This window comes from Staurois parvus, unplaced genomic scaffold (assembly GCF_062004578.1).
Source record: "Staurois parvus isolate SC_StPar_1 unplaced genomic scaffold, SC_StPar_1.0 ptg000138l, whole genome shotgun sequence".
In the NCBI taxonomy this organism is placed as follows: Eukaryota; Metazoa; Chordata; class Amphibia; order Anura; family Ranidae; genus Staurois; species Staurois parvus.
In genome coordinates, this window is record NW_028317934.1 from 859,746 (window position 1) to 931,834 (window position 72,089).

A 72,089-nucleotide genomic window follows, 5' to 3' on the forward strand; every position below is an offset into this window, starting at 1 on the left:
ATCCATCTCAGAAGCCCAACAGTAATAAGGGGAAGAAGAGCAGAGATTTCAAATCCCCAGACCCCTACACTGCATAGGCCCTGATAGCTCATCACCCACGGAGGTAAGCAGGGGCGGACTGACAACTCATGGGGCCCCCGGGCAATAGGGGATCATGGGGCCCCTGTGTCCTCGCCCACACTCAAACCACACCCAAAAAAGCCTATGAAAGGTACCAGGGGCATCTCATGGGGCCCCTTACTGAACCCGGGCCCTCGGACAGTGCCCAAGTTTCCCAATGGTCAGTCCGCCCCTGGTGGTAAGTAAAGCGGGGACCGAGGGGTAGTGGACAGGGTGTACGGTGTTTTTCATTGATCTAACCCTTTAAATCAAATCTGATCCACAGGACCATAACAAACTTGTGGCTTATCATTTCTTTTATGTACAGCACAGGTGTCAAACTGGTGGCCCTCCAGCTGTTGCTAAACTACAAGTCCCATGAGGCATTGCAAGATTGACAGTTACAAGCATGACTCCGAAAGGCAGAGGCATGATGGGTCTTGTAGTTTAGCAACAGCTGGAGGGACGCCAGTTTGACACCCCTGATGTACAGTATTTCAGCAGGTCAAACCACTAAAAATAACATTACATAGCTTAATTGTTTGTAATATTTATAATGTTGTAGAATAAATAAAGTGAAAGAAAATAGCTCCTGCTTTCTCACATGACAAGAACGGTATATAGATGGCATAAACCAGTCAATGCGGTTATAAAGCTGTATTGTTGACTTACAGCACCAGACAGTATTTGCATGTATTCCCTCTACTTAAAAAGAAGAGAAGGAGATTTAGTTTGTTCAAGTGTCCTTATTTCAGTGTTGGCTGTAGCTCTTGTTAACCAAAGATGGAATCAAATGGCCCAATTTGTTTTTGTTATTACTTTGGTTTTATTTTTGAAGCTGGGCTCATCCATGTGCATCATTGTATTTTAAACGCGATTAGCCTCCTAATCTTAAATCCTTTTATTAAAGTCAAAGAAAGCAAGTTTAGGAACAAAAAGAAGGCCAAAGAAAAATATAGAAGGAAGGGGAAAAAAAAGGATCAACCTATTGATGTAGAAACTACAGATAAAACTTGAAGACAGCTCTGAAAAAATATTTCATCCTACAGTAAACCCCACATTAAAGTGGTTCTAAAGGCAGAAGGTTTTTTTCTACCTTAATGCATTCTCTGCATCAGCGTAAAAAAATAACCTTCTGCATGCAGTTACCCCCCTATACTTATGTTATGTGAGTCTAAACTCAATCCAGTAATGTGCATGAGAGGAGCAGCTCTCTTGGCTCTCTCCCTCCTCATTGGCTCAAGGATAGCAGCGGGAGCCATTGCTTCTGTCAAAAACAACCAGTGAGGAGGGAGCAGGGGTGGGGCAGAGCCCCGCTGTAATGGACCACCTGACAGCACCTCTATCAGTCCCCTGATAGAGCCTCCCCAGAGTGCGGAGTCTAATTACCGGAGCACTTGTTCACCAGGGCCCCTGATGGTGGGGATGGACTTGGAGCGCTCCGGGACCAGGTCGCAGCTACCGGGTATCTCTACCAGAGGTAGAGGAGTCTGCCAGAGGCTCCTGTGGGTTAAGAGTCTGATGTGAGGGAGCCCGGGGATCCCTGGGGGATGGATGAGCAAGATCAAACAGGCCGTGTCGGTAACTAGCGGGTCGGTGCAGTACAAGACGATAGGCAAAGGATAGTCGGGTCACATGCAGGGTCAATACCAGAAGATCAGATCTATAAGGGAGCATCCAGGAGCAGAGTCAGGCAAGCCAAGGGGTCAGGACAGGAGAAGGCAACAAGGTCAGACAATCCAGATCAGAGTACTCACAACACAGGCAACAGGATACGCAAAGACCATTCGGCAACAAGTGTCTGTTCAGGGCTGGTTTAAGTAGCCTGCCCTGCACCTGACAGGGGCAGCCTAGGTCCTAGTGCCTGCCCAGTACTGTCATAGACGACGGGTGCGCCTGGGTCCTAGTGCCCTGCTGCCTGCATGTCTTGACAGACACCTACGCATGTGTAGACCCATGTGTCGCGATGGTCCCTGACACCCGCTCTGTATGTCAATGGACACACAGAGCCAGCTCGGGAGCAAGGACGCAAGCGGCTTACTATGGGGGCTTTCAGAAGAGGGGAGGAGCCAGGATTTCCGGCGGCAGACCCAAGAAGAGGGGGACCAGGGCTGCTCTGTGCAAAACCATTACACAAAGAGCACTCTCCTACTTTAGCTAGGAGGAGCTAGACCCTAAAGTTTAGTTAAGAGCTGATTAGCAGCTCAAGTTAGATAACCAGAGGGGTCAAGTTCTGGTCAGGGCTGAGAGACTCTGCAGGCTAGCCCCTCTGGAACTTCCCCCTCCTTTGAGGAGGGCCTTGGAGGCAGTGGGTGGATCTGAGGAGTGATTGGCTGCACTTTTGAAGGACCTTGACCAATTCCCAACAAGAAGCTTGGCAAGGGGCTGGACTCCAGTGTAAGAGCATGCTTAGTAGGAGGAGTGTGGTGGTGGGAGAGGAGTGAAAGGCAAGAAGATGTGAGGCTAAAGGAGGAAGGCTGCCAGGAGGCCTAGTGGGATGGGGCCTGTCCGCGAGCCTGGAGCTGGAAAGGAGGAAAACTCAGGACTCACTGGCCCCCTGAGAGAGGACCACCTGTATGGCAGGGAAGGAGCAGCCCAGCTGATAGGCCTGGTAGCAGCAGTCATTCCACAAGCGGTACAGGAGAGGATCTGAGTAAGTACAACTGCACCCTCTGGGCAGAGAGGGAAAGGGGCACTCTGGTGGGAAACCAGATTAGCCCTCTACTCGTGACTGTTACCCATTTAAAGGAACATGAGCCAGATCCCCTGCTCAGGAAGAAAGTTTCCAGATTGCTGGGTGAAGAGGAGTTCATCTAGGGTCTGGGAAAGTACAACTGGAGCTGCTGCCTAGCACTCCAACAGAAAAAATGAGGAAGGGTTGTAACAGCGCAAACACTGCAAAGTCCTGGGAAATGGTAGTATGGGGTGATCGTGGTATTAGTGGCTACTGTATGAAGAGCGTAGGATTCCATGTGGCACTGAGGGCAAGGCTTCCAAATAGGCTGTAGAAAAGGAGAGAAGCGCCTCTAAGTGCAATAAGTTTTTTTATTCAAGTCTAAATGTAGAAACACTCACATGTGTGAAGTAATCATAAGCTTAAAAACCGTGGTTAACAATAGTTAACGGTGGGGTGGTAACCTGGGTGAAGAGCCATCATCTTACTGTGATGTGGGGAGGTGAGCTCTCGACTGGAACAGCGTGGTGGCTGGAGGGGAACAGCGGTGAGGCCGGCCGGCGTGCACATCCTCCCTCAGAGCCGGATGGAACGCACGCTGGAACGTAGCGGCGGCGTGGCCGTGATGACGTCAGATCCCAGGGTGCACTGCGACGCGTTTCGGAGCATGCACTGGCCGTGGAAGGCGGAAGTGCGCTCCTTTTTCAAGCAGCCCTGCATAAAGCATACACTGAGCATACACGAGTGCCCCCAGCGCAAGCAGCTTGCTCTGGGGTCACTCAGCAAAGAGAAGGGTCAGGATCGTTGGCGAGAAACCCGAGAAGAGGAGGATCGGAGCTGCTCTGTGCAAAACCTTCACACAGAGCAGGTCAGTAAACATCTTTTTTTTTCTCTTTTTTTAATCTAAACCTTTAATATCACTTTAAGGATACAAACAACCATAAAACATGAACGAATGTAACCCTTTCACACTTTATCCATAACTAAAAAAAAATGTTTGTAGTTTAAGAGACATTTATTTATACTAAACTTTTAGGAAGAAAGATTGCTTGAGTGCTTTAGTTTACATCCTCTTGGAGAGTATTTAGGGTATTTATGATTGTCTTCCAAATGCAGTGGAGGGCTGTGACAAAACATAGAAAAAAAGACCATCATAGGGGGCTCCTATGTTTTATGTGTTTAGTATTGATGAGGCAAACTTACCTGGACCTGGTTCAGGGTGGGTTTAGTGAGCTGTATGGGCTAATAGACAAGGGTTTCTCAAACACTATGGTGACACTATTGCTAGGGTGACAGTATGTTAAAAAAAAAAAAAACATAAATAATAATATAAAAAAATAAAAATGTAAAACAAATTTTAGATCAATTATAATTTTTGGTTATAAACTAATTTGGGTTATTTTTGTTTTTACTAAAAAGATAGCTGAATACATTTTGGCCACAATTTATGATGAAAGATTATTTATTTGCAAAATTTTATGAGAAAAACACTTTTTTTTCAAAATGTTTGGACTTTTTCATTTATATAGCAAAAAAATAAAAATCCCAATGGTGAATAAATACCACCAAAATAAAGTTTTATCTGTCTAAAAAAATGCTAACAAATTCATATGGGTACAGTGTTGCATGACCACGCAATTGTCATTCAAAGTGTGATAGCGCTGAAAGCTGAAAATTGGCCTGGACAGGAAGGAGGTGAAAGTGTCAGGACTTGAAGTGGTTAAACAACTTGCCTGGAGGATACCCTTAGCCTGCCCAAAAAGAGGAACACCTGTATGATGTATTAAACCTACTACAACAAAAGCAACATTTACAAAGAAAAAAAAGGCTGTTTAAAATATCAGACATCTCCAAGCTGCCTCGTTCTGTTTTTATACAAATGGCTGGGAATTCCCTTACCAGACCCCTATCTTAGATGAGGTTCTGATATACCTGTACAGGGGTTAGACAAAAAAATGGAAAAACTACATGATTTGCAGGCGTGAACATCATGACATGAAAGCGGATGTGATGTAACATTCTTTTGCTTCCGCTTGTGATAAGACACCTAGCTAAAAGGTAGAAAGCCTCACATTTATCATTTACTGCTTGCATTGCTAGTAATCGGAGTCATGTCTGAGCTTCAAAGAGGGAAAATTGTTGGTGCCGGCCAGGGGCAGACTGACAACTCATGGGGCCCCCGGGCAATAGGGGATCATGGGGCCCCTGTGTCCTTGCCCAAACTCAAAAAACCTATGAAAAAGGTACCAGGGGCATCTCATGGGGCCCCCTACTGACCCCGGGCCCTCGGGCAGTGCCCAAGTTTCCAAATGGTCAGTCCGCCACCTGGTGCCAGCTTAGCTGCTGCCTCTGTGACTGAAGTTGCCAATTTATTTGCCGTTGCACAAGATACAGGTTATTATTATTATTATTATCATACAGGATTTATATAGTGCCAACAGTTTGCTCAGCGCATTACAATATAACGGGAGACAATACAGCAACAATACAGTTCAATACAAGAGGAATAGGAGGGCCCTGCTCCTTGGAGCTTACAATCTAGGAGGGAGGGGCTAGTGGTACAAAAGGTAATAACTGTGGGGGATGGACTGGTAGGAGGAGTAGAAGATTCCATTATTAGCTGAGGGCAGAATAGGCTTCCCTGAAGAGATAGGTTTTCAGAGATCACCTAAAAGTGAGCAGAGTAGGTGATAGTCTGATAAATTGGGGTAGAGAGTTCCAGAGGATGGGGGAAGCTCTGGAGAAGTCGTGGATGATGATGAGGTTATGATGGCACATACAGTTTCTGAGAAAATGTCGTCAGATAAGAATAAGTGTGGTCCACAGGGTCAACTGACAGAAAGAGACTAAAGGACATTGCGCAGGATCGCGACCCAGAAAAAGAAAACAACTGCTGCAAAAGTGACTGCAGAGCTCAATCTCAGTCTTCACAGGACTGAGATTATTCAGAACTCAATGTCAATTGCCCTCACAAAGCAAAGTCCAAGGAAAAGTCTCTTGTGAAATGGCCAGATGGAGAGATAGATCCTGCAGCTCCTACATTGGATCTGGGACTGGTCCAGTTAGTAAACATGTAAAAAAACACAGCACAAGTATCAATAAAAAGGTATCACATTTATTGAAGAAAATGTAGTGCACTTACATATAGGTCACCTGTGTATAACTCATAATGTAGAAGAGAATCATGTAACAGTGGGGGGAGCAGCAACCCTTTGTCAAGCTAGAAACACTTTTCAGGGGTCCTGCTCCCTTCCCTTTGTCATGGCTGTCACAGTGCATTGTGCTGTCATTGGCCAAAGCATTGCACCTGACCTGAGCTGCATTGCTTTGGCCAATCATGGCTCTCACAATGGACTGTAAGAACGAACACAAGAACGGCCAATGTTCGGGTCAAACTTATGTTTGAGGCAAACATCAAGCCCAACACTAGTCCTGACAGCCTTTCTGGCAATGGTTACATGGTTGCTTTTTGCATCTTCAGCTATACACAAGCAACCATTATGTAAGTGAGCTACGTTTTCTTCATTAAATGTGATTCCATTTTACTGATACCTGCGCCCTTGCTTCTGTGTTTATTTTTTTAACCTTTAAAATATATGATTAAATACAGAAGAATGACATGCTATGAGTGTCTTTGTTTTCTTGAATTGCTGTATTTGGATACTTTCTTCCAGGAGCACCAAGACCATCTGCTCTGATTTTACAGAGGTCAAATGTTTGGGATCACTTAAATATGCACTAGTCTGACCAACATGGAAGAAAAATATATTTGAAATATATATTAAAAATATTCTTCCCAAATATATTGACATATATTTGAAATGCTACAATTTTGGTCATATTCAATTTATTTAAAAATATATTTATGTATATATTTATGTTGAAATGCATTTTTATTACAAAATGTATGAAAAATATTTTTAAAAATACATTTTAAATATACTGTATGTCTTTAAAAATACAAATCTACATTTTTGGAATGGATTTACAAATACATGTAAACATTTATGTTAAAATGACTTTTTTATATGTTAAAAAAAATCTGAAGAATATAAAAAAAAAATTCTGGCTGTAGTTGGCAGTGCTGATTAGTGTTTTCTAATGGCAAGGAAGTCTCCCCACTATCAGAATACAATAGTGAAGCTGGAGGGATCCCCCCATCCAAATTGAGTATCTGACTGGGGGAACCGAGTCGTTTTCTTTTGTTCTACCCACTTGTTGAACAAAAAAAATTACTCATATACGGCCAGCCTAATGGAGATTTCCACATACCTATTTTATATATATACCACTGTGGGAGGTTCAGCTCAGCCAACACCCATTTAGTTTGGCCATTCACAGAACCTCTGAACAAACAGAAGCCATAGCACATTCCTAGTGTTTAACAGAGCCCAAGCAGCCACCCATCTTGTAGGTTTTAGACCTGTTTGGGTTTTCTCTATACCAGAGAGTCAACACAGGGCTACTGCTAGATAGTGACAGTTTTTGATTAAAGTGACTAAAAGAAAAATGAAAAAAATGTAAAGTGTCTCTAAACCCACATCATAAAAAAACTATCAATAAATGTTGTGCTACATGCTGTTCATACTCTTTCAGTCATTATGAAATTTGTTTTCTGGATTCTGCAAAAAAAAAAACCTGGTTGTTCCTGCTGTTCTCTATCCCTTCATTCCAAGTCCCCAATGCAACTAGGGATTTTGCATAGCAATGTTGGCAGCTCTGCACATGCTCAGTTTTCAGTGAGTTTCTATGCTGAGCATTTCCTCCCCATGTGATGATAGAGTCACACATGAGGGCATATTCACAGTAGTAAATGACAGCCCACTCCCTCCCTCCTCCTCCTTGTCCAATAACCAGCTAAACACATTGGAGGCAGGATATTACCTGTAGATTTATAGAGGCTTCGCCTGCCCCTTATTCTAAGACACAGGCTGGAGGGGCATGACACAGCCTGTGACTGGCAGAAACCTGCCAACACCATGTTAAAAAAAATAAAGATTTCAAATATATATTTGTATGATAATTTAAAACAGTTTATTGATATTAATTATGTATTTTTCATCTGTAACCCAAAGGCTGTTTTTTTTTTTATTCTGAACATGTGACCAACAACAGAAGACTAGAAGCTCCTCTTGATTATGTTTCCCTGCAGACAGGCTGGGAGAGAGCTGGGTCATGTGACAGATGTATATCAATAAGAAAAAGGCACTTAGACATTTTTTTTTTATTAAAATGATCACAGTGCCATCATCCACATACAGAAATAGAAGCGACAATGTCAATTAAACAGTGTGTGTTTAGTATTGCTTTAAGTAAAGTAAAACTGAGATATTGATTATGAATTGTTTGTATTATTTTCAGCCAGCAGGGGAGCTCTAGGATCATTTTTATGAATTCATCGCTATTCTTGCCTTTGTTGAAAACAGCCTGATTGCAGAACACGGTGGGGTTGATTTACTAAAACTGGAGAGTGCAAAATCTGGTGCAGCTGTGCATGGTAACCAATCAGCTTCTAAGTTTAGTTTGTTCAATTAAGCCTTGACAATAAAACCTAGAAGCTTATTGGTTACCATGCACATCCTCACCAGATATGCACCAGTTTTAGTAAATCTCCCACCATGTGTTTTAGCCCACAAAAAAACTGACCACAATAGTCAATTGGTTGTCTTTGCCTCCAGGTCAAGAGTTCCCAGTCCTCCGCTAGAAATCCTAATTTCTTCTTAAAAATACATTGTTTGCAAAGTAACGGAACCAATTTGCAATTTATGTTTACTTGAATATTTATTATGGCCCACTGCTTATACAAATCTGGTGCAGCTGTGCATGGTATCCAATCAGCTTCTAAGTTCAGTTTGTTCAATTTAAACTTTGACAAAAAACCAGGAAGCCGATTGGTTTTTATGCAGTGCCGCACCATATTTTGCACTCTCCAGTTTTAGTAAATCGATCCCAGTATCTCAAGCTGAAACTAAAGCTGGCTATACACTATTACTATTGGTCATACAAACACTTGTATAAAATATATATTATATATATACTGCTATATAAATTATCAGTACACTCCATGACTTAAAACATTTAGTTTGCATTTAATATTCGATTTTGGAAATATTAGAATTTCCCTAGAAAAATCCACATTCCCTGTTAGAAATGTGTTAATTCAAGAAAAAATTAACACCCTGCTCCCAATGTTCTTGTCACTGCCGTCAAAAATGAACATCAATTTGACCCCATTGATGATTAGAAAATTGGACAAATGTTCTTAAAACCAAAAATTTCTAATGACATTTTAGTAGTGTATGGCCATCTTTACACAGAACCTAATAAGTCATAGGACTGTGCCCACTGTATCTAGACTGGGCTGTACAAAGTTAAATAGGACAGAGAGAGTCTGAAATCAAATAGCTTCTGCACTGTGCTGTCTCTTTAGAGAACAATACAAAAATCTCCAGCACATTTTCCAGATAGTCAACACAAGAAGTCTATTTAACCACTAGCCTACAGGACACTTATATCCCCTTCCTGCCCAGGCCAATTTCCAGCTTTCAGCGCTGTTGCACTTTGAATGACAATTGCGCGGTCATGCAACACTGTACCCATATGAAAATTTTTATCATTTTTTTGTGACAGATAGAGCTTTATTTTGGTGGTATTTAATCACCTCTGGGTTTTTTTTATTTTTTGTTAAACAAACCAAAAACTATTGAAAATTTTGAAAAAAAAAACGTCCGTCTATATGGCGGGCGGGAGGCGGTTAATCTGGTTTCTTGCATACTTTTGCAAATACAAATGTGTTTGCAAATGTATGCGACATAATGTACACTGAGCTTTGCAAACGCAGCTCAGTGTATTTCAAAGTATTTTTTCAAAGAGGACGGTAGTAAGCTTCTATTGCAGAAGAGACATCGAGGGAGATTCACTAAAACTTGAGCACTCAGAATCTGGAGCATGGTAGCCAATCAGCTTTTAACTTTAGGTTGTTCATTTAGGCTTTGAGAATAAATTCTGGAAGCTGGTTTCTGTGTAGAGCTGCATCAGATTTTGCACACTCCAGTTTTAGTAATTCTCCCCCATAGTCTGTCTCTTTTGCATTAAAAAAAAAAATCCTGCTTGCAACATTTTTGTTATAGACAAAGATCCACTTTACATTCTTTACGTTCTCTACCTCAAAACCTTCTAACCATGAAAAACTGGAGTGGACTAGGGAGAATTCTGTTTCTGATAGTGAAGTGTAGTGTGATTCTGCATATGAACTGTATCCTTCCTTTATCATACCTTTTAGCCATGCAGCCAAACTCTCCTAGCCACACTGCACAGAAGCTCCTACATTTGGTACTGCATCAGTGGAATGTTGACTTATGAGCCTGTGTCTGCTTGCTTCACATTGATACGGCTTCATAATCAGAATTTCATCTGCATTCCACGTACTGCGTCTAATCCGCTCAGATGTGTGGTTTCTTCAGCACTTTGCAGATCCAGAGACAGATGGGCTATGACCAGGAATCAGTGAAGAACAGACTGGTGGAAAGGCGCTTGGCATGTAGACTAGGGCAGGTACAGCTGTGGAATGTATTTTATTCAGCATCTCCCCCCTTCCTTCATCAGCAGCCGGCTGCCCCATCAGTCCAACCTCAACTGTCTTAATGAAGAAGAGAGAAAGGACCATGAATCCAGAATGTCAGTGGGGCCCAACATGTGATGACCATATTGGCAGACGCACTCTGTGCCAAGATTTCTTTTTTCTTTACATTAACATAAATAAACATAGCAACTCATGCCAAAAGCTGGATCATTCATTTCCATATTTAAAGCTTTAGGAAAGCTATATTGTAAGATAGGTTATGTAGAAGAGCTTTATCTTTCACAAATAAATATTAGAAAATTCCTATTTCTTCACAAGAAGTTAGATTTCTGACATCATGTTTAGATATGGTGTGTAGGCTATAACTAGATGTTACTAGCTGTTTTAGGTTGAAGGAGGGCCAAGATTTGTATTTTCCAGCAAGTCAGCAATATTTGAGCAGTGTGGGGTTAATGACTCAGCAGTAAGGAGCAGAATGGATTTTGAAAGTATAAGATACAGATTTCCCAACCAGCTGCTGCCATCAGGATCAGGACAAGGTCCTCTAACATCCAACCAGTTGCTGCCAACAGGGCCAAGACAAGGTGCTCTAACACTCGGCAAGCTGCAGCCAACAGGCCAAAACGAGGTTCTCTGGCACTAAAGTAAAGGTGTAGTTTTTGCATTTAATGTTAACAGTGATTTGTGAATGAAGGCTGCAACAGTAGCTTTCTTTCATAAATGAGTGACAAAGACAAGGTGGCTTGCAAACTGATTTGTTCAGCAGATTACACTGATTAAGGTGTCCGTTTATGAACCAGCAGTAATAGATCGCTGCTCAGTTCTCCGGAATTCTCGGAGAACACAGTTCTCCTGTGAATGCCATTTATGAAGCATATGTAGATCAGTTCTCCAAACGAAGGGAGAACGGTCTACAAACGCTGGAAAACAGCTGATTTTACTATAATCCTCTGAATCACAGCTATTCTCTGTGTCATAAAAGGGCACCATAGGTGTCCGTTTATGACACAGAGAATAGCTGCGATTCAACGGATCTCAGCTATTCTCTGGTCATTCACAGTTTATGACACTCAGGAGATCATGTCAGCCCTTCACTGGAGATCTGTGTTCTCCCTCCAGATTCTCCAGCCCAGAGCTGGAGAATCAGAGGGACCGCAAACTAAGCAGAGATAATTTACCTCTGCTTAGTAAACTGATCTTTTACTGTAATCTCACGAGATTATAGTAAAATCAGCCGTTTTCCAGTGTTTGGAGACCGTTCTCCAGCGTTTGGAGAACGTTCTCCCTTCATTTGGAGAACTGCTTCATAAACTACATTCACAGGAGAACTGTGTTCTCCGAGAATGCCGGAGAACTGAGCAGCGATCTATCACCGCTGGTTCATAAACGGACAACATAGTGGCTTACCTGGTGTAGTCAACGGGACTGCATTGCCACTATTATAGCTGGTCTGCTATTCTCTGCTTATCAGCAGCACTGTTAGCACTTGTGATGAAGAGCACTGTTCTCCCAGTAACTGCAGGACTGATATTGCTGGATACCACAAACCTTCAGTAATTTATAAGGCAGCTTTCTTCACAAATGATCAGTTTTTTTTTCGTAGACTTGCTTACCTCCTTGCATAGTCTATTATCTCCAAGACTATGGCGCTTTGTCGTATTTTAAAATCAATTTGGCAAAGTCTTCCTCTCTGAATGTTTCTACTGATCTCAGCATAGTCCACTGCCTTCAGCTCTTGCCTTTTTGGCCACTGAGGTGATTTGATACCTAGGCACGAACATTACGCCGGACCCATCTAATTTATATGCTGCAAATGCTTTGGGCTGCTTTTCCACAAATCAACAAGGACTTGCTGCACTGGCATTCACTAACAATAATGTTTTCGGAAGGTACAGTGTGCTAAACTGTTGGTACTTCCCTGAGGGCTTTTTTTGCTGCAAGCCATTTCCATAGTTGTAAGCCGTGTACCGGGGTGGGCTCCCCAGGATACAGTGAAGTCACGAACGAGGAAAGCAACCCCAACACCAGCTTTTGCCACAACAGAATTTTACTTAGATGTGGCAAATAAACACAACCACAAATGCTGGAAACATACAATAAATTTACATACACCCAGCCCAAAGGCTGAGACCCTTGTGCTGCACAGCACGGCGCCTTCTGCTGATGAAGGTAGAAAGTGAAGTAATTTACCTACTGGCGGGCACAAATAAGCTGCCACACCTTACCTGTTATTACCCAAAAAGAGCAGGAATCAGTGTATGGGTGTATGGTATGGGCTAGCCTGAGGTGCAGCACAACAGCTTACAATCTTACACAAATCTACAGTATTCCCCCTCCCATAACTGGTCCTGTAGCACGTGCCTGAGTATTCCTTCTGAGCAAAACGCCAGTCTGGCTTGAGTTTGTAGGATTTTATCAGCTCTCCAATGTGAAATGTCACTTTAAGTTGTGGAGTCCTTCCAATAATCAGTAACAACACTTGTGGCCTGACACAAACAGAGACCCTAACTAACTAACTATAGGCCTGTCTCAGCCTCAAGGCGCCAACACTGAAATGATGTGCGTGCACGATCTTACCGACCCAGGTCTGCTTTGCATCTGCTGGTGATTCCTCTGCTCTCATCAGCCTTCTTGGCAGCAATCTTATCAGCATTCCTGGCAGCAATCTCATCAGCTTCCTGTCAGCAATCTCATCAGCATTCCTGGCAGCAATCTCATCAGCTTCCTGGCAGTAATCTCATCAGCATTCCTGGCAGCAATCTCTGGTTACTGAGGGACGCTTTCACACCTGGATGTCATCAGATTCTCAGCTCACATGGCCCCTTATTCACCATGCTCCAAAACATGGCTTCTCTCTCTCCTCAGTGCAAAACCCCACCTTTTCATGAACATACAAATCTCTATGCAGTCTGAAGCTGTGTTAGAAAAACAGTGACATCTTGTGGCTAAACCGCAGAATGTCAGTCAAAACATTAATTTACTTCCATGCAAAGTGTTCAAACAATGAGAGCTGTTTCCCCATCTCACATACTGCTCCCCTTTTTAAGGAAAGTCAGTTTTTTGTTTGGTCCCACAGGAAACCACGCCTTGCATTGCAGAGCCTATCCTTACCTAAGCTCTTTGGTGGAGTAGGTCTCCCCGACATCTGTGCTTACTATTGGGAGGCATATCTTACCAGGTTGGTTGACTGTCATTGCCACAGTGCAGCGAAGCACTGGGTCACCATGGAACTGAAGGACTACTAAGATACAGCCATGATTTGGCCATGGATTTTCTCCCCTCTGCCTAAAGAACTCTGTATGGCTCCTATTCTTGGTAGTACTCTCCAGGTCACTCAGGTAGCCTTCCACAGTTCCTCAGTCTCTCTACACCCCTGGTTTCTATTCCTAAAAACCCTGAATTTACACTAGGACTCCATAATTTGCAGTTCCCTCCACCTGAAATTTAGTGGCTATACCCACTTGGCTGATTTTCTAACTTCGGATGGTGCGTTAATCTCCACGGACCTTACCCACCTGACAGACCCTTTCTTAGACTTCTGGGGTCGGTCTCCAGCTGTGTCATTTTCTCCGTAAGTGATCTCAATCCCTGGGTATAAAAGCAAATACTATTATGTGGTGCAGAACAATCTCCTCAAATGAAGTAAAAGTGACAGCCTAGGTGAAACTGATACCACAACCTAGTGCTGTAAATCATAAATTCACCAATCTAAATCACAATCTGGTGCTATAAACATAGACCATCTATAAAAACAATATAATCAATGTTCATAAATATAAATAAACTCATATATAAATACTAAGTTCATAACATGATATAAATCAGATAAAATGTTTCCCAATTACACCATCTAATCCATAGTGAGAGGACCCATAAAAGTGAATGAAGTTAAAATTCTTGCTAAAAATAAATACTTAAACTCAGGGATCCCTAAGGAAGTCACTGGATTTGTGATGCAACGCATTGGATGGAGTCGGCTAACGTCCGACATTGCCTTTCTTGGATAAATGCCTCCCTAGTTTGTCTGGTAGTGGTCTATGTTCCATCCTTTATCTTGAAATGGGGATCTAACTTGGGTATGCAATTCACAGCCAAAAAAAGAAAGAAAATTCTCCACTTTTTCCAAAAATCCTCCAACACCACCAGGGTACAAGAGACCAGTTACAAGATCCTCACCAGATGGCATAGTGTTCCCACCATGCTCCACTGTATCTCCCCCTAGATCTCCAGCTCATGTTGGCAATGTAGTGCAGAGAGTGTTTCCATGATAGACATTTTTTGGCAATGCCAAAAATTCAGCCATTTTGGTGAGAGGTAACAGGCATAATTAAACAACTCACCACTGTTACATGACACCTGTTGGAGAGACCTGTCAAAAAATAGAAGGCCTCTCTCCCTATTCAGCTCCTGAATGCTGAAAAGGCCTGTGTCCTTTCCCTTCTTTTTCTCTTAGTGGTCTTTTTCTATTAATTTCTCCCCCAAGCCCCTCCTCCCCCCCCCCTTCCCCACCCTCAACCCCCTCCCCCTCTTATCCTGACTCCCTCCTTTGTCCATTGTTTCCTCATACCACTACTGGCTCGTGCTCTTTCCCCCTTTTAATTGTTTTTGGCAACACCACATTATGTTTCTGGAATAACTGGGTGAAGTATGCTACATCTTGTCGATACATCCTCTGCTGGTTTCAGTCCCTTATAAACTGCAGGACTGAGTTGTCAGTTTGATAGTCTGCTTCTGTACAGTACAGTGACAGTTGTAGCAGCAGAAGAGACTCCTGCCCCTGTTGTGTTTCCCCCCCCCCCATTCAGCACAGAACCTGAGGCAGGAGCCCCTCCTGTCAATCCAGTTCTGGCTGAAAAAAGCAGTCATTTCTATTAACTGTAGATGGGGGTGTTTCCTCACTGCACATAAAAATAGCTCTCTGTGGCATCCTAATCTAGGAGAAAAGTCATGTAGATCCATTGCATCCAGAGGATCCATTATCATTTGTCTTTAACCATTAGCCGCCCGGCCTATAGCCGTTTTGTGGCCGCAAAAATGCTGTAGATTTCCGGGGTATATGCCATTTGGCGTCTTCCCGCACATGCGCAGTTCGCGCAGTTGCAGAGCCGTACAGCGGCGCGATCTTTTACTGGCCGTGTTCCTCGGACACGGCCGATGACAGATCTGAGTATCGGCCCCCATTGCCGGTACCATGTGACCTGCTGTGACCAATCACAGCAGGTCACATGACAGTTGTATACAATGGATGGCTTCATTCATGCCATCCATTGTATACTAGTGCCTAGCTGTGAATGGTCACAGCAGGTCACATGCACATGTCATGTGATTAGCTGTGACCAAATCACAGCTAAGCACAAAAAAAAAAAAAACCTGAATGAATCGATGTAATTCAGGTAAATGCTTGCTTATAGCAAAGGAATTCTTTGCTATAAGCAAATTGTGTAAAAAAAAAAAAAAATACTGATCACTTCCCCAAAGTAGTACAATGCTACTATGGTAACATTGTACTACTTTGGTCATAGTAAAATATGAAAAAAATCTTAAAAAAATTAAAAAAATGTAATAAAAAATTAAAAATAATAAAAAAATAAAAAATATATATATTTTTTTTTCATACTGTCACCAGTCAGTGTCCCTGTTCACCGCTATGCCAGTTATATGATGACGCTGTACTGCACTGGTGACAGTATGTAAAAAAAAAATAGTGAAAATAATTTTTTTCATTTTCCGAAAAATTATGACAAAAAAAATTCAACTTCAAAAAACTCGCCATTCCTCTTATGAAGTACGTTGGACTGTCTACTCTGCAAAAAGGGGTAATTTGGGGGTATCTGTACTATTCTGACTTTCTTGGACCTCAAGAAATTAGATTGGCTGTCAGTACTTCAGGATTGATCAATTTTCAGATCTATACCATAGTTTGTGAACTCTATAAACTCCTACAAACTAAATAATACATCCTAATTTGGGTTATTTTCACCAAAGACATGTAGCAGAATACATCTTGGCCTAAATTTATGAAGAACAATTATTTATTTGTAAACTTTTATAACAGAAACAAAGAAAAACTTGGTTTTTTTTCAAAATTTTCAGTCTTTTTTTGTTAATTTAGCAAAAAATAAAAACCCCAGCGGTGATTAAATACCACCAAAAGAAAGCTCTAGTTGTGTGAAGAAAATGATAAAATTTTACTTTGGGTACAATGTTGTATGACCACGCAATTGTCATTCAAAGTGAGAGAACGCTGAAACCTGAAAACTGGCCTGGGCAGGAAGGTGTAAAATTGCCCGGTATTGAAATGGTTAAAGTGTTACTAGACCCAGGACCCTGCATCCACTATATCTGGTCTCCCACAGTACACAGGACATAGATATTCAATTATCTTAGTAAATATAATCTGCTAAATACCTTTTCTCATCAGCAGTTAGAGTAGTCTTGTGACTTCTATCAGTGTCCAGCAGAACACTGGTTAAAGCTTGCAGGAGGAGTTTTCATTCTCCCCTCTGAGGATGCAGGACTCCTGACCCTCTGTCTGGACAATGCTGATGGGCCCTGTGCTGATCACATGCCCTTTCCCAAGAAAAAAAACCTTGCTAGCAATACACACCAAACTGAGCATGTGCAGAGTGACTCCAAGCCTCTGTTCTATCAGGAGTTATATTTGGGACAGTACAAGAAGGGGAGGATCAGAGAAGACAGGATCAAACATCCTTTTTACACAATAGGGAAGATAACCGCTTAGGTTCCACAGTGAGTATAACAAGCATGCTTTACTTCCTATACAGACTGATTTTACTGTTGTGGGTTTAGTAACACTTTAATGAAAAAAAAATCTGTCTGGCTACCCTTCAAACAACAAGAGTTTTCAATTTTACAGATTTTTGAAATGAAGCCAAAATATCTGGACAATGAACTTGAGTAGTTGCATTGCTTAAGGCAGTGATGCTCACTTTTGGGTGTAGTGTTTAGGGGCCCATTATAAATCTACTTCAATCAATCTAGATAGGTGCAATTGTTTTTACTTAAAAGTGTATTCTTGAGACATGCTCACAAAGCCCTTATAAAATGTTCATATACAACATTCATAAAACACCTGTCATTGCTCATTGCAAGCTTACTTTATAATACCATGTGCATAGGCGTCAAAATAATAAAAGTGTATGTAAGTGTATGAGATTTCCAGTCACCTCCTGCCCTGGAGGCACAACAGGTGAAGAGAAGAAAGTAGGAGGAATTCCCATATTAGAGAGTTGTAACCAAACCTTTTGCCCCAATTGGAAGGTTCACCTTTACCTCCTTAATTGGGGACAACTCCAGAATTGTAGAATTTCCATCACTTTTTGCCTCAGTGACAACTGCCAGTACAAAAAGAGGGCTAAATCTCCCCAATAGTTTAGGACCTCAAGGGTCCCTGTGAGATGCCTAGAAATTGGTTGATGATATAATTTTTTCAGATGTTTGAATACAGACAAGACTTTTAGATACAAAGATGTGATGGTGAAGATCAGGGACAGCTATCTATCTTTAGCAGTGTGTAGGACTGAACTATCAAACTGATAATGATGAATGCAATTTACAATGGGAGATTGTGACTTTCCCTGTGTGACAGTCCACTGTCAATGTGACAGCCATCTGCTCTGTACCAAGGGCTGTGTATGACAGCTTGGGTCCTGCTCTGCATTCATTTATGAATGACAACTATTATTGTAGTCATTCATTAATTACTGTTATGTGTAAACTTAATAATATATGTTTACATAGTTTCATAGTAGGTAAGGTACAAGCGTGTGTGTTTGACCCTGTTCAAACTTGCACTATTTTTCAGGCAGATCTGAGCATTTTGTCCCCATAGACTTGAATAGAAAACACCTGAACAGTGAGAACAGTGGGAATGAGCGTTTTTTCAAGTGTTTTTTTCATTTATGGTAATGGGAGGCGGGGGGAGAAGGGTATGTGGAAGTAATAGGGGGAGGGGAGGGAGGGGGAGGGCGGGAAGGGGGGAAGGGATGGGGTGTGGGTAGGTAATTTTAGTCTCTGCGATATAGTAGGAGATATATTAGTCTGGAGAAGTCCTAGAGAACGAAAGGGAAGATATGGACGAGAGAGGAGATGGAGGAGAGGATAGGAGAATAAGGGAAGAATGGAAGAGATACACTTCGTAACTTATAATGTTAATAGATTAAATAACCCTGGGAAGAGATTCAGGATATTTAAAGAGATTCAGCATAGATTGCCTTCAGTAGTTTTCTTACAGGAGACACATCTGGGGAGAGAAACAAATGTGAAATTAAATTCTAGATATTATCCATTGTGGTTCTATGCAGATTCCCCAATTAGAAGAGCTAAGGGAGTGGCAATAGGTTTCACAAAAAATATAAGGTTTAAGTTGGAAGACAGATTGGTAGATTCTGAAGGGAGATTTCTGTTTCTGAAGGGAAAACTACAAGAAATAGATTGTACATTAGCAAATGTTTATTGCCCGAATAAGAAACTGGAGATATTCTTAAAAAATACTCTGAAAAAATGAATGGATTTAAAAAAAGGTAGTTTAATTGTGGCAGGAGATTTCCATCTCTGTATGGACTCTCAGATAGATATGACGTCTCCTGTGCAGAGAGAGGAGAGTAAGTCTCAGAGATCCTTGAAAAAAATGATATTCCAATGTCAACTTGTAGATATATGGAGAATTAAGGATATGAAGAACAGAGACTATATGTTTTACTCCCATGCACACGAGATGTATTCAAGATTGGACTATATATTGCTGGAACATAGACTTATTGAGGCTTTGGTCAAAGTAAAAATAGAAATGATGTCAATATCGGACCATGCTCCTGTCACAATGCAATTTTTTATGGGGAAAGGAGCTGAATGGGAGAAAAGTTTGGAGGTTAAATGAAACACTTCTCCTGGATCAAGAGACGGATCAAAGAATTAAAAAAGAAATAGGGCAATTTTTTGAAGAAAATGATTCAAGGGATGTGTCTGTAGCAACGGTATGGGAGGCTCATAAGGCCTATATTAGAGGAATCCTAATAGCAATTGGAGCAAAGAAGAAGAGGGAAAGAAGAGAAAAAATGAATGCGCTTCTCGGTGAACTATGTGAGCTAGAACAGACACATATAAAGAGTAACAAAAGAGATTATGCAGAGGGAAATTAATAAAAGAGAAGAATTAAATAATTTTCTGGAAGAAGATAAGAGAAGAGTATTTAATAAAATGATAAGTGAGAGGTATAGATGGGGAGACAGGCCAGGAAAGTACTTAATGAGGGCTCAGAGAAAAAAAAAAATCCAGGAACTATATAGAGAAAATAAGAGACCCCAAAGGAGAATTAGTGTATTCAACTAAAGATGTTGCTAAAGTGTTTAAAGAATACTATACAAATCTATATAATATCCCTCCCCATAGTTCTACAAAAAAAGATGGAGTAGGAAAAATAGAAAAAAGATGTACATATTTAAAAAATGCAGGATTACCGAAAATAAAGGAGGAACAATTAAAATCCCTTGAATTAGCAATAACGCAGGAAGAAATACAACTAGCACTAAAAAGTACTACAGATGAGTAAAGTCCAGGTCCAGATGGATACACTGTGAGGTATTATAAAAAATATAAAGAACTATTAGTACCCAAATTGAGGATATATATGAATGCATTGGGGGGAGAGATGGAAATGAGGAGGGAATCCTTACAAGCACATGTACTCACTGCTCAAGTTATAAACCAATTTCCTTATTGAACATAGATACTAAATTATATGCAAAAGTTCTGGCAAACAGGTTGAAAGACCTAATGCCTGAATGGATACACATGGATCAAGTAGGCTTTGTCCCAGGCAGAGAGGGTAGAGACAATGGACTGAGATCTCTGTTTCTTATACAAAAAAGTAGAAAAAAGAAAATCCCTGTGGTGGTACTCTCGATTGACGCTGAAAAGCCATTTGACAGAGTAGATTGGGGATATATGATGGATACATTGAATGTATTGGGGATAGGAGATAGAATGAGAGAATGGATATGGAAATTATATAGTCAACCCTCTGCAGCAATCATGGTTAACGGGTATTTTTCAGAGTATTTCGGGATGCTAAATGGAACAAGACAGGGATGCCCTCTGTCTCCACCTCTATATGTTTTGTCATTAGAATCTCTATTGGCTACAATAAGGAATAATATAGAAATAAAGGGAATATGGATAGGACACACAGAGCTTAAGGTGGCAGCTTATGCAGATGATATGTTGTTTTATGTGGGAAACCCAAGGATAACATTGTCAAACTTAATGAGATCACTGAAGGAGTATGGGTTGATGTCAAATTTAAAAATGAATCTAACGAAAACAGAGATTTTAAATATAAACTTTCCAAATATAGAGAAAAATAGAATACAGAAGGAATTTCCCTTTGATTGGAGAGAAAAATAATTAAAATATCTAGGAATAAAATTAACTGTATCTTCCAAGAACTTATATAAATTAAACTATATCCCATTGTTAAATGAGATCAATGATGAACTAAGGAAATAAGGAGGGGGAATCCAGTCATGGATAGGTCGTATAAATTTGATCGTTCCAAAAAGTTTATATAAATTACAAATGATACCAATCAAACTACCAGAAGTATATTTCAGAACAATTAAAAAAATGTTAACAAGATTTATATGGAGGAATAAAAAACCAAGAATAAGCCATGAAATTTTATGTAGAAATAAAGAGAAAGGCAAATTTGGAGTACCAGATCTGAAAAGATATGATAACTCAGTAATAATGGTGAGAATTTTTGACTGGACATATAATGCAAAGGGGAAAAGCTGGGTTAAAATAGAAAATATACTAAGTAATACCAATTTAAGTAGAATTGTATGGTTATCTCCACAATACCGAGGATTAGCAGATAGCACACGTTTGTTAACATTAAATGTCTTAAGAGTTTGGGATGTTTTACACAAACAGATGGGAATTTATTTCATTGTTAATGCCCTTAGGGTCTACAGAGATTTTTCCTCCGGGTAAAGAAGGTATCACAGGGAAGTGGATTAAGAAGGAAGATGCACAATTAAGGGATATAATGGTGGGGGAGGAAATGGGTTCACTTATGGAATTGAAATAAAAGGGAGAAGTTTTCATGAAAATGGATGAGTGGCGTTACTTACAATTGAAACACTTTATAGGGAAGCTCCCAAAGCCTTTAAGAACAAGAGAGGATTGGAACCCCTTTGAGCGTTTATTAGACACACGGGGAGATGGGAAACACAGAACTGCTAAAATATATAAGATTCTTACTGAAATAAACACAGATTTAAGGCCTCATTATATAGAAAAATGGGAAAGGGATATAGGAGTAATAATAGATGTGGAAAAACAGAGGAAAATGTATAGATTAATCCATGGAAATATAAATATGCAGGAGGTAGAAATGAACTATAAATGTTTGGCAAGATGGTATATAACACAGAGTGTGGCACATAGATTGAGTGGAGATAATTCACCATTATGTTGGCGTGGATGTGGAGGTAGAGGCACAAGGTATCACATATGGTGGGAGTGTCCTAAAATACAATAGTATTGGGGGAAAATAGTAAGTTTGATTCAGAAAATTACAGAGATTGATATTCTAATAGACCCAGAGACTTGCCTTTTTCACAGTACCAAGCTCTCAGTCAAAAAATATAAAAAAATCTGGTTTATTGTATTATTTGAACGCAGCAAAGGCATTGATACCCAAGTTCTGGAGGAGACAGCAAGGCACCGAAAATAAAAGATTGGGTTGACAAGGTGGATCAAATATGTAAGTTGGAGGAACTTTACCATATGAATGAAGATAAGATGGAGAGTCACAATATAAGATGGAACAAATAGGAGGAATTTTAAAAGTCAAAGTTAATTATAGAATTTATGGGGGATTAACGTAGAATAATATGGTTATACTTTTTTTCTTCTTTTATAGGGATCAGTATCTCCAGAAATGAATAGGAAAATGCAAAGCAGAGGGGGTGATGGGTTAGATGGGGCAGGGGGAGATGGGTGGTACATAGGTAAGGGGGGGTTGGGGGGGTCGGGGGGGAAAGATGGGAGGGGAGGGAGGGGCAGTGACATCACCTGACACTCAAGGACGGCAAGTACACAGTGCGAGAGGTGCACTTGTATCATCTGCTGGCAATTGTTTTTAACAAAGTGCTTAATATTGTTTTTATATGTGAGTGCAATGGGCACATATTAAAGGTAGCTATTTTTAAAAGGATAAGACACTATGTCTTTATTTCTTCTCATACTGAGGGATATACCAAGGAGGAGTGCTCCAGTGTATTAAGAGAGTGAGAGATCTTTGTGGGGATAGTGGCAGGAGAGGAGAGCCTCAATTGAAGGAGTAACCACCATTACTGCTACGCTGTTAAGGAGTAACCACCATTATTGCTATGTTGTTAAGAAGTAACCACCATTACTGCTACGGTGCAACTCAAGGATATAGTCGCATTTGGGGAACACAAGCGTTTTTAGCCTATTCATAGGCTTTGTATGAGGTGAGCGCATAATAAGATCATTATTCAAGTCACTGGGAATTGGACTGAGCACTTGTATCATCTGCTGGCAATTGTTTTTAGCAAAGCACTTAATATTGTCTTTACATGTGAGTGTAATGGGTGCATATTAAAGGTAGTTATTTTTTAAAAGAATAATACACTATGTCTTTTTTCTTCTCACACTGAGGGATATACCAAGGAGGAGTGCTCCAGTGTATTAAGAGAGCGAGAGATCTTTGTGTGGATAGTGGCAGGAGAGGAGAGCCACAATTGAAGGAGTAACCACCATTACTGCTACGCTGTTAAGGAGTAACCACCATTATTGCTATGTTGTTAAGAAGTAACCACCATGACTACTACGGTGCAACTCAAGGATATAGTCCCATTTGGGGAACACAAGCGTTTTTAGCCTATTTATAGGCTTTATATGAGGTGAGTGCATAATAAGATCATTATTCAAGTCACTGGGAATTGGAGTTCACATCACCTGGGATTTTTCACGAGTATCACCAGAGACTGATTTATTTATCACTTATTTATCATCAATCATGTTTATATTTTTTGTGCACATTGAATATTGACTGATATTTTCAGTGTATTATCACTTTATGGATGCACTTAATTTTTTATATATATATTGTGTTTACACTATTATATGGATTTAATTTAAAACAATTTTTATGATATTTAATTAATAACAATTAGAAGCGCGACACCATTGTGATATTTGTTGAATTTTTATGCACATTGGATAAGTATGTGTTTGGTGCTGACGAACCTATCTTATAATGAATTGGTGGCTCACTAGATTTCTGTTTCATTTCAAGTTTATCTACCACAGCCCATTTCAAAGCAAGGCATTCAAGTTTACTTGCTGGGAAGTTAGTGTCTGTTGGAGATAAGCTCCCACAGGTTTATACTTCTTGTCATGCTCTTGGCAAAGGACTCCTGAGAACCTTTAGATAATATTGCAGTAGCAGTTTGAAAGGTCTGGTCACTGTGGAGAAGCCTTCAACAAAACATCCAAGTGGTCACCAAATCCATGGAAAGAATGGAGTTCAGTGATCATCTTTGGTCTAGGCTAAGATGTAACAGCTTCAACTTTTCTTGGATTTGTGACTATCCTTCAGTTGGCACCACATATCCAACATATGTCAAAGATCGTTGGAAGAATTTGCACTTGTTGTGTGACAACTTCAGTACCTCTTTCTCAAGTCTGTCTAGCACCTTACAGAGTCTTGCATCATGTTGTTCAAGGGTCCCCAAAGATAATGATATCATTGGGTAGGCAAGAACCTCCTGTAGATGCATATCTCCTACTGTGCTTTCCATTAGCCTCTGGAAAATAGCAGATGGACTCCTTAAACTTTATAGAATGTATTAAAATTCAAATAATCCCAATGGACAAATGAAAGCCATCTATTACAATCCTCTGTGTACATTGGAATCTGATATTACAAACTTCTTAGGTCCAGAGCACTAAACTACTGTAATGCTCCCTCCAGCACTAATAGTCAGGAACTATAGCTGGAAACTGTAGCTCTGCCTCTAGACAGCCCCTATTCCCTTAAAGTGAGTAGCCCTACCGGTACTTGATTTCCCCCAGGTCTTAATATACACTGCCTAGCCAAGAGGTGAAGCAAGAAAAGTAAAAGAGAAACCTTCATTAATTGAGAGTGTCAGATGACCCACAGCAGATAGCAAAGATAGGATACCAGAGGGTGGCACAATCCAGGTCAGGGCTGGAGGCAGCTGGTACTATAATCCAAGAACAGGCACACAATGGGTGACAGAAGAGAGTAAGAGTGCTAAAGGAACAGGCTGAAGTCAGGGCAGGAAGCAGACAGAGAGTTCACTAGGGGCAGACTGAAGTCAGAGTTGGCAGCAGACAATGACCAGGGACAGGCTGAGCTCAGCAATAGGAGAATCCAGAAACAACAAGGCAAGGTTTACAAGAAAAGGCAAGGAGCCAGGTAGCTAACAATGTTTAAATAAAGCACCCCCGGCCAATTTCAAATCTGGGGTGTGTGGCCAAGCTTATTAGCCGGCAGCTGACAAATGTTTAGGAAGGGTAGTGAGCGGCCTGTGGTCAGGCTTGTTAGCCGACAGCTGACAGGGAAGCCTGGGAAATGTGTAGCAGCAGTAAGTATCCACCAGGACATTCTGGAAGGCTGTATCTTTTTGCCTAGCAACCAGGATGCATGCTGAGGAAGCAGAAATGGACGGGTTGACAGCGGCTAAGCAGTGGGCATAGTAGCATCTGCAATAGACATCGGAGCGTGAGACACACTGCTAACAACTACATGCTTCCCACCATACAGTCCAGGGCATCTTCTATCCTGGGGGTAACGTACTGTTCAGGAACAATCCAGAGTGCAATAATCAGCACACATCTGGATCAAACCATTTTTCTTTCTAACAACAATGGAAAAGCGTGGATTTATTGATTGTTTAATTATTCTTGCAGCTTTCAGCTTTTGCAGGTGTTTTCTCAAGTTGGTAAAGTCTTGTGATGGTAGTTTACTATAGAACGGTGTGAAAAGACAATCTTCTTTCAACCTGAGTTGATGTTGGACACTTTTGGCACAGCCCATGTGCAGCTTGCTTGTTGAAACAGTTCTTCCTTTTTGTCAACAATCTTATTTTTCTGGCTATCTATTCAGGTGATAGTAATACACCTCCCAAATCTAAATCTGCCAGCTTTAACTTAATTGCACTAGTAGAGTAACTTGTCAGGACTGGAGTAGGCAAGGGAGTAACAGAGTTGACATTTTCCAGGAATAACTTGGAACAGTATGGGGTAAATAATATGCAGCTTTTTTCATGTTGAAAATAAGAAAAACTATTAATGCAGACAGGGTAAAAAATTAAATGGTCAAAAGTAGGACTGCTTTAGGGCCGTTGCACTGTAAAGAAATTATTTTCCAAAACAACAAAGCAGTAACTGTACTGTCTCTTTCAAGCAGAAGTTCATAACCACATCCATTCCCCCACCTTGTCCCTCTTCCACAATACCATTATGCAAGGTATTTGGGACATGGCAGAGACCGGTGGTGCATATACACACTTGCATTAATGACTTTAGTATCCTTTGCTGAACAACACCCAGGAGCCAATGCAGTACGCAACAACCTGGCCTTAGAAATGTTGGTGCTGATGAGCGTCAGTCATCTTACCTCACAAAACAGCGGGGGTGTAGTAGATTAGGTTTCTAAGACCCTGCATTGGACTGTGGGATGAACTGATAGAGTTATACAATACATAGCTAAAAGAGCAGGGGAGGACAAGTACAAATAATATATGTTGTCCTGATGGTACTAAGTAGAAATCTTCTGCTATTCAGACCTTAATCAGAGTAGTATTCAATGATGGCTGCTGGGCAGTAGTTATCTGTACCCTGTTCGGACCTGTGATCATAGAGCCTAGCAGAAAGGCCTTTACAATTCTTACTTTACAATCCTCCTTTCTTAGAATATATGTACAACACCAGAAAAAAAGTTTTCATATAAATGGACTTTACCGGTACCAATTGAGCCACACATTTAAAGTGGAACTACACTGAATCTGAGCACCACCAATCAGAAGTGCTGTTTAGTTCCTTTTTAATATTCAAAACAAACTCACCTATCCATCTATGTCTCCATGCTTTATTTTGCTGAAAAATTACTTAGAAAGACAACCCCTAGCATTTCTAGCTATGGTCATCTTGAGTAAGGGCAGAGGATTTATGTTTTCTTCCTGGAATCCATATGCCCTTAGCTCAAGTGTGAAGATGGGAGGGTGTGCTTAGCTGAGAAATTCCCTCCTCCCCTTCTGAAGACTCCAGGGATGTATGACATCATTTGCTGAGGCATGGAAACCAGGAAGTAACTAAAGAAATGTAAAAAAAAAATTAAAACAAGTAAAAATGATATACTTTCCTATTTACTAATGCTAGCAGCAAAAGGATTCAAAATAGTCAATGTTGATTAAGAGAATAAAGTTCCACTTTAAAATGTCTTATTTTTTATTATGATCAATCTTTTAAAACATATTTGGACCAGCTGGCCCCTAAAAGAGTTACATTCACTAATTCACCATATTTGTACATGTATACACATTTCTGTTCCTAATGGAAAGCCTAATGTCCTTCATAGATTCAACATACATGACAATTTTCAGAAATAAATATAATATCAACTTGTACTGTATGTTTCTCATTAGAGTAACAGATGATTAAAATGGCTTTTCCAATGGACAATATTGTAAATTAGTGTGTGGCTCTTTTAGGGCCAGCTGGTCCACATGTTTTAAAAGATTGATATTAATAAAAATTATGACATTTTAATTTTGTGTCTCCACTTTTTGGTTTAAAATGAACATTTTTAAAATAAACATTTATAATAGTATTGACATATGTGGAGCCATTTTTGGCCTATGAGCCATGATTTGTTCATCATATAAAGGAAAAAAAGATTTGTTACATAAAACCTTGTACTTTGAGACAGCAGCACCCACATTTCACCATGACCACCAATCACTGCAGGATTGAGAAACACTTTGGGGGAGATTTACTAAAACTGATTCACTCAGAATCTGGTGCAGCTATGCATAGTAACCAATCAGCTTCTAGCTTCAGCTCGTTCAATTAAGCCTTGACAATAACCTAGAAGCTTATCGGTTATCATGCACATCTGCACCAGATATGCACCAGTTTTAGTAAATCTCCCACCATGTGTTTTAGCCCACAAAAAACTGACCACAATAGTCAACAGGTTGTTTTTGCCTTCCAGGCCAATAGTTCCCAGTCCTCCGCTAGAAATCCTAATTTCTTCTTAAAAATACATTATTTGCAAAGTAATGGAACCAATTTGCAATTTATGTTTACTTTAGTATTTATTATGGCCCACTGTTTATACAATACCATCCTTAATAATCCAGGTCATGTTGCGTCAGCATACCAAGTATTTGAAAGTGAAAATATCGACAAATAAAGTGATTTTTATCTGCAGATTACTGTATAACATTTTTAGTCGGCTGGTCAGCCTATGTGTGTGTGTAGCTGTATTTTTTCTAATAGTAACTTCAATCTGTTTCTCAACCTCAATTTGTGACATCAAACAGACAGCAAAAGAAGCACATGGATTTACTGACCTCGAGGGAGTGAGTTATTTATCAGTGCATGAGCGAGCCCAAGCAGATGGTCAGTGATGTTTTCCCCAAGTCATATCTTGTGCCCACCATTTAGTGTCAATGCCAGGAACAAGACTTGCTATCCTGACATACAACATCTTTATAATAAATTTACTAATTGGAGACTGATACCAAAGGCTTTCTCGACTGCTGCCTTCCATCAGCGATACTTGAGATGATGACTCGGTTTCAGATTGAGAAGATCCACTTTGTGACGGTTAACGTTAGCCTGTCCTTAGGAGGGTTTTTAGGAAACTATCATTATTTATGGTACATAGATTTCGGGGGAGAAATGGAGCAAAACTAGCATGGGGCGACCAGATCCTTTGCTTGTGGCTAACTGCACTTGCAATATACCAAGAGGAAGCCTGGATGTGACAAAGATACAGTAGTCTGTCTGCTGAGATATTCAGTATTTACATGGAAGTGGGGAAAGAGAGGACTGGCAAGAGGTGGACCGAGGGCATTTGACCCCAAGGTTTCTATATATATTTATAATAAGATATTTTTATATATAAAGACTGAAATTGATTTGGCACTGTTATAAACACATTCAGATATGCTAAATCACCTGGACAACACTACTGGTGTGGGTTGGGCAACTATATTTAGGTTTCAGAAGCCAGATGAGGCCTATATTAATTTTGCTAAGAATGAAAGCCAACTGAACTAGAGATAAAAAAAAACCTTCTTTATTCCTTGTGAATTAGCCTGCAAAGTGCAAGGACTGCTTACAGCATTTTGACCGTTTACCTCCCACCACAGGGCTGCTTACTGAATTTTGGCTCTTTTCCTCCAACCGTTGTATGTAAAGACTCTCATACAAAAATTGCCCTTGGGACTCTTAAAGAGCTGCCCCAAAAAAGAAAAAACAGATTGATACATTCTTAAAAATCCAATTTTTTGTCACAGACATAATTAAAATCATATTAAATTTACACAAAATATCTCAAAAATAAGTTAATGATTGTATACTAACATATGTACTGTATATACAAATAGCAAGTTGATATCCTAAAACTTGAAAAAGCAATAGTCACTTCTTCAGGAATAGTGTAGCACTGCCCCTTGGGACAAGCTGGAATATATTATGGGTCCTGCGCTCAATAGATCCAACCCTAAGCAAACCCAATCCCTCTGGCACAACTGGTAATGAATAGCAAATACCCCGCCAAGAAATTTGCTGACACAGGCTTAAATGAAACAAGAACAATTTTATGGAGAATGAAATGCAGTGTAGAGGGGTGGGGTTCCCCTTTCAACTTCAAAACCTACTTTTCTTCTTTTATGCAATGCAGTAAATTTGGTCTGCCACTAGAGGGCTTCACAGCCAAAAATCTCCTGATAGCAGAGCCGCACTTTAAGCAGAATACAACTGATATCAAACAAATAAACATACTTATACTCTATCAATGAAATGTATTACCCACACAGGGGTATGATTCTGCTTCTGAGGGGAGTTAGCCAAAAATCACCTCAGAATCAGAACAGAATGCAATAAAGAGGTACCTCTAATAAGGCTACTAAGCCAGATTCCCCCACTCTAGTCCTTGTAACGGTGGAGCTCTAGTTGGTGCACGTTTAGTCCTTACAATGAAGTAAATAGCAGCTAAAGGCTTCTTTGGAGTTTCAGCTGGTGTGGGTTACATCTGATTTCACTAGGTTTCTGTGCTGAGAGGGTCCAACCTCAGTGTCTAAACGCAACACAAAGCACCCCAAGACCAGGGGCAGTCGCAGGATGCAATCTCCCAGTATGTGTCAGTCCCCGGGGCAGACAGTCTCAATTACACTGGTGGTGAGGGGCAAAGCAGGCAGGGGGATCTGTGGCTTGCACAGGGCCCCGGATGGGTGAGATCCCAGCAGTGGGGTGCGGATGTCCCAGTCTATATGCAAAGTGTAAATGGTGTGTCTTACTCTCTCCAGGGGGACAGCTCACCAGACTTTGAACACACAGCAGGGTCCCTCTATCCGCGCTGAGGGCTGTAGTACCTCCTCCTCTGCTTGGACGGGCTCCACATGTCCCTGTCTTTTCTCCAGCCTCGTGTCTCTCTCCTCTCCCCTTCACTTCCTGCTTCCTCCCCTCCCCAGCGTTCTTTCCTGTGTAGTGGATGAGTCATGAACTTGGCAGAATGCCCAGGTTTTACAAATAGGAAAGAGAGAGGAAGGACTGACTGCTGAACATGTGATTCCTTCTGAATCCTCTTGTACAAGGAGCCTGCTACAATAGTGATATTCAAAAGGATATCCACCAACCAAACAGAATATATAGAAAATAAAACTCTTCTCCGGCTGAAAAAAGAGGTGCAATGAAAGAGCACCAAAGGAGAGAGTCTTGTCCGGGAGCTGTGGAAAAGGCAGGATGTCAAAAACTGGGAAAACACAGCAGGGCCACAGAATAGGACCCACCAAAAGACAGTGGACAACTTAATAGCCAATAAACTGTGCATATAAGCCAAAGAACCCAACAGCTTGTGTTCACAGCCCACACCAACATTGCGATATTAGGATATTAAATGGCTATTTGTACATACATATACTCTCATCGGCCACTTTATTAGGTACACCTGTTCATTGCTAGGTAACACAAATTGCTAATCAGCCAATCACAAGGCAGCAACTCAACGCATTTAGGCATGTAGATGAGGTGAAGACAACTTGTTCAAGTTTAAACCGAGGATCAGGATAGGGAAGAAGGGGATTTAAGTGACTTTGAACGTGTCATGGTTGTTGGTGCCAGACAGGCTGGTCTGAGTACTTCAAAAACTGCTGATCTACTGGGATTTTCACACACAACCATCTCTAGGGTTTACAGAGAATGGTCTGAAAAAGAGAAAGTATCCAGTGAGCGGCAGGTGTGTGGACCTAAATGCCTTGTTGATGTCAGAGGTCAGAGGAGAATGGGCAGACTGGTTCAGCTGTGACATTCAGATGGTAGGGTCAAAATATGACATAAACAACTTGAAAGCATTTATTTATTTATTTCAGGTACTTATATAGTGCCGTCAATTTACGCAGCGCTCTACACATATATATTGTACATTCATATCAGTCTCTAACTCTCAAGGGGAGTACAATCTAAGGTCCCTAACTCACATTCATACATACACATACTAGGGCCAATTTAGACAGGTGCCAATTAACCTACCAGCATGTCTTTGGAGTGTAGGAGGAAACCCACGCAGGCACAGGGAGAACATGCAAACTCCAGGCAGGTGGTGCCGTGGCTGGGATTCGAACCAATGACCCTAGTCAGAAGTGCTAACCATTTAGCCACTGTGCTGTGAAAGCATGGATCCATCCTGCCTTGTATCAATAGTTCAGGCTGGTGGTGGTGGTGGGGGTGGTGGTGTAATGGTGTGCGGGATATTTTCTTGGCACTAGCAAGGTGTACCTAATAAAGTGGCCAATGAGTATATGTTATTATACAATCATCAAATGATTTTGGAGATATCTCATGTCATTTTAACAAGATTGTAATTATGTATGTGAGTAAAAATTGGATTTTTAAAGAATGTATTTATATGTTTTTTTCTTTTTCGGTGCAGCCCTTCAAAAGTCCCATAGGCAATTTATGTATGAGAGTTCTCACATGTTTAGGGACTGAGCTGCTCCCATGTCCATGATACTGTGGCCTTCTGTAGTCTGGTAATATGTAAGCAGATTTTGACTTGTCCATCAAAAGGCTGTAGGATCCTTCAGTGGGCCCAACCTCCAGTGAGTACCTGCCCCATTACAAGTATTACAATACTGCGGCTGCCACACATGCTGTAACTGACAGCTCTCTAAACTGTCACTTACAGAAACTACCCCTCTGCACAGCTCCAGAGAGGCCTACATGTCACTCCAAAGAAGGCTATTCACTGCTCCAGACCGGACATCACTTTACTCTGCAGCACCTCTCAGTATCTGCCTCACTTTAGCTGGCAGTGTTTTAATGCACTGTGGTGCCACTCAGTTTCTGCTTTTCCCCAGCAGTTTACAGTGCTCTAGCAGTCTCAAACCACAACATGAGTGACAACAGAGGGTATCTGCTCCACCTCTGACTTGCTCCACTTCTTGTCCTCTGCCATGACATCATGTAAACCCCCTCCCCTTCACCTGCCAGCCCACCATGGCCAGATAACCTTTCACAGTGGGAGAGGGGCAAGGACTGTTTCAATGCCATCACTGTTCCAATCTGGGACTCTTATCAGGACATGTTAGTCCTATGTGCCAGAAAGCTAAAAAGAGAACCTCTGCCTCCTGCTCCTAGACCCAGCTCATTTCAAGCTTTTGCATTTAAAGTGCAAATAGAACTTTGTGAATTATCTTCTGTCAACCTCTTGAAAACTTACTGCTTTCTTGTTCCGCAACTGCTAGAGGTATTTCCAAACTTTCAGGTGTGTTGAATATCTGCTCTCCCTGTCACACATCATATTGTAAAGTCATTGTATAGTGTAGAGTTGTTTGATTGTGTAGAGAACCATATTGCTCTATAATTTAATCCCCTGCAGTCCTGCCAATAGCAAAATGCACTGTTGGCAGTTAGAACCATATTTGGCCACGGTGCACCACTCTTTAACCATCGCTTCTGTTTAGTGTTGAGTTCACCGTGACCCATGAGGTAATGATGTTGGAATTTCAAGCATATGCATGATCTTTAGGTCAAGATGCTCTTTTTTGTACCACCCACTATTTCTGTCATAGTGGAGTCTTAAAGCAGTTTTATACATTACATATAATATATATATATATATATATATATATATATATATATATATATATGTATACTATGCAAGGACTTGTTGACAAAGTGAGTGCTAAACAAGGTATGGACATTGGGCCAGGCGGTTGCCAAAAATGCCAGGGTGAATACCCAAGAAGAAGTAAGAGAAGAGACCTGTGGCAATTCAGGCTGGCACTGTTGCAAGCTTCTCAATGAAATCATATTGAGATGGGTTGATCGACACATTTCAAGCAGTAAGAAGTAAAACGAAAGAAAAGTCAAGCTAAACACAAAGAGCTGAAACACAGGGGAGAGCCAAGCAAGCCCATAGACTTCTATGCAGAGCATTGAGGAGGAAGGGGAGTAATGAGATGGGTTATTATCAAACTGCCCAGGAAACCTCTTCCTCTTTGAGCTGTAGGTAACAAGAAGAACATATCTGATGCATACTGACCAGACTCTGAGAGGTCAGACCAACAGAGACTGAGCCTGAGACTTCAGAAGAGAGATACCCAGGGCAGTGCAACATAGACCTCAGTGATCACTTCTGCAATGTTGCTTTCTCTTACCCAGAGCTCCCCTCACCCAGAGCTTCCCTTCACTGATCATCAGAGGCATCCTGTGGAGAGACAAAGGGGCCCCCCTTCTACAGCATCCCAGGGACTGGTGAGAGGGTTATTCACCCATTGCTATTACTGTCAGCAGGGACTGAGCCACTGAGAGCAGGACACCAAGTGTACCCAATCCATACTGCACCCATACTGCACTCTATGCTGCACTTATTCTAAACCTAGACTGCACCTATACCAACCCTACACTGCATTATACCGAACCTTTACAACATCTGAACCACATCTACCCTTGTACCTGTGCAGAGATTTTACAATACCTATAGTGGACTTATACTGCTTGCAGGTTAACTGGGACTGTCATTAAGATCACCAACACTCTTAAAGGGCCCAATGATAGCCAGGAGAAGAACATCTCAAAGGACTACCCCTTTGCTCCCCTGCCCCCTCAGCTACCATCCTCTGTTTGGACAGTGCATACCCGGTCGGTATAGGACTAGCATAGCTGACATAATTGTGCTCTGGCAGTATAGTTCCAGCACTCAACAGATTAAACTTTATTACTACTTACTGCTGCACTTGAGGTGGCCTTGCTACATGCTGATCTGGATGCCAAATGTCATCTTATCCCTAGTCCCTACTGTTAATCACTTTTTATGCCAATATGTATTACCCTTGTTCATCCATTTCATGCTTGCCTAGTTGCCAACCATATTAGATGAGAAAATATTAAGTTTGCCTTTACTACCTGGTGTGGTGGCTGTTTCCTTTGATATAGCGCTCCTTTTGGGTAGTAAGTATTACTTTCAGTGATTCCCTGTAAAATTGCATATTTGTACTCTCAACCTGGTGTGTCAGAAGAGGGGCTGAGGTTCTTCTTGAGTAGGTCGAGAATAGAGAACCCATCCTTGGGGGGGGGGCTACAGTTTATTAAAGTTACCTAGTACAAGATAAATCCACCTGCTCCTCAATTATACTTTTCACTATATCCAAAGCTTAGTCATAGGGACTATGACTATTCTCCAGACAGAGTGAAATGTATAAAAGTGTAGCAGGTGTCTTTATCTTGTACTGGATGCCTTTAATAAATGTATTTCAGACTATGACATTGAGCAGCTACAATTCTATTCTTTGCATAATAATCTTCAGCTGGCCATCTTTGGGACTGTAACCTTCTGTCTGTGCAGTAGGGGTGAGAAACCTTTTGGAGATTGTTTGCAGTAAAAAAAAAAGTGCTTATTGTGCTTGTTAACACATGCCAGTGTTAAAATAACTAGAAAGTTTCTGGAAGAGTTTGGTGATGCTATGAGGAATTAGTTGACTCCTGAATCTGTCACACTCAGCTCTTCCACAAAGTAATCTACTGGCATGGTATCAGGTAAGTTGAATAAAGTCATGCAGGACTAGAATTTTCCAGAAATTAACTTTTCAAAGTACACAAAATCCTTCATTATTTAGTGGAGAGCCTCCTCACTTCACTGTATTGTTTACAGGTATATTACATGTGCTCTTTAAAAGAAATTTTGTGTGATGCTTGCTATTTGACATGCTTGGAAATCCAATTCTACAGTTTTCTATGTAATATTTACAGGATACCAGCATTTGTGTACGTGATCATACGTGATTGTCAGATCTACAGTAGCTACCTCTGACTAAAGACCTGCATTTATGGTGTTTTGACCATGTTTCACCCCTTTATCAATTGTGGCCCCACACATTACAATATGATTGCTCAAATTTCACACTCAATGAGATTTTATTAGAGAAAGTCAGAAAAAAGAGAATGGCACAAAAAAAAATTGCATAAAGGAGCAAAAGACAATTTATTGCCGGGATCATGTCATAGGGTCACTTTTGAGCCTGACCATAGCCCATACGTCTACAGGCCAATGTTACAAAAGTGTCCAATAAGTACATATAAGGAATTTAAATTGCTGGTGGAAAACAATGATTGCACAATTTTCAATATAAATACCAACAAATGTGTGAGAAAGAATACCTGACTGGATATAAATTGAATGGATTATCTACTAGGTCCTTGTATTAGATAATTGTTGGTAGCTCTCATTGCTCATGTACATATTCTATGTGAATGCTAGAGCAACCCCATATGGAAGAAAATATATTTGAAATATATTTTTAAAATATTCTTCCCAAATATATTGACATATATTTGAAATGCTCCAATTTTGGCCATATTCAATATATTTCAAAATATATTTCAATAAATATATATATATTAACGTGGAACTAAACCCATTGGTTTAATGGTTTCCCAAAACACTTACACTCAAGGCATGCAGTAAATGACAACTGTCGCAGTTACTAAGCTGAACTTTCAAGCCATCAAATAGCTGGTGTCATAACTGACCACATGTACAACACCATGGCCGCTGCAAATCAAACAGAGGTCAAAATGGCAACTTCCTTGGCTATAAAGGATAGAAGGGTTTAGTTCCAGCTCAGAGAACCTTGATGCAAATCCTTGAGCAATTGGAACAAAGCCATTCTAATGAAAGTCAAAGTAACCTAACAGCAACTGAAAGCATACTGCATTTGACTTGCTTCTGAATCTGATGTTCATGTACATGAGCCCAAAATGAAGTTGTATGATTAAATTGTAACATGTATAGCCAGCTTAGCACATTGGAAAACAGGTTACTACGGCATGGAGGCAACATGGGGCCAAAATGAGAAAAACATTTAAATGCATATGAGAGTCTATTTACCGTACCATAATTCACTACTTTTTTGAAGTTTTCTGTTGCAAATTCAAGGGATAATCACAAAGGCAATTACATAAATTACTACTCCATTTTACATAGCAATACGTAAAGACCAATTTTGATGTTCTGGATTTTTTTTACATAGTCTCACATTTTGCCCAAACACTCTAAACTGCAAAAGGTATGCCAGCCTACCCTAAAAATGACCCTCTTCACAAAAGAACCGTACGGGAAACCTCCCTGTATTGACAGCATAATTACTCCGCTTTGCTGGAAATGCATTCAACTTTCTGCAGAAAAACAATGAACACATATTACGGCAGATCAGAACATTCCTAAATATTATCTAGGAATGCTTTAAGTGTTTTCCCAAAGATGAAATTGTTACAGAGAAAATAATGATTAACCTTTAAAATCAAAGTGCCATTTCTTTTTTTTCTCCAAATGTGGAATTAATACACATTTTTTAATCATTAGTCTAATTTTCAGCTGATACTTTTGTTCTTTTGGCTGTTGAACTGTTACGGTTTGCTAGTAACCCTTCAAATTGTTTGCTCCGCTCATGCGTTCTATTCTGAATAATTCATTAGGCACTATAATCCAAGCGTAGAACACCTCATTTAGCACGGGCGATCTTTTCCCTATGTGTAGCTGACAGGCAATCAAAGTTTTTATCAGTGCAGAAAATTTGCAATTCAGAAATCTAGTAGCTGCAATTAGTAGCTATCAGGTAGTACGGGAAGTACAGCTTCATAAAAAGAGAAACATGAATAGGCTCAAGTGATGGTAGCAGAAAAAGTAATAGATGAAACTAACCGGCTGTTTCTAAATTTGCCAAATGGAACATTCTTTTTGCTCGGAGCACAAAGCTTTAATTAACTTTATGATATGTGTGGTTTCACAAAGGAATCCTGGGCAACAATGTATCTCGATTGATTGCTTCATGTTCAAGTTTGGACTGAAGTGGGGAGTCAAGAGATAAATGGCCTATCAGTTGGCCTCTCAAAGAAGCTGTATAGGGTGTTTTTTTTTTTTGCTTTATTTAAAAGCCACAAAAGACAAATGAAGCTTCTTCGGGAGAGAGTGGTGGAATGCAAGTGTGGCACTTAATGTCAAAAAGGGTTTTCAAATAATAGGAATAAATGGTTGACTTAGAATGAGAAATCTACACAGTGGACCTGATTTACCAAAAGAGAAGCAGCTGTTTACTTATTTTGGTCAATAAGGCGACGCTGTGTTCACTTCAATTATCCAATTATGTGCCTGAAAAACCCTGTTTACTTCTTTAACCCCTTGACGCCGACATCACACAAATATGCAGCCTCACGGAACTGGGCTTTTTTCCGTGGGGCCTTATATTTGCGTACCTGTCTTTGTGCTGGGAGCGCGCCGCACTGCGCGCTCCTAGCACAAAGACCGTGGTGTCACTGAGAGGCTCGAGTCCCGTTCTAACGATCGGGACCCGGGACTCCCGATTCCGGGTCACATGATCGCTGTGATAGCCTCTGATTGGCTATCACAGTGAGCAGTCACTGTGCAGCCCAGCCCCCTGGTTTTTTTCTCTCTCTATGAACGGAGAAGAGAGATACATTGTATCTCTCTAACTCCTGGCATAGAGAGAAAAAAAAAATTTGTAAAAAAAAAAAAAAGATAAATAAATAAATATTAAAAAATAAAATAAAAGATAAAGAAAAAATACCTAGATCAAGGTTTGATCCAGTTCAGTGCCAGGGTTAGTGTTTGGGTCAAGGTCAGGGTCAAAGGTCAAGGTCAAAAGGCCAGGGTCAAAGGTCAGGATTTAAAAAAAATTGGTATCAGTGTCAGTTAGTGTCATTGTCAGTGTCAGTGTGTTTTAGGTAAAAAAAAAAAAAGACAAAAACAAAATGCGCACTATTGTTTCTGGGCTGTACTACAGATAAAAACAACAAATAACATACACATTTATGGTATCGCTGCGATCGTCAAGAGCTGGAGAATTTATTTTGGGTTGTTTTTTGGTGGTAGGTTATGGTAGTAACAAGAAACACACAGCTAAATAAAAAAATGATTTTTTTTTCTATTTTGGGCCAGTTTTCCTTTGATAATAAAAAAAAATCAGGAGATATCAATTACCATTTACCATCAAATGAAAGCCCAATTTGTCCTGAAAAAAAATGCGGTATAATTCATCTGGATGTACAAAGTAGTTGTGATGATATGTACGGTTTCACTAACATGTCAATGTTGCAAAATTGTACTTAGGCATTTAGATTTGTTTTACCCTTAGGCCTGAAGGGGTTAAAGTAGAACTAAATTCAATCTCAATCAACACTATTTTTAATCCTTTAAAAAAAACTAGTTTTAATCCTTATTAATAGATCGTATTTGTAAATAGATAGTAAGGTATATTATATTTACGTGTCTTAAACGTTTTATTTTTTTCATTTCTTCAGTTGCTTCCTGGTTTCTGGTCCAGGCCAAAGTATGCACACCAACCTTGCGCATTACCTCAGTAAAATGTGATTTTATTGAATTTAAAAATATACTCACAAACAGGGAAGTATAACAAGCGTATAAGACACTCAACAAGACTCTAGGAGTGTGAGACCAGCGCGAGTCTTATCACGAGGGAAGATTCTCAAAGTCTCTGACGCGTTTCGAAGGGAGTCCCTTCTTCATCAGAGCTCTTTATAAAAATGTAATTTGTGTACAGCGTTGCGTGACTGCGCAATTACCAGTTAAAGTAGCACAGAACTGAATAGCAAAAAATGGCCTAGTTATGAAGGGGGTAAAACCTTCTTTAACTTAAGTAAATTGACCTCACTGAATACTGAGGTTTATGATATTTTTGGCTGACTGTTTTTCTACATTGTAACTCCTGGCAAACAGCAAAATACACACTTAAGGCACCTTTCCATGGGTGCCCTTCATTCCTATACTGAAACCCTGCTGAACTTAATCCGAATAGAAAGCCTTAAAATATTATTTTTGTATGGACCAACCATTTAAAAATGAATTAGTTCTACAGCACTAAAGCAACATATGAAGATCTTAAAATATTGAGTCAAAACGTTTTTCTTAGTTTTGGATACTAGGTGAAAAAATTAGAACCCCTCTTGGATTTTACTGCTATCAAGGGCTCTGTTACAGTAGCAAAAGGCAAAAATCCTTGCCAGTTTTTTGGGGGGGAGAAAATGAGAAGTGCTGGACTGTTTGGTAGGTATTGCTGGACTGTTTGGTAGGTATTGCTGGACTGCTTGGTAGGGAGCACTGGATTACTTGGTGGGAAGCACTGGACTGCTTGGTGGCGGGCAATAGACTGCTTGGTGGAGAGCACTGGACTGCTTGCAGGGGGACGCTGGACTACTTGGTGAAGAGAGCTGGAGTGCTTGGTGTCTTGTGGTTTGTGATGGGAGGCACATGGAGATTGAAAGGCAGCTCTTTTAGTCCCAAGGACCTTTTAAGATGGAGTTGTGGAAAGAAATTTGAAGATACAGGTGCACTCCATTAGTATAAATCCAGAATTCTACTCTATAGAATAGTGGTAGGCAACATTGGCAACCCAGCTATCGTGGAAGTACAAGTACCATAAGGCTCTGCAGAAGTGACTGCCATGGGCATGACTCCGAGAAGAAAAGGCATGATAGGATTCGAAGTTTCACCACAGCTGGAGTGTCAAGGTTGCCTACCCCTGCTATAAAATATAGTCCTCCTATGAACTTCTACCAGTTGAGTGGTGCCTTCATCTTCCAATTTCTTTCCAGCTGTTTGTTGCTTTTCGTACTCCTGTTGCACATTTTCTCTAGCTTCCCATTTGAGAAATATTGTCATTGTGAAGGAAGTAGGGGTAAATCTCTTTAATGTAGCCTGCAAACCCGGCAAGGGTTTTTATCCAGTCTGACCCAATGGGCTGTGAGTCGTCCCACAGGTAATGTACACAAAGGGGTGGAGATGCTTCTGACATCATTGAATGAATATGGTAGCATTATCTACTATCATAATTTTCCTAATACTGTATGTGGCCATAATAGGTCAATGATGTCACAAACATCCCCACTTGTTTGTGTTTTTCAGCTGCGGAGCCGGGAATCCCCCACAGCTCATTGGTCCAGAAATGACAGCTCACTTTGAGGTTTGGACCGAAATGCATTTGGAGCAAACACAGGTTCTTCTTTATTCTCTACTTTATCCATGCCAAAAGTTTTGGCTGGGCTTGCAGCCAATATGTATATTTTAAACTTAGGGGCAAATTTGAAATCCCTGACATCTGTGCCGTAGTATTGATACACAATATGGAAATAAACCAAGGTCCTGTTAGTTCACAGTCTAACTGAAATAAAGCTAAGCATAATCAGCTAAAAACACAAGCACCCCCTGCTAATCAAAGCTTAGTAACACCTGCAATATGGGTCAATTTGTTTACCGCTTAAGTGGGGAGCCTGCCTTCGGCAGAATATTGTTTTGTTGTGCAAAGCTTTTTATTTTTAAAACTAATGTAAGTTTTGCATTTGAAGGTAATGAAACGAACCATAAATTAGAAACTGAGGGTTCCTTTTTCCTTTAAAGCAGCTAAATTTGCATCTTTTTTTTCCTCCCTGACAAAAAAAAGCAGTGGTGCAAGCCTGGGACTCAGAGGTAATTGCCTTTCAAGAAAAGAACTTTGAATCTCTAGTCATTAATTGCAGAGTTAATCATTGGGATTATACTAAATAATACTAGTGAAACTAATCCAGCTCCACAAGTTTTCAGATCTATAACTGGTTTAATATGGTAATCACATGCTCAAATGAACACAGCCGTGCGTAGGACTCTACAAAATGTTGAACTATATCATTTTATGTTCCTTTGTTTCGCTTTAAGTTTGCGTTCGGCTTTGTATGTAGACCGAAGTCTAAATCTACCACCATTGGAAAGGAAACAGCAGAACAAAATGTGTGGATGGACATTCATTCCATAATCCTATTTCTTTTTTGGATTGTGTAAAATGAGGATGGAGTAGAATTGGTTTTAGTAATCCATGGAGTTGCTTAAAGCCATTGTCAATAACCAACTGGATTTATTTAAGTAGCTAAATATACAATTCATGTACATATTTGTGAACTGTCAAAAAATCTTTAATTCTTTTCAGCCAATTTTCTAATCTAAGCTGACTTTCCTGGCTTTGAATGAATGTTATTGCCCAGTTACATTAGACATGGGACAACTAAGACTCTACACCTTATTCCTCTGCCTTTGGGAATCAGGTACTCAATGTACAATATCTTTAACCCCTGATTTCTAATAGCTCACTCTCAATTTGCATATTGGTCAGGAACCCCCAACCCTCCATCTCCCTGCGTGCGCTCCCCCTGCTGTCCCCTATGTTGTCCAGAGAGAGAATAACGAACACCACATTGAGTAAAGGCACTATATTTTACATTTACACATTAGATTAGCACATTTAACTCGTTTTTTGCCCCTATTAACCCTTTGATCACCCCGTCACCCAGCCAGTGCCATTAGTACAGTGTCAGTATATTGAATTTCTCACTGATCACTGTATTACTGCCACTAGCGACATAGCCCCTCCCAGCCAGGGTCAACTAGCATTAGATTGCCCGCACACTATCGCACTCACGCTTTAGGTTGCTGATCACCACCATTACTAGTATAGTGTTTGTACAGATCAATATATTGATCACAAACAGAACTATACTAGTACCCGCTTTATATAGTGTCCCCAAAAATGCAGTGTTAGCAGGATCAGCCCCATTCACTGTCAGCACTAGCGTTTAGCCCCTCCGCTGTTTTTCACGGAAGATTTGAATCAACTGATTGTGGGACAAAGCAATTTATACACACAATACATCGCCACATACTCAAAGTCAGCTCTTACCAGACAAGCTGCATGAAAACATCACGGCTTCTGAATTTAAAACTTTTTGGGGGGCCTAACCCTCAAAATTGGCATTACAGAAAAGAATGAATTGTGGTGCTATTGGTCCACAGACCCAAATCATCATATGTCTGTATTCTCTGCTGTTACATATATGCAAAACATGGACTAGCAAGGTACTGGTATATATGGTTATACTGGGATGATGCCTGCAGCTACAGGCATCATCCTGGTATTGTTTTTTTTCAGCTGGCAGTCGGCTTTTATGTAAAAACAATCATAGTCACTAATTAGCTGATGGATTGCTTTTACAAGCAACAGAATGGGACTCCCCCTCCCCTTCAAGGTTTTCTTGGGCTCTCCTGTCCCGTCGGGGAACCCAAAAATACAGCAGGAAGTTCCGCTGGCTGACAATAGAGCTGATCAGAGACTGGAATGCCTCCAATCATCTTTATGGTCTAAGAGATCGGAAAAGATGCAAAGTTCAGGAGTTGGTGTCATGGAGCTTTCTGGAGAACCATTCATATAAGGGGCGCTTGGAGATTTATCTTGTGAGATCCTACAGTTGAAAATCTACACATTATTCAACTGCCCAGTGTCATGTGACCACCCACGCGCAGAATACCTTCTATTTTTTGGAGAGCCAATAATACAAAAATGGGAACTAGTTGATTCATCCCATGAGAGCCTGAAGTTGGGAATCTACATATTTCTTAACCACATAGCGTTATTTGACCATGGGGTTCAACATCTTCTGGTAAGTGAGAAGTTCATCAGTTACTCACACGTGGTGGAAAAAAAATTTTTTGATTATGTGATACCCTCACATGGAACTTCCATTCATTTATAAGGAATTGTTTGGACTTCAGTTTATCCTGTACTAGTTAACTACTCACATGGTGTTGGGAGAGCACTTTGCAAGTATATGATATTTATTGTTTGAGCAAGCTCCTATCTATTCACGGTTTGTTATATTGAGTGTTTATCCACTTTACAGTGGCAGCTGCTATCACTACCTGAAAATGGCAGTATTCACTATTACTTGGTATATCATATTACATATTAATATTTGATTTCATAGGCGCCATGATATTGCTCTTTTCATTTAAAAAAAAAGTGTGTGGGGTTCCCTCTAAAAGCCCTACTAGGCCCTGTAGGCCTGGTAGGACTTTTAAGGGAACTCCCACCTCCCAAAAATGGGGGAAGAAAGTGCATGGGGTTCCCCCTAAAAGCCTTACTAGGCCCTTAAAGAGGAACCCTACCCTCAAAAAATGGGGGGGAAGAGAGGGGTCACCCCTAGATTCCTACCAGACCATTGTTCCGAGCACAGGCTTGGCAGGCCAGAAAAGGGGGGAGACGAGTGAGCGCCCCCCCCTCCTGAACCATACCAGGCCACATGCCCTCAATATGGGGGGGTGCTTTGGGGTAGGTATATTGATGGTGACAAGGGTCTCTTACCCACAACCCTGCGGTGGATGACTTATTGGAATCTGGAAGCCCCCCCCCATGAATGAGTATGGGGTACATAAACTTACAAAAACATGTAAAATGTGAAGTCCTTTATTTAAAAAAAGGCCCAAAAAATGGGTCCATTGATGTAATCCTTCGTCAATCACGACATCCAGCGTTGTCACAACAACACCGACTCACTGAAATTTAAAGGTACCCAATGCCCACCGACCTGTCTGCACCCACTAGCTCCGCCCAATTGTGGTTTGATTGGTCAAAGCATTGCACCTGGTCAATCACAATGCACTGTCAGAGCGCAGTGCATTGTGGGGCGGGGCTAACGAACAGCCCGCCTATTGCCCTTACCTTTCGTGTGTTCACCAAACACACAAATGGCCGATGTTCGAGTAGAACTTACGTTTGACTCGAACATAAAGGACATCACTGATTAAGGTCATTGGATAAACATAACAGGCAGGCAACATGTATATAGGAAGGGAAGGTCAGCAGTGACAGCATTTGGCACTGAAAATTAGTTCCAGAAGTGCTATGTGTTCAAGCATTGCTTTAGAGACAAAGTAAGGTTAGATTCTCTAAGCCAATGAGACCTGAAATTAACAGTCACATGGCTAAAAATAAAGTTCACTATGGTGAATTATACATGTGTTAGAGTGTAGTGAATTTGTAGAAAGGTGCAAGCATTCTTCCAACCTGTAGGTGGCACTGTGGTGCTATCACAGGTGGATAGTTTTTATAAGTGATTTAACCCCTTATGGACTCCATCAAATATTTTGGGGAAGACAGTTATTTGAGTGCACACCAGTGGTGGACTGACAACTCATGGGGCCCCTGGGCAATAGGGGATCATGGGGCCCCTGTGTCCTTGCCCAAACTCAAAAAAGCCTATGAAAAAGGTACCAGGGGCATCTCATGGGGCCCCCTACTGACCCCAGGCCCTCAGGCAGTGCCCAAGTTTCCAAGTGGTCAGTCCGCCCCTGGTGCACACTGAAATCCTGCAAGATCTCAGGCAGCCATCTTGGGGAGAGACCTTATAAATAGGGTGATCCACCTTATTTGGGCCTGACTTGAGTGAGTGGTAGGTCAGGAGCAGATACCCATTGGTTAGGGAAAGAAATTAATGGTTCCTGACGAGAAGAGACAGCATAGGGAGAACTCCTGCAGTGTAGTGTACTATCCAGTGTTTGGGATGGAAGTGTGAGGTCTCTTCATACAGTAGAAACAATGCTGTCTTGGTACAACATATGCTACCACCCCTCAAGTGAAAGCCATCCTCCGATAATACAAATATAAAGACAGATTACACCATTACACAAATTCTTGAATGTCTATTCTACTGTTCACAGACCTTTTTATATTTGGTAGTGACAACCTGTACAGATTAATATAAGATAATTTAGTGCAATAAAAAGGGTGTGTGTTTATTTCCTGTTTGGAAATCTTATCTGAGGCCCCGCTTACAAATTCAACCCAAATTCTGAACAGAAAGATGAGTAATTCTTGGAAAATCAACTCTGCTGGTGAATTGGTGGACTGGATTCAATCACTTGCTGTGCAAATATTTGTCCCATTTGTGGTATCAGGGAAGTATTAAAAAAAAAAGTGGAACCCAACTGTGTGACCCAGAATGATCCAATGAGGATCCCACTTTTAACATCATGGTTAGTTCATGGAAAAATCATCACCGTCCTGTAACATGATGGTGTAAAGACGTATAAAATACTACACTATCAAGATAAGAAACCATGTAATTTCCTTATTATTAGGGCAGTGATGTAATACAGGGGTTGTTCTCTACGTGTCACTTCTGCAATAATATGGTGCTATACTATATAATAAGGATAACACTTAGTAAGAAAGTATATTTTCATATTAAGAGGTCACTTGCTCTTTGCGATCCAACAATAAATTCTGATGATGATTAGTGAACTGGTAAGTGTTTCTTTAGATCAGGGGTCTCCAAACTTTTAAAACAAAGGGCCAGTTTACTGTCCTTGATACTTTAGGGGGCTGGGCTATGGCCAGTGGGAGTAGAAAATGACCTGGGAGTGAACAATGCCCTATGTTTGGTGTCAGTGGGAGAAATAGTGCCCCATCGTTGGTGTCAGTAGAAGGAATTGTACCCTCTCATTGGTGTCATTGGGAGAAATTGAGCTCTTTTGTTGATGTCAATAAGAGGAATAGTGGCCCAATGTTGGTATTATTGGAAGGGATAGTAGCCCATTGTTGGTACCCATTCATTGGTGTCAATGAAGGGAATTCTTCCCCATCACTGGTGCCAGTGGGAGGCATTGTGTCCTTTTCGGTGGTGTCTGTGGGAGGAATAGTGCCCCATTATTGGTGCTAGTTGGAGGAATTATGCCCTTTCCTTGGTGTCTGTAAGAGGAATAGTGCCCCAAGGGCCAGATAAAGGCAAGCAAAAGGCCACATATCCAGAGTTTGTAGACCACTGCTTTAGATTGAGCTAGCAGTTCCTAAATTTACCCTAAGAGATCTGGGAGATCTTACAAACTGGTATAGCTACAGTAATTTCAGTGTACAATTCAAATTTTCAGTTAAGGTTCACAGGCAATGAATTATCAAAGATAATAAAACAGAATTAACACAGTAAAATAGTAAAGTATACTTATACTATACTATATTAGTATAAAAACAAATCCAGATTGGCTCATTCTGTAGTCAAGGGAGCAGTGATTGTTTGCTGTGGTCTGTTCAGGGTTTCACAGGCTGAGAGTTTGACTGCCTCCCCTGCTTTTGGAAGACGTTTCCAGAATATGGGGTTGGAAGAGATAAATGACAAGCCTGAATGTTTATCATGCCCTAGCCAATCCCTGGAGGGGGGGGGGGGGTGCCCAGACAGTGACTAGAGAAGTGATGAATAGTCTGGAGCCCTGTAGAGAGGGTTCTCTTCTCATCAGGAAGGGTTCCAAAGCCTCTGAGGATGCTGCCCCGGAGGCAGCCTGTGGACTGTGTAGCTGTTCTCTGAGGTCTCAGTGATGGAAGGGCTGAGAACCTGAATGTCTGAGCCGGCTCTGGGACTTCACCTTACAGGATCAGGTCTAGAGAAGGATTGTCTCCCTCACTGGGGTGTGGCCAGAGGGAGCTGGGAGGTATGCAGCTGTCCTGGGAACTTTTGAGTATTGGCCCTGTGTTGAGATGTACAGTATGTTCTTTCTGGATGTAAGTGCCAAGGGTAGCTATGGTCTGAGATGGTTCTCATAGGGTTTTTAGAGTACTGGCCATTCCCTTATGTCTGCAGCATAATCTCTGAATGGGAGCCTTGAGAAAATTTTCCTCCTGTTAGTGTGCAGCGTTTTGGAGTATCCCATGTCCTAACCCTCCTCCTGTTTAAAGTTGTTCAAGCAATAAATATCAAAAAGGTATCCCTTAGACCAGGGCTTGAAAAAGCCGCTCGCCCGCTTGCCAAATGCAAGGAGAAATTATTTTGTGGCAAGCGGAGAGCACAGATGATGGAGCAGCTGCACCTGCGCTCCAAGCCTCATTGTGAAGCCGAGTTCCAGTTTTCAACTTCCGGTTTCCGGCTTCTTCGGCACCGCCATTACACTGCAGCACCGCTGAGGGGACAGGTGCAGGAGAGCTCCGCTCTCCTCTGCTGAGAGGAGACACCCTCTCCACTGCTGGGGGGAACCGGAGGAGAGGTCCACTCTCCCCCGCCGCAGGGGACACGAGGAGAGGCCCGCTCTCCACCGCCTTGGGGGACACGAGGCCCGCTCTCCACCGCCTTGGGGGACATGAGGCCCGCTCTCCACCTCCTTGGGGGACACGAGGCCTGCTCTCCACAGCCATTGAAGTGGTATTTTGCATCAGAAAAAGGGTATTACACAAGTAATCTAAATAAGCACTTTTTTGTTTTTTCTTAATGCACTACTTCTCTAAGCTCTCTTTTAATAATATGCTGGAGATAAAAAATGCAAAATGTTTACTATTGTTATTTATTTTATGCAATGTTTTTTGGCCATCAAAAGAGGCACTTTTTTGTTTTTTCTTAATGCCACACTTCTCTAAGGTCTCTGCTGGAGTTAAAAATTACAACATGTTTACAGTAGCTATTATTCCATGTTTTTTGGCATCAAAATACGTACTTTTTCTTATGCTATACTTCTGTAAACTAAACTTACATCTTTTAAAAAAGACTTTAGTTACTAAAGTCTCTTTTTAAAGATGCAGGAGATAAACAAAAAAATACAAAATGTTCACTACAGGTTTAAAGCTGTAAAACTTGATATTTGGATTGCACCCTATTGCTATTAAGCTATTTCTGTTATGTTTAAAGTGACATAATAAAGCGATGTTATAATTGCAGTTTTTTATATTTTGGACTCTTTATTCTAAAGAAAAATGTAATTTCATAAGTTTTAAGGGGGCGTGGTTGGCGGCAGGGTTGGGGAACGGGCCCGGGGTAGGGTTGGAGGCAGACCTGGACAAGGTTGGGTGGGGCAACTGGTGGAGAGTAAGGTTTGTGCCTGGCTAGTAGGTCTAGACTCAAAATTTTAAGCCCTGCCCTAGACGCAGTTAATGGAGCTGGTTTGTAAAGCCTGGTATTTACAGGGCCTCTACGCTGTTTGGGAAGAACCAGTTATTGCCAGCAGCCGTACGGATAGGCTGTCCACAAGGTTTAGGAGTGTGTCTATGGGAATGTTTGACCATTCTTCCAGAAGCACATTTGTAAGGTCAGGCACTGATGTTGGAGGAAAAGGCCTGGCCTGATAGGTGCTCTATAGGGTTGAGGTCAGAACTCTGTGCAGATTAGTCAAGTTCCTTCACCCCAAACTCGCTCATCCATGTCTTTTGGACCTTGCTTTGTGCACTGGTGCACAGTCATGTTGGAACAGATATGGTCCATTCCCAAACTGTTCTCACAAAGTTGGGAGCATGAAATTGTCCAAAATGTAAAAAAAAGCCCAACCCCTGAAAACAACTACACATCATAACCCCCCTCCTCCACCAAACTTTACACTTGGCACAATGCAGTCAGTCAAGTAGCATTCTCCTGGCAACCCCCAAACCTAAACACATCCATTGGGTTAATAAAATATGTAGTAAGCGCTCAACAATAATAACAGCAGCTGAACATAAAGGAAAACGCATAAAAAGTCCCAAAATTCATGTATAAGAAAATGCAGCGCTCTAAGAAGACAATGAGAAGTATGAATGAAACACAGTCCAAAAAAGGTGCTCCGTGATTCCCCGTGCGAATGGTAGAAATACACACTAACCAGAGAGCGTATAAGTAATACGCATATATATATATATAGCTCCTGAAGGATCCCCTCTCCGCTCAGGTCTGGTCAAAGGAATGGCTGGGAAAGATAGAAATCCTACGCCCTCTTGTAGTGGAAATGTGGTCCAGCAGGTCACTGAAGTAACTGGATAAACCTCATCCCTCACTGGAACTGACACCAGGATCACTCGGGGCTGTAAGGGTTGAAGAAGCTCCTCACAGGAGACATAGGGAAGCACTCATAGTGTAGTAGGTAAAGACATTTATTCCAAAACACAGGTGCATAGTGAACATGAAGTAGCCACATATGAATGAACACACTGACCCTTATAGACTTCAAAGTGGCCGCCGGGCCTCCTCGTGGCACCGGCGGCGTAGTGTCAACGGCGTCCTGACGCCGTTGACACTACGCCGCCGGTGCCACGAGGAGGCCCGGCGGCCACTTTGAAGTCTATAAGGGTCAGTGTGTTCATTCATATGTGGCTACTTCATGTTCACTATGCACCTTTGTTTTGGAATAAATGTCTTTACCTACTACACTATGAGTGCTTCCCTATGTCTCCTGTGAGGAGCTTCTTCAACCCTTACAGCCCCGAGTGATCCTGGTGTCAGTTCCAGTGAGGGATGAGGTTTATCCAGTTACTTCAGTGACCTGCTGGACCACATTTCCACCACAAGAGGGCGTAGGATTTCTATCTTTCCCAGCCATTCCTTTGACCAGACCTGAGCGGAGAGGGGATCCTTCAGGAGATATATATATATATATATGCGTATTACTTATACGCTCTCTGGTTAGTGTGTATTTCTACCATTCGCACGGGGAATCACGGAGCACCTTTTTTGGACTGTGTTTCATTCATACTTCTCATTGTCTTCTTAGAGCGCTGCATTTTCTTATACATCCATTGGGTTGTCAGACAGAGAAGTGTGATTCGTCACTCCAGAGAACATGTCTCCACTGCTCTAGAGTCCAGTGGTGGCGTGCTTTACACCACTGCATCTGACGCTTTGCATTGCACTTGGTGATGTAAGACTTGGATGCAGTTGCTCAGCCATAGAAACCCATTCCATGAAGCTCTCTATGCACTGTTGTTGTGCTAATCTGAAGGCCAAAGTTTGGAGGTCTCTAGCTATTGACTCTGCAGACAGTTGGACACTTCTGCGCACTGTGCACTTCAGCATGCATTAATCCCGCTCTGTCATTTTTTGTGGCTGAGTTGCTGTTGTTCCCAGTTCCTTCCACTTTGTTATAATACCACTAACAGTTGACCGTGGAATATTCAGTAGCAAGGAAATTTCTCAGATGGGCTTATTGCACAGGTGGCAACCTATCACGGTACCACGCTTGAATTCTGAGAGCGACCCATTCATAGCCTACATGACTAAGTGCTTGATTTTATACACCTGTGGCTCTGGAGGTGATTGGAACAACCTGAATCAAATTATTTGGAAGGGTGTCCCAATACTTTTGCCAATATAGTCTATGTTAATACAGGGAACAGAAATTTCACGACTGCTTTAAAAAAAAAAAAAGCTGTATGAACGCGGCATAGAAGCTTGGTGATTACTGTAGTAGAAAGGTGTTCTTGAGAACAGGGCACATTCATAACCCCTTTTGACCCTCAAGTGGTGTTACAGTCCATATATGTGTCCTGCATCATATCACCTTAGCAGGTTCATTCTATTGTACCACCCAGTTGTGCCAGATCAATACTTGTTGTTTTGTACATTAGTGGTAGAATCCCATTCTTCAAAAAAAAGATCAAAGACAAAATTAATTTTTATAACTTTTACAACTTTACAAGCTATTCCTGAGCACTTACCATCAATGTAACAAAGGCATTCCACACTTACCACCAATGGAACAACAGAATTCCACACTGACCACCAATGGAACAATGAGAATCTCAGCAGACTACTAATATAACAAGGGTATTCTACATTGAACATTAATGTAACAAAGGAATTCTACACTGACCACCAACAAAAAAGGTTAACCTACACTAAATAACAATGTAACAGGGGTATTTACACTGATGAAATTGCCTGCTTCTTTTCTCCTTGGATTTCCTAAATATATGTTTATGGTTTATATACTTTTTTGTTGTAGTAATTATATTGTGTACACAACAGCATGCGCTTTCCTGCAGCTTTCTCTACACTGTGCTGCACTATTTATTGGGGCAGTACCAACTCTAGGAGCCCCCCTTCTTATGTTCTGTAGCACTTCTTCCTAGCAGCACTGGGGTCATCAGTCTGAATTCCAAGCACGGCGCTACTTGCATGGAGTTTGCATGTTCTCCTTGTGCCTGTGTGGGTTTTCTCCGGGTACTTCGGTTTCCTCCCACACTCCAAAGACTTGCTGGTAGGTTAATTGGCCCTAGTATGTGTATGTATGAATATGAGGGCAGGGACTGATGTGACTGATGTGCATGTACAGTATATGTAAAGTGCTGTGTAAATTGACAAAGCGCTATATAAGTACTCGTTATGAATTAATCCATATTCAAAAGAAAGGCATTAAAAAATGGTGGCTGGAGTCCAGGAGTATGAACATACCATATCCACTCTGTTACTCTACCAGGTTGTTCCTATTGTCATAACACCCAGTGGTGTGAAAGATTCTCCCACCAAATATCATTATTACATCATAGGAATGTACTTCTCCACTGTGGCAATGACAAACGGTAGGAGAATGGAGTTAACACATATAAAGATATTATAACCTAGTCTACAACATTTATTTTTTTATTTCAGGTACTTATATAGCGCCGTCAAATTACACAGCGCTTTACATACATATACTGTACATTCACATCAGTCCCTAACCCTCAAGGGGTGTACACTCTAAAGTCCCTAACTCACATTCATACATACACATACTAGGGCCTATTTAGACAGGAGCCAATTAACCTACCAGCATGTCTTTTTGGAGTGTGCGAGGAAACCGGAATACCTGGAGAAAACCCACGCAGTCACAGGGAGAACATGCAAACTCCAGGCAGGTGGTGCCAGGGTTGGGATTTGAACCAGCGACCCTAGTACTGCCAGGTGGAAGTGCTAACCATTTAGCCACTGTCCTGCTACAACATGGTAAGAAGTGCTTGTTCAGTTAAAACAGCATTTTTTAAAGATAAATTAAATCAAGGGAATAAGGTCTGAAACACACCTTTGCAACTGGATGAAGTATGGGGTGCATTGCAGAAACACATCCCATTGTGCACTATCACTATGCACATTGACACATTCATTTTGACTGGCACTCCAATGCACCAAGGCATCTTAACTATGTGTTGCAATGTGCCACAACACTTGGTAATACATTGGCTTGTGTTATGGTGTGCAGGGTCAACAAAAATGCTACATGCCCATTTACTGGTCCTTTCTTATGCGTTGCCAGTCCATTTGAAATGAATGGGCTGCCATTACACCACACACATTAACATGTGATGCAACTTGCATAAAAGTGGTTGAAAACCCTTACATATACCCAGTGAAGTGACTGGCCTCGGGTGATACACAGTGATGAAACAAATTCTCCTACATAAGTTGTACTTGATTATCTGTAGCCCTCTCTCCTTTCCAGCCTTCTAAAGCACACAGGTCAAAGGCTATTTCTGAGCTTCCAGAAGGCAGGGGGCAGGGATCTGATGTGACACACTGCGCAGCATAGAGCAGGGAGCTATGTGTAATCTGAGACCTGAGTGAAGGGAATGGACACATTCCGGGATGTAGGGATACATGCACAACTGAAGCTGTCAATCACCTACTGTGAGCTAGAGGGGTGGTTGGGCTGTCTCGTGGGATTCTGAGCTGTCAGTATAATCTGGCAGAAGTGACTCATGCTGATAGAGGAGGGAAGAAAGAGAAGACAAGAACTACATTATGTGCTTTGGATTGAGGCTAGTAAACACTATAGATGGTTGTGCTTTGTTCATTCAATGGATTACAACCACTTTAAAGCAACACACAAACATGGCAAAGTGTAAATCAAGCCCAAGGGGCACCTGTTGAATGCATTCCTGTCCCAATCCTTGTTATTAGTTTTTCAGGACAGCTTGATCTGCATGTGAATCTGGAGGAAAATATAACTTAAAACAGAAATACATACACTGAATTCTATAATTACCTGAATTAAATGATGAACTTCGGCTTTAACTCAACTCTGGAAACAAGTGTCCTGCCATGTTGTTGAGGTCCCTGTTCGGGCCAAATGGCCCTTTCCAGGCACAGAAGACACCAAGTACAAAGCCTACTTCAATTTGTATTTCAAGGTTTTTAAGCTTCTGACTTAGTATGCATACAAGAAAAAACAGCCTTTATGCGGTACAATGTTACTGGTCTTCTTTCCCTGCAGTTTCGTTCAAATGTGTAATGTATCTGTACGAAGGTCCTCCTGGGATATTATTCCAAAGTGTGTGTAGCAAAACTGAAACTGAATGGAAATGTCCTCTAAAGCTGAATGTCACTTTGAATGTCAGGATCATATCTCCTAAAAGCATTGCACATGCCTTGCCATCCCTCTGGCTCATAAATCAATAGGGGGGAAATTATCGTGACCACAAGCAAAGACTGACTATGCCCAGAGAACTCTCTAAGTTGTGGAGAAGCTCCATAGATAGTAGACCTCACTGCTCATGGAGGCCTTAAGAGTGAGAGGATAGATTTGGTCTCATTTTGGACTCACTACTAATCCAGTAATTATACTTTATATAGAAACTATTAAATGTAATTCTCTGCATTATCTAAATACTGCATCCTTAGGCCATTGCTGCAAATAGCAAGAATATTTAGTTGCTACTGTAGTCTGCCAGGTTATTATTTGTCTAAACCTATCTATCTATCTATCTATCTATCTATCTCTCTCTCTCTCTCTCTCTCTCTCTCTCTCTCTCTCTCTCTCTATTATTTATCATGTATCTATCTAATAATATAGTATTCCTATCCAGGGGCGGACTGACAACTCATGGGACCCCCGGGCAATAGGGGATCATGGGGCCCCTGTGTCCTTGCCCAAACTCAAAAAGCCTATGAAAAAGGTACCAGGGGCATCACATGGGGCCACCTACTGACCCCAGGCCCTTGGGCAGTGCCCGAGTTTCCAAATGGTCAGTCCGCCCCTGTTCCTATCTATTATTTATCTCTCTAGTTTATCTATCTATCTATCTATCTATCTATCTATCTATCTATCTATAGCTCTCGTTATGTATCCATTTATCTATTTATTTTTATATAACTTGAGCAACAAATGTCTCCCAGTAAATGCCCCCATGGTATGTAGGTGCCCCCATGGTATGTAACTACATCTCTCACATTGGTATCATCAATATGAAATGACAATTTTAATTTTATTTAAACTTTTCCAAAAAGCACCACTAATATTCCACTATACCACTATTCCACAGTATTACTAAAGCAGGGGTGGCTCCATCCCAAAATTTTTGGGGTGCTGTGCAGGTGCTGGAAGCATTAGCGGGGGAACTGACTCAACGCATGATGTGCCAATTTGTGCTGATTGGCGTGGCTAAAAGGTGGGTGTGTCCCAAAATGGGTGTGGCCAATACAAGTGTTCTTCACAGTCTATAGCTCATAGTGTGCCACCTTTCCCCCTTTGTATTGACTAAATAGGGTCTGAAAAGATTGTAGAAGTAAAATGAGCTCCACTGGGGCCAGCAACAAGAGCCCCAGCAGTTGAGCCATGTTTTTATGGCCTCTAATTGCCAACCCTTTTGGCTGCATAGGCAGTGGCTGGGGGTGTACACATGCTGCAGCCATGATGCTCTGTGTATGATAGGAATTATAACCCCTGTTGCTTTTGGCAGGTGCTACCACCCACTGAGCACAGCCTATTCAGGTGAATGAGACTGCTTTCCAACAACCCCACTGCTTTGTGCCAATGCACACAGCTGTGGTTCACTAGTGCAGAGTTCAAGGGGTTTGAGTGGTTCAGAAGGCTGAAAGTGTTTTTCCTTCATGCATTCTATGCATGCATTTTTTTTCATTGTGCAGCAGTCCCCCCCAGCCCCCCTAATACTTACCTGAGCCCCATCTTGAACTAGCGAAGTGTATGAGAGCAGTGGCTCTCTCCTCTCTCTTTCTCTCATTGGCTCAGACACAGCAACAGGATGATTGGCTAAAAACAAGAGATTCCACAGATCCCTCCTTCCCTATGCTGGCCAAGGTTCTGGAGTGGCATTATCCAGCCCTGCATCTGACTGCCGTTTGCCGTTCTGACATTAAGGTTAGCCACGAACCCTGCTTAGTGTACACAGAGGGGCAGGCTCAGGGGGCAGGAGCGCTACTCACTTCAAGAGCTGGGTCTGCCAGCAGTTGTTATAAAAAGCAGGAGACCCGGTCCGGAGTGCAAAGTGTTAACTTTTTCCTGGAGGCACCCAGGGCGGCTGACAATGCAGGTGCTACGGGGGTGCTATGAGAAATTTTGGGAGTGCTATAGCACCCCCAAGCACCTACCTGGCACCGCCCCTGTACTAAAGGATTCGTTTTTTTAATGTAACGCATTCAGCACTTACATGCTGTTCACATCACTGCTGCCAGTTCCTCTACCATCCACATTTGAGCTTCTGGTTGAGAAAACTAGAGGAAAAGTCGGGGTAAGGGAGAAATTGGCCCTGTCTGTGCAAAAGCTGGGAGCCAGACACTTTGTGGGAAATTTACTAAAAGTGGTACACAGAATCTGGTACAGCTGTGCATGGTAATCGATCAGCTTTTAACTTCAGATTGATCAATTAAGTGTTGAAAATGAAATCTAGAAGCTGATTGGGTACTATGCACAGCTGCACCAGATTCTGTGTGCACCAATTTTGGTAAATTATTAATAATATTATTATACAGGATTTATTTAGCGCCAACAGTTTACGCAGCACTTTACAACATGAGGTCAGACAATACAGGTACAATACAATTCAATACAGCAAGAATCAGAGGTTACAATCTAGGAGGGAGCGTCAAGAGATACAAAAAGTAATACCTGTGGGGGATGAGCTGATAAAGGAAATAAAAGTACAATTGTTAGGTAGAGGCAGGATAGGCCTCTCAGAAGAGAAGGGTTGTCAGGGATCATCTAAAAGTGGACAGAGTAGGAGATAGACAGATTGGGGTAGGGAGTTCCATAGTATGGGAGAGGCTCGGGAGAAGTCCTGGAGGCTAGCATCAGATCAGGTGACAAGGAATCTAGAGAGCAGGAGGTCTTGAGAAGAACGAAGAGAATGATTTAGTTGGTGTTTTGAGACTAGGTTAGTGATGTTGCTGGGAGCCAAATTAAATCTCCCCCTTTGTGTTGGATGCACGGGTGTCCCCTTTTGCAGTCTGTTAGGCAAAGAAGACACCTGCACAGGGGTGGACTGACTATTTGGAAACTCAGGCACTGCCTGAGATGCCCTTTTTCATAGGATTTTTGAGTTTGGGCAAGGACACAGGGGCCCAATGATCCCCTATTGCCCAGGGGCCCCATGAGTTGTCAGTCCGCCCCTGCACCTGCAAACAGGGAGGTGGGGGAATTGTTCTGGGACTCGTTGAGCAGCCAAGAATGATGATTTTTTTTTTTTTTTTTTTTAAACAAGTAGACTATACATTATAAGTATGGACTCCCTGAAGTAAAATAATATATTTGTATTGCTTTAAAACCACTAATAACCCCTAATGACACCCCACATGGCCATGCGTTATAAAGAGTCTATCAGAAGGGTTTATCTCTTGCATGTGTATATAGATTGCTGCAACAGCAAGGTTTGCATATATAAAATTCTCATTTCCATTTAGACACATTGGTTGACTTGTGTCTCTAAAGAATATTAGGAAAAGTTATTGTTAGTTAGCTACATACAAGGTATTGTATTTTGCCATTAGTATTGATGCTCTTTATTTATACTCCAGCATATTCTGCAGCATGTTACAGAAATCACTGAACTACTCACATTAGTCCTTGGAGCTTATAGTCTAATATTCCTACAACATTTAAACACACTAGAATTGATTTACTAAAGGCAAATAGACTTTTCACTTTGCAAAGGAAATTGCACTTTGCAAAGGAATTTTCATCAGAACTTAGTGAATAAGGTGAATCACTGCTGACTTCCATCATCCAATCATGTGCAAGCGAAAATGCAGTTTTTTGTATTTTCTTTGCACCTGATTGGCTATTCTTTGCAAAGTGAAGTTTCACCACAATTACTAAGCTCGGGGGAAAATTCCTTTGCCAAATGCAACTTCCCTTGCAAAGTGAACAGCCTATTTGCCTTTTGTAAACCAACCAGGGGCGGACTGACCATTTGGAAACTCGGGCACTGCCCAAGGGCCCGGGGTCAGTAGGGGGCCCCATGAGATGCCCCTGGTACCTTTTTCATAGGCTTTTTTGAGTTTGGCCAAGGACACGGGGGCCCCATGATCCCCTATTGCCCGAGGGCCCCATGAGTTGTCAGTCCGCCCCTGAAATCCACTCTACTGTATCTAATATGATTCAAATAACCTACCAATAGGTAAAAGAACCAAAAAACTCATGTACGCACAGGTAAACATACAAATTCCTGCAGAGAATATGAATCCAGACTTCGGAGATTCTACGACCACAGCTAAGCTCCAAGTCACCATACTTGTTCTGTATATCCTAATATGCCCTCTGGATTATAATATAAACATTTATCTATTAGAGTAGAAGCGTTTTCTGTCCTCCATTAAATACACCGTCTCTCCTATTAAAATACAAGTCAGATTTGTGTTTAATGATCTTGAAAAGAAAGTAATTGCCTGGGTATTACCAATGAAACAAATGGTCTTTCAGCGCCTAGAATTATTAACTAGTTATATTATACAAAGTTGTGAGGGTCGAAGAATGCTTTGCAAACCATTTGCTTAAAGGGAATAGACACTCTTGAGAGTAGTACGGATGATACAATGTTACTACAGCAATATTCCAGTAGCCATGGCTTGGTATAGGGTGATGTCAGTGCGCTATCATTGAATGAATAGGCACAAAACAAGGCATTTATAGATATGGTACTACATATGTTGCCGATCATACAGTTCTTCAGGCATGGAAAGTAATATTTCTCAGTAAGATAGTTCACTAGCAGTGTTATGAAATGCACTTACCGAACATAGAATGCCAGAGGAGCACTTCCCTTGGCGGGTGGTAGTATTACCATGGCATACTGTGGTCCCTGATTGTCCCCGCAAAAATCCAGCTGCCGCTGGGAGACTGTTCTGAGCAGGGAAGGAACAAGGGGCACGCAGCAGGGATGATGATGAAACCCTATAGCCCTGCAGCAACTGACATCTGTCCCCGACGGCTGCCTGTCAAAACTAATAAACCAGCTTCCCTAAGGCTCCTCCTCAGGCAAAATTTGGCAGGGGGGGGGGATTTGTGCTGAAGGGTGATTATGGGGGGATGTGCTAGGAGGGGTGATCTCCTAGGAAGGGGGATTTGTGTTAGGAAGAGGAATTTGGGGGGAGGATCTGTACTTTTAGGAAGGATTTGAGAAGAAAGAATTTCTCCAATGTCAATGGTGCTAGTGGGGGTAAAGAGTGTCCCAATGTTGGTGGTGCCAGTGGGAAGAAAGAAATACCCCAATGTTGGTGGCGCCAGTGGGAGGAAAGAAATACCCCAATGTCAATAGTGCCAGTGGGAGGAGAGAAATTCCCCAATGTTGGTGGCTTCAGTGGGAGGAAAGAATTGCCCCAATGTTGGTGGCGTCAGTGGGAGGAAAGAAATGCCCCAATGTTGGTGGTGTCAGTGGAAGGAAAGAAATGCCGCAATGTTGGTGGTGTCAGTGGAAGGAAAGAAATGCCGCAATGTTGGTGGCGTCAGTGGGAGGAAAGAAATGCCCCAATGTTGGTGGCATCAGTGGGATGAAATAAATGCAGCAATATTGGTGGCGTCAGTGGGAGGAAAGAAATGCTGCAATGTTGGTGGTGCCAGTGGTAAGAAAGAAATGCACCAATGTTGGTGGTGCCAGTGGGAGGAAAGAAAAGCCCAGGTTAGCTGGGGAGTCGGGTGGAAGATGCTGAGGTGACTGCCGGTGGCCTGGGAGGGGTCCCCTAGGTTGGGGGGAGGCTGGCCTCCAGGCTGGTCTCGGATTGGCTCAGGAGGATCCATTCAGCAATGCGGCATGAACAGGATCAAGGCCTAGGATCAATGGGAGCAAAGAGTACAGAGTGAGTACATCAGCACACCTTGGGACTCACAAGGGGAGAGACTGCCACATATAGCAATCTTTTAAAGGACAACATTGTGCTTAATCCTGTATCCTTATCCTGGGAGACCTTCAGAGCAGCCAGGAGGGCAGGTATTGTCTGCAGGCTGTGGAGCTGGGAGCAGTTCTACAGGGGAGAGGAGACATCTCTGCATGCAGTTACAAGAAGCTAAATTGATTTCAGAGATGCTGTGAGTTCCTCGCCTGTAAGGGGCTGTTGCTACTGACCCACAAAGATTGATGGCTTTCAAGGAAAATAACAGTCCAGGGTTTGTTTCTGCAAATAGGAAGGAAAGTGCCCCGTACATTATTTCAGTCAAGTTAGGTATCCCATAACCCCGATTACCCTATCCAAGCCATATTGCCCTAATAAAATAACAAAAAACAAGCTCATGGGCTGTTCACTGACTGTGGATGAAAGCAGAAAATGCGTGTTGTCTGGCTGTGCAGAGCTTAGGGGTACCTAGAAACACAGTGGCCCTCACAAGGGTAGCGCTACAAATGCAAGACAAAAAGCAATAGGTCCAGATAAATAGCAAGCAACTCTCTTTAGGAACAGACAAGGCTCTTCAAACAGGTGTGGCGAATGTAGGTAAAAGGGCACTCTTGCCCTGCCTAGGTCAGAAAGACCGCAAAATCTTAAACTAATAAAACATGCCAGATAGACTTATCTTCAGCTGATAAGCATACCGGGCTTGTAAAAAATGCCCCATGTCAGTTGTCAGTGGGGGAATATTGCCCTGCCACCAGTGGTCTGGGAGGAAAGGACATTTGCAGATAGTTACCAACAATGAATACAAAAAAATGACACTAGGATCGGTGTGTGTGAGCCTGAGGTGTGGTACTTGGTGCCTTAGAGAGAAAAAGCAGCAGATATAACACTGGACATTGTTACTGAAGATGCAGAACTCTATTTGCCCACAAGATGGCAGCATTTGCCCCAATACAATTATCAGAGCATTCTGGGAAATGTAGTCTTGAAGATGTACTTCTTATACAGTAAAGCTGGGATCACAACTACAAGGCCCACAAACACCAGCCAAGGGGAGGGATGATATAAAAGAGAAAGCCCGGGAAAAGAGCAGGGAGAATTGGGAGAGACATGCCAAGTTAAAGAAGCTCATGTGATTGTTCTGATCCGTGCTGTCTGGACCAAGCTGAGATGGACTGAATCCTACCCAGCTGTTATTGAGCTGAAGAGCAGACTGTTGTGCCGAGGCTGATCAAAGTAGTCCACCTTGGGGAAATCCTTCAGTATCTGGAGCTGCTGTGCAAAGTGCGTGTATCCCCACTGCCACAGCCATGTTGTCAATTTAAGAGGGCCCCCACCTCATTCTTCCCGGAGCACGAGAATTCCAGTAAGGTGATTGGCACATAGACGTGTGCATGTGCATGGCATCACTCATAGAACTGAGCATAGGCGCTTGCATGCTCGCAGGGATGCGCACACGTGTAAGCACACGCAGGAGCATGTTCACAGTTCCTCTTGCTCACTGTCAGTGCTGACTGGTCTTCAGCTTTTCCTGTGTTCTGAGTGTATCCTGTATCCATTGATGACCCAGCTTGTTACTGACCTGATCCTGGATTCTGCTTGTACCTCTGCCTGTCTGTTTCTGGCCTCGGCTCCATTCCTGACCACACTTCTGGCTATACTTCTGTACCTGATTGCCCATCAGCTACTGACCTCGGCTGCCTCTGCGACCTTGCTCATGTCTCCGACTTGTCTTCATGCTACTTCTGAATGCCTGCTTTGACTGTTTTTCAAGTCAGCACCAGTCATCACACTGCGTCACTGCCTACAGCCTTCTGGGAGCTTCTACAAGCCATATGTAGCACACTGCACTGTTCCTGTTTGCAGGATGTTGATTGACCACAAGATGGCGGTGTTTCACAGTTTAGCTATTACTGACTTGAGTATTGCAAAGCATTGTTGAACTGCCTGTACCCGGATAAGCTGAAAGCAGACTTCCCAGGGGAGCCTATATATTCAAAAGCCCGGGAACTTCCTGAAGGGATGAGAGAGATTGTGTGAGGGTGAGGATGTGTGCTGGATGCTGGGCGTGAGGGCCCAAGCCAAATCAAGTCGAATCAGTAACCCCAAAGGAAGCTCTATAGACCACTGGTGTTGCTGAGAAGCAGGAGAGTCGACCCTGCGGGCAGACGGATTCTGGAATTGTGATCAGTATCATTTTGTTCCCAGAGGAACCAAGAGGACAAGGCCCCCCCCCAACCAAGAGACTGTTCTTCACTCTGCTAAGACTACAGACTTGGTGAAAGGGCTCCACAACCAAAATTGTCTTCAATTACCCAAATATCCTGCAGTTTTTTCAGTTTCAGTATTATTTATTTATTTCAGGTACTTATATAGCGCCATCAATTTATGCAGTGCTTTACATATATATATATTGTACATTCACATCAGTCCCTAACCCTCAAGGGGCCTACAATCCAAGGTTCCTAACTCACATTCATATACTAGGGACAATTTAGACAGGATCCAATTAACCTAACAGCATGTCTTTGGAGTGTGGGAGGAAACTGGAGTACCTGGAGGAAACCCACACAGACACAAGGAGAACATGCAAACTCCAGGCAGGTGGTACCATGGTTGGGATTAGAACCAATGACCCTAGTACTGCCAGGTGGAAGTGCTAACCATTTAGCCACTGTGCTGCCCTATATGTGTCACTGGAGGGTTCAGTGCAGTACACTTTGCATCACAGTCTACCACTTAAAACACAGAATTCTTAACCCAAATCTGTACTGTGGCCTAAAAGGATAAGTTCACCTTTTCGGGCAGAATTTCAATTTTCATAATAAATAGGAGCGTTTTCCAATGTCATTTCTGGCCCGGCCATCCCAATGTGCTTTTCTCCCACTTACCTTATCCACAGGAGGTTTAATTTTTTGTCAGTTTCTGTGAGATTTTGCATGGATTTTTAGATTGCATCATTTCCTGTAGATGGTCTCTCAACATTCACAGAAGAGGGTGTGATAGTGTGTGTTTACCACTCTGGACCACACCACCCTCATCACAATACTACCTTCCTCCCATCAGCTATGTAGTACAAGGGCCTAACTAATTTGATACAAATGGAATAGATTGTTCAGGTGCAGGGGTGGACTGACCATTTGGAAACTGGGGCACTGCCCGAGGGCCCGGGGTCAGTAGGGGGCCCCATGAGATGCCCCTGGTACCTTTTTCATAGGCTTTTTTGAGTTTGGCCAAGGACACAGGGGCCCCATGATCCCCTATTGCCCGGGGGCCCCATGAGTTGTCAGTCCACCCCTGTTCAGTTGTATCCTTCTATTCCATAGTTCTAGTAAATCTAAAGGACATTGAACAGTGATTGTACAATCAGATTGCATAGTGTATGGCCATCTTTATACAAGTACATAGGAGAAAGTGGATGGAGACACTCAGTTGTCAGGCCCCATTCACATCTCCACGTAGTGAAGACTCACAATCCCACATGCGTTTGTTTTGGGTGTTTTTGGAGCATTTTCACTCGTCACGCATAGGGCAGCCCATTCACCTGAACAGTCTGCCCTACACACAACGATCGCCCAGAAAAGCTCCAGAGTTTTTTTTTGGAGAGGAGCATGTTGCGTTACTGCAGTTTTTGGTATGTTTGCTACACTTGGGGTGCCTTTAATAAGTAATAACAACACAAACACTATGCACATTTGAGGTGTGTTTCTGAAACGCATGGCAAAGCATGCATTTTCTGTGCAGATTGCCATGCGTTCGGAAACACACAGATGTGAATGGAGCCACTTTGTTCTGTGTAAACGCACCAAGTTCACTTATAGGCCCCAATTACACAGAGAGTAGTGGCTCGTTTTTCCAGTGACACACATAGGGCAGCCTGTTGATTTCAATGGGCTGTGCTACACATGACAAAGTAGCTCATGGGACATTTTGATGCGTGTTGCACATTTTTTACTGCCCGTTTTGCTGTATTTGTCACCTGTATTTTCAGGTGGCAAAATGTGTGCTTGTTTCTGTGTTTGGTGTGCCGTTAACAATTAATTACACTGAAAGCACAACTAGGTAATTTTAGGTGCATAAAGGTGGCCATACACTATACAATCTGATTGTGCAATCTCTGTACAATCTCCTTTAGATTTACCAAAACAATATAATAGGAGGAAAGAGCATCTATCCAATCACTCTATATCCAATCAAGCAGGCCCTAGCACTACATCAGGGGAGTCCCTTGGGCTGCATGCGGCTTGAGCCCATCTTTAGAGATGTTAGGGTAGCCAGGCAAATGCACGCTGGGGGAGATCCTGGGGATGCTGTGAAATAATAACTGATATGTGAAAGGTGTGTACCAAGGGCGGACTGACAACTCATAGGGCCCCTGGGCAATAGGGGATCATGGGGCCCCTGTGTCCTTGCCCAAACTCAAAAAAGCCTATGAAAAAGGTACCAGGGGCATCTCATGGGGCCCCCTACTGACCCCGGGCCCTCGGGCAGTACCCCAGTTTCCAAGTGGTCAGTCCGCCCCTGGTGTGTACTAATGAGGTCAGTGCAGGATGTGTGTACTAATGAGATCAGCTGATAATCTTCTTCTGGGGTCCTACTGGCTCCTCTGTCCTCTATCTACATTCCAGAAAAGAAATTTACCAAAGGCTAAGGTAAGGCCTTGCTTTCCAGATCAAAAAGAACTTGAATATTTTTGCAACTGAGGTAAATTAATGGTATATTGGTGCATATGGCAGCTGGATTTTAGAAAACAAATGGTGAACTTAGCCTTAATGCTTTACTGTTCTCCCCTTCCCCCTCATTGTTCAGAATGCAGGACTCCCCCTGCAGCACATGTGTCTTGGGGAACAGTAACACTGTCAATACCTCAACTTCAATACATTACCTCTGTAAAGGAACTTGCTTAATCAAGCCAATTCCCTAGTTATTGGAAAACAAATTCTACTGGAGTCTACTCCCGCCCCCTTCCTCCTCTATATCAATCTTCGCCTTCACTCCACAAAGGGACCCTTTTTAGTTCTGCTGCCATCAGTCAGAGGAAGTTTTCCTACTACTGTGCCTTTTCTTCTTCAAGAAATCTTGCTCTCCAATAAAAAGGACCTCAACCTTAATGTGCACCAACTAAGGTGCCAAAAAGCATGCAGAAGTGTTTTTATATTCTGGAGTGATACCAAAGGGGACATTATTATTTACATATCCATCTTTGGAGTTAAACCCTGTTCCCAGTCATTGATAAGCCAAAAGCAAGTCAGCCCAAATTCTTGATAGCTTATTTTAGCTCATTTTGGGAAAGATATCTCAGTGCAGAGTTTGCATCTAAACTTTGGTCCTGCAGGACATTTTGGTTTTCTTCTAAAGTGGTACTGTGCTTGATCATTTGATTGAGCCTTTCAGAGTATGTAACTTTTGTACACGCTTACTATTATTTCTTTTGTGCTTGTACTATTTTTACTTTGATCTCAATACAATTATCACCTTAAACTGTGTGATTTCAGGGCTAGGGGATTCCCTGGTCAAGGTTTTACAGTGGTTTCTGCAGGGGCTGTGCTTCCAAAGCAGGCCCAGAACAGACAGGGAGCCCAAAAATACTCAGTGGCTCTTAAAGAGGTAGCACTACACACGCATCCAGAACATGCGGTACATGTGGAGTGCCCCTTTATCCTCAGCTGGTCCAGCTTGGTTCTTCTCTGCTCCTGGCCTGATGTCCTGCCTGACCTCCCAAGCCTGCATCTCCTGCTGCAAGCTCTGCTATCAACACCTGCCAACACTTGTTTTCCTCCTTTCCCTCGGAACCATCTGTTCCACCTTCAGTGGGCCCTAGGCTAGAGATACAAGAGAGGCTAATCTTGTCAATTCAGTATCATTTTGGATACGTGACACCCAAACTGTCGCAGAATGATTTGGTTAGATGGCAACATTCCAGTGTTATCATACCTCCCTACAGTTCTGGATTGGGCGTGACTTTCCCGCATTTTCTCCTTTGTCCCGCGGTCTCGGCGTACAGGGGCTTTGTCCCGCATTATTCTATTATTTACATGTTTACTTCCAGCTGAGCAGGACCTGCAGCAGTATATATATATATATATATATATATATATATATATATAAATATACATGCACATGTGATTCTCTCCTTTCACTTCCCTCTCCTCATCATCATTGTGATGCAGCAGCTGCTTCTCACCCTTAGCTTCCCTACTGTGTGAGCAGAGCTGGCTCTATGTTAAATCCCCCCGGAGACCTGGCAGTGGACTTCAGCCAATCAGAGAGCAGGAGAGCTTGAGCCAATGGAAGCACCTAAGAGAGGACATGTTGTGGATCATGGGATACATAGTACTTAAAGGGTCAGTGCTGAGTACAAGTGAATGAGACTAATGGCTGCAGACCTAAAGGCACACAATTCCTTGCATACAGAGGAGGAGAGATACAGCATTTTTCCCAGGCAAAATTGTCTGAGCTAAGGCAGACCAGTGTGGGGAGTGAACAAAGGCAGATCTGTACTGGGGTCTGTACCTTGCATCCATGAGGACAGAGCCTGTGAGAACTAGAGAGAGACAGAGAGAGCTACATTGTTTTGATACCCAATCTGGGGAAACCGATTGCCTTGCCTCAGAGAGGATATTTTGCACTGCAGATAGGCAATAGAGCTCGGTCAACTTGTGATTAGACAGTGAAGGAAACACTTGACACTCTATGGAGTCATCACTTTGCACTTCTCCTGTAAGCATGCTTAAATTGTTGAGCACTGTGTTCTAATTGGTTCAAAGTGCTGATCTTCCCCTTCCCAGTATGAGAGCTGTAATGCGGGATATTACCTGTTAATAGCAGTTAGTATTCAGGTATGTGTAAGTTTTCAGGTATATGCTTCTGTAAACATATTTTCAATTTTTTAATGAATGTATAATGGGGTAATATTGTGTATTTATAACTTCCTGAAGCTGACAGGAAAAGTCTAGAGAGTGGGGGGGGGGGGTTCAAGAAGAAGGCTCCTTGGTGGATCACTTAGTCCTTTTTCAGCTGTCATTCTTCTATATTTCTATATTTCTGTGTTGAAAATCTGGCATTGGTTACCCCAGTGGGAAGAGTGCAAGGGGTCATAGTTAGAATTGGCCATATCTAGGAACAGAACTTATGATGTAGTAGGACACAGCATCCTTACTAAAAAGAATCAAGATTCTAAAACTTGAGAACTGTCCTTTCAGTTGGTTATCCAATATTTTATTAAATATAAAGTTTGGCCTACAGAAATGATGATATATAACCTTTCCCAAAAAATTCACACACATATACAATTTAATTGCGGAGGAAATCAGGAAACGGCCCTTGTACACGCCACGACCATATTTGCTCATCGTCATCCCTACCCTTTCTCATTAAGTTATGAGTACCGTTGGAATCAGTTTTTTTCAGCAAATCCACAATTTCTGGCATTTTGACTGATGATGGATTTATAATGGAAGACTTTTTTTGGAATTTTAATTTTTAAATAAAGGACTTGTCAAATATTTGGGTATCATTATTTCTACATATTCACATATATTCTCTACATATTATGTGATGAAAAAATAATTACAGCTCATTTTTAGATTGGTGCCACCTACACCTGCTTGTCCTGTGAGTCTTTCTAATATTGCCTTCCATGTCGCTTCTGCCCAGCTCATTAGAGAGTCAAGGAGGGCTTAGAAAATAAAGTCTAATTGTTGGGAAACCATCTCATGAATATGCCAAAAACAATGTCAACGCCCACTCCTCTTATAGCCCCAAGTTTAAGAGTTTTTTCATAGTATTCCTCATTACTAGGAGGCAGGGAACACGTTGACTCCATTTGGTACCTTTGTCATTCACTTTCCATTGATAGTCAATTTTCTACTAATTTAAATGTGCTTTTACTGTGAAAAAGAGCCTTTCATCTTTGAATGATATACTCATGAATTCCATTTATAATTAACTTGTTCCCAAAGAAATAACAAAAAGGGGTGTTTCAGTGTATCGAGCACTAACCCATCACAGAAAAACAGACGCTTCATGTTCAACCTTTTATATACTGGTAAAATATTAAGAGTATGCCTTTTACCAAGTTAAACAACTGGGTTTTAAAACAAGCTCATCTGTAGTAAATACCAATAATTTGTAATTACAAATATTTAATAAATTATTAAATATTGAATAAATCTTTCATGAATATCCAAAAGCAAGGTACTACAAACTGTTTAAACACAATTCATTTCCATGTTTTTCTGTTAACAAGGGGGTTGATTTACTAAAGGCAAATTTTCCCTTGGCTTAGAGAATTTTCCTTAGACATGATTGGGTATTCTTTCCAAAGCGAATTAGCACCATGTTCGCCATGCTAAGTAAAAATTCTTTTTCAGAGTGAACATGCTCTACTCCTTTAGTAAATCAACTCTATTACTTGTAATGTTTTCCTACCGTCTCTGCCTGTTCATATCACAGTGTGAATAAGTTGCTAAACGTTGTGCAAATGATGGGTGAACATGTTAAATATATATTAAAAGTGTGAAGAGGAATTTTGTTACATTTTCCTTGACGCGCAATGTTTTTCTTTTAAATACTGAAAAAAAAAATGCATATACGTAAATCTACATTTAAATTCTATGTCAAATACTTCTTAAATATGACTTTTAACATAACATGGTATACTTTGCAAAGCGAATTAGCACCATGTTCGCCATGCTAAGTAAAAATTCCTTTTCAAAGTGAAAATGCTCTACTCCTTTAGTAAATCAACTCTTACTTGTAATGTTTTCCAACCGTCTCTGCCTGTTCATATCACAGTGTGAATAAGTTATTAAATGTTGTGCAAATGATGGGTGAACATGTTAAAAATATATTAAAAGTGTGAAGAGGAATTTTGTTACATTTTCCTTGACGTGCAATGTTTTTCTTTTAAATACTGAAAAAAAAATGCATATACGTAAATCTACATTTAAATTCTTTGTCAAATACTTCTTAAATATGACTTTTAACATAACATGGTATACTACAGTCCACTTTTGTTTTCTACATCAATGCTAATGGAACAGAAATGTCACATAACATCCTTCTGCTATTGTGCATGTGTCTGTGTTTTTATTAGACATAATATACTGTATATTCACTAGTAATTGATTTTATACCTTTAGATCTTTTTTTAAAACTACAAAACTCACAGGGAGAGAAAACACATAAGGGTAGATTTACTAACACTGGTTCCCTCAGAATCTGGTATAGCTGTGCATGGCAGCCAATCAGCTTCTAACTTCAGCTTCTTCAATTAAGCTTTGGCAATAAAACCTGGAAGCTGATTGGTTTGTATGCAGAAGTGCAACTAATTTTGTACTCTCCAGCTTTAGTAAATAAACCCCATACTGTCATTCATTTATATATTATTTTTTGCCACTAGTTATTATTGACCACTGTCATTTCGGGCATAGTAATACTGTATAGGTATAGTTTTATGTATTTAATTTTTTATACATGCAAAAGTTTATGCATAATACATGTTATGTTGATTCATCATAATACATGTTATGTTGATTCATTTTACATTTATTTAATAATAAAGAATACATTAAATAAAAAAAATTAACCTTGAGAAGAAAAAAAAAAAATTTGGGGAAAAAATAATGAAGTATTTGATCATTTTGGATATATATACTACAATTTACTAAGTGTTTGAAACCTATATTAGCATAAGAGAACATATCTAAAATTTGTTCACAAAAACTTCACAATTACCTTGGGGGAATAAAAGAACTTGTTATAGTAAACTCCAGTTAAGTGGCAATTAACTACTTTTTCCTGCATAATTAAATCTGAAAGAGATTTTATTGTCATTGCTTTGCGAAGTGATGTAGATTCCAGTTGCAGAATAAAGAGAAATGTGTCTAGTGTGGTCACTCAGAGCATTTCAATAAGTAGTCTGTCTCTTTGTTTGTAGCATTTGTTTGAAGGCCAGTGAACAGAGAGCAGGACAGGGCCATCACTTGGAGGAGGTCCTGGGGAGACCTCTCCCTGCCTCTTCACACGGAATGTTGTTCAAGCCTGATGGCCAACTGGTGGTGCTAATGCTCCATTGGAGGAGAGGTGAAGGTTCAAACACTTGCTAAGTGTGTACAGCTTGCTTTACACAATACTTCTGCACTCTACTAAGCAATGCACAGCATGGAGAGCAGACTATTAACACTTGACTATGTAAATGCTCTGTAAATAAGAATCATACCAGCAGTATAATCATAAAAATAAGCAAAACAATTTGTAAGTTTTATTGAACACAATTTTTCTTGTGCTGTATTGGTAGTAAAACATACACACCAAATATAGAAGGGTAGAAGTAATAACAATATGAATAGTTGATGCTTTCCGTAGAAGTGGTAGTACTATTAGTACTGTAATAATAAACCTTAAATTATAAGACGATATCTCTAAGTAACTGTAATTGTCTTTAATTGATCAACATTTTTTTGGCATTTCTAATTATTGTTGAATATTTGTATACTTAAGGCAGTTTTAATTTTTTTGGATAATAAAAACCACAATAATAATAGGAAGAAATGGTGCAGAGTAGTGCAGGTGGTACTAACGTATTATTTGAACATTTAGGATATTTTTCAGATTTTGGGATAAACTAAATTATCTCAATCATTAGTAACTATTCTAAATCTTTATACTCCTAGCCTTAGTAAATGGATAGGAAGGTATGTCATATTTACTTTTTTTAAACTTTTTTTTTTATTGTACATTTCTTCAGTTGCTTCCTGGTTTCTGGCCTAAGACAAAATGATGTCTTACATCCCATGAGTCTTCAGGGGCATTTTTTGGCCTTTAATGTGGAGGAGGGGGAGGGGCTTTCTTAGCTAAGCACATCCCTCTACCTGCAAGCCTGAGCTAAGGGCAGATGGATTCCAGGAAGTAAAAGCTATATGAACTATCTGCCTGTAGGCGGGGTCCCACTGTGGATACCCCGGGGGGGGAAAGAAAGACACACGGAGATCCAAGATTGCAATAAAGTGTATTAATGTGGTAATCCCAATAACACAGTAACAGAGCCTATGTGGCAGCACCGAACTGGCGACAACACTCACAGTGGGGTTGATTTACTAAACCTGGAGAGTGCAAAATCTGTTGCAGCTGGGCATGGTAGCCAATCAGCTACTAATTTCAACTTGTTCAGTTAAGCTTTGACAATAAAACCTGGAAGTTGCTTGGTTTCTATGCAGAGCTGCACCAGATTTTGCTTGCTCTAGTTTTAGTAGGTCATCCCCAATGAACTGCACATGGGGGTGCATACTACAAAGGTAATCATTGGAGTTTGTTATAGGCCTCCCAGTGTTAACGAGGAGGTGGAGAATCAGCTCCTTGCACAGACCGAAAGGGCTGTGAGGTTTGGGACAGTGACAATCATGGGGGATTTTAACTAAATTGGCTGGAGTAATGGCACTGCAGGAACAGTTAAAGGGCAAAAATGTTTAAACTTACTACAGGACAATTTTATGGTACAGTTCATAGAGACCTCAACTAGGAATGATGCTCTGCTGTACCTGGTAATCTCAATGCATACAGAGCTTATTACGAATGTCCATATAATAGAACATCTGGGTAGCAGTGACCATAGCATAATTTCATTTATTGTTAGCTGTAAACAGCAAGCACATACTATAAAAATAAAAATGCTCAATTTTAGGAGAGCTAATTTTTCAAGGCTGAGAGCTGCTCTCCAAGACTTAGACTGGGAGGGAATATTGGCATCAATGAACACAACACAGAAATGGGAGTTCTTCAAAAAGACTGTATGTGAACACACTGAAAAATATATTCCCATGTGCAACAAGTTTAAAAGCCTAAAAATCAAACCTACAGTATGTGGTTTATAGCCAAAGTTAAAAAAGCTATAAATAATAGGAAAAGAGCTTTTATTAAATATAAAAATGAAGGAATGCTATCATCGTTTAAACCTTTCAAAGAATATAACAGAATATACAAAAAGGAAAGGTCGCAAACATTTAAAACGAACAACAAAAGGTAGCAGGACCAACCCCAAAAAATTCTTCAAATATATTAACAGTAAAAAGGTCTGGTCCGAGTATGTAGGCCCTTTACAAAATAATTTAGAGTGGGTGACAGGGGACAAGGAGAAGGCAAATTTATTAAATACCTTCTTCAGCTCTGTGTATACAAAGGAGCATGGGGGAGCTCTTGTCCATAATGGGCATGGTTTTGATACAGCTCCAGATGATCTGCATTGGCTCACAGTTGATATGATACAGAAATATTTAGACAGAATAAAGGTGAATAAAGCACCTGGACTGGATGGCATACACCCACGGGTCCTTAAAGAATTGAGCTCTGTAATTTCAAAGCCATTGTTTCTCATTTTTAGGGACTCTTTAATGACTGGCATAGTACCATTGGATTGGCGTAAGGCCAATGTGGTGCCAATATTTAAAAAGGGGTCAAAATCTTTACCAAGTAATTATAGACCTGTTAGTTTAACTTCTATAGTTGGGAAGATACTGGAGAGTTTAATAAAAGACCACACAAATGAGTTCTTGCTGGAAAAACATATTTTAAGCAACAGACAGCATGGATTCATGAAAGACAGAAGTTGTCAAACAAATCTGATTTTTTTTTTTTATGAGGAGGTGAGCAAAACCTTAGACAGAGGGGTGGCGGTGGATGTGGTATACTTGGATTTTGCAAAAGCATTTGACACAGTTCCCCACACACGGCTACTGTGTAAGGTAAAGTCTACAGGCTTGGAAAAATCGGTATGTAAATGGATAGAAAACAGGCTAAAAGATCGCATTCAGTGGGTAGTGGTTAAAGATTCATACTCTGAATAGTCTTGGGTTGTCAGTGGTGTACCCCAAGGTTCAGTGTTGGGACCCTTACTTTTTAGTATATTTATAAACGATATAGGGTCTGGGATTAAAAATACCATTTCAGTCTTTGCAGATGACACCAAGCTGTGCCGTGTAATAACGTTCTTACAGGATGTCTTCAATGTACAAGCCGACCTCAATGCACTGTTTAATTGGGCAACTATGTGGCAAATGAGGTTTAATGTTGATCAATGTAAGGTTCTGCACTTGGGGGCTAAGAATATGCATGTATCATACATACTAGGGGGAGTACAACTGGGGGAATCAATGGTGGAGAAGGATCTGGGAGCTCTGGTAGATCACAAGCTTAGTAAAGGCATGCAATGCCAAGCTGCGGTTTCTAAAGCGAGCAAAATCCTCTCTTGTATTAAAAGAGGTGTAGACTCCAGAGAGAGAG